This window comes from Sesamum indicum, linkage group LG6, assembly GCF_000512975.1.
Source record: "Sesamum indicum cultivar Zhongzhi No. 13 linkage group LG6, S_indicum_v1.0, whole genome shotgun sequence".
In the NCBI taxonomy this organism is placed as follows: domain Eukaryota; kingdom Viridiplantae; phylum Streptophyta; class Magnoliopsida; order Lamiales; family Pedaliaceae; genus Sesamum; species Sesamum indicum.
Window position 1 is genome coordinate 13,514,048 of NC_026150.1, and position 72,089 is coordinate 13,586,136.

General features: G+C 34.8%; 5 protein-coding genes across 5 annotated transcripts in view; 2 read left to right on the forward strand and 3 right to left on the reverse strand.

The window, feature by feature from the left end:
- The window catches only part of LOC105164476 (UV-B-induced protein At3g17800, chloroplastic), a 5,798-nt gene extending 3,244 nt beyond the window's left edge, over window positions 1-2,554 (forward strand). Inside the window, exon 3 of the mRNA XM_011083122.2 lies at window positions 1,602-2,554. Coding sequence (XP_011081424.1) covers window positions 1,602-2,415 — 814 coding nt within the window. The 3' untranslated portion in view covers window positions 2,416-2,554. The remainder of the gene's footprint in view (window positions 1-1,601) is intronic.
- Window positions 3,671-27,211, reverse strand: LOC105164477 (probable xyloglucan endotransglucosylase/hydrolase protein 30). Its single transcript, XM_011083123.2, has 4 exons — window positions 26,974-27,211; window positions 26,713-26,813; window positions 26,381-26,589; window positions 3,671-4,398 (listed from the first exon to the last, which is right to left on the reverse strand). Exons 1-4 carry the CDS (start codon window positions 27,173-27,175, stop codon window positions 3,873-3,875), a joined length of 1,038 nt encoding a protein of 345 aa, XP_011081425.1. The 5' UTR covers window positions 27,176-27,211; the 3' UTR covers window positions 3,671-3,872.
- Window positions 42,115-42,866, forward strand: LOC105164479 (18.2 kDa class I heat shock protein). The gene has a single exon (XM_011083124.2). The coding sequence runs from the start codon at window positions 42,238-42,240 to the stop codon at window positions 42,715-42,717; it is 480 nt and encodes a 159-aa protein (XP_011081426.1). The 5' UTR covers window positions 42,115-42,237; the 3' UTR covers window positions 42,718-42,866.
- On the reverse strand, window positions 50,362-52,170 carry LOC110012165 (protein TIC 214-like). The gene has a single exon (XM_020694896.1). The coding sequence runs from the start codon at window positions 51,753-51,755 to the stop codon at window positions 50,466-50,468; it is 1,290 nt and encodes a 429-aa protein (XP_020550555.1). The 5' UTR covers window positions 51,756-52,170; the 3' UTR covers window positions 50,362-50,465.
- LOC105164492 (putative protein TIC 214 N-terminal part) lies at window positions 52,353-56,690 on the reverse strand. The gene is given in 2 exon segments (XM_011083144.2): window positions 52,353-55,691; window positions 56,644-56,690. Coding segments are annotated over 2 exon segments (1,002 nt in total). The 3' UTR covers window positions 52,353-54,736.

Below are 72,089 nucleotides of genomic sequence, written 5' to 3' on the forward strand. Positions count from 1 at the left end.
AGCAGGTTGCTATTTATTTGAGCAGAGAAGTAGGATTTGTCTTACTGTTTTTCTGTTCAAAATAGCCTTTGAGGATGTGAGCGATTGAGGGAACTGTATGACGTCAAGGGGTTGGAAAGGTTTTCATGTGGCAGCAGCATTTGGTTGGACGAAGGAGTTTGAGTGGAATGGTTGATTTCTCTTAATGTGCAACTTTTGCCAGCAATCCTCTTTCCACAGGATCCGTGGAGTAAATGGATACCTGGTGGTGCTAAGGTGTTGGCAAGTGTCAGCATTGGAACTTATGGAAAGATGATATATTCCCTTGTCTACCAGTATTTTACTAATTTCCTGCATGCACTGGCATAGATGGAAACTTGGTCATCTTTTTAAATAACAATGAAAGAAGAGTTGCTGGAAAAAAAAAAAAAAAAGAAAAGAAAAGAAAGAAAGAAAGACATCATTGCCAGTGTTACTGAAGCTTGGGATATGGTGGACACTTTCATAAACCTCTTATCTTTGACATGAAATGAGAAAAGACCTGGATGTGTTTGCATTTTCATTTTCATTTTTAACAAAATACACTCTTCTACTGGAGCAAGGACAATGCAAAAGGTTTTTGTGCTACATGCATACTGTTTTGCAGTTTAAAAACCATGATAGTAAAGATCATTTAGTATTATGTGTTCTATTGAAGTATCTATTATAACAAAGAAGTCCTGTCATTCACTTTTTCATTCTGTTGCATAACAACAGATACGTGCAGTGCTTTATGAGCTGCTGTTTCCTGTACATGCTCATGCTAGTTGTTCTCCACAAACTGAATTCCTTGTGATGTATGGATGTGGAGCTTCATTTTCTCTCCCAAAGTTCAGTGTCTTTGGTTTTCTCCTACCCTCTCATGATATCAACTTGTTTCATATATAAGCACTAAGCTTATTATTGTAGGAACAGAATATTGCTGAAAGTAGCTTATTTGAAAGTACGCAAAGTATGCAATAAGACACTTGCTTGAGAGTCTACTACCCTTGTGATGGAAGCCTGGAAAGTGGAAAGAGGCAATGCTTTTTGGAACATCTTACAGTTAACTGACAAAACAGGAAAGCGAGAAAATTGGGGAAGATAAAAGCGAAGTAGGAATATGTTTTCTGCAGTAAGAGAAAACGAAATGGTCCCAAAATTATTTTGCTCTAGTTTGTATGTATGCATAATGTACTACATTTGGATGCAAGGATTTGGAGAAAGATGTTAGAGGACTCCAGAAGCATTTGGAATTCATGAACATTCCACAAAATATAGTTGAAAATTAGAGCTTAATGTGGTATTATCCGGCAAAACCAAAGGGTTTGTTATTAGGGATATGAAATCCCTGTTTTCAATTCCATCAATTCGAAGACAACGATTGTGAATTTGAATGCCATCTGTTTATACAATTTAGCCTCTGAGACTGGTGAGAAAATGCAGAAATACAATGCAGTTCTGGAGGGTAGTTTTTCAATGATGCTACTTCCTTCAAAGTTCGGTTTTCCCATTGGTTCTTTCAGGTTTCCTGGACTCTGGTGAACAGAACTAATTATCAATGTTTGTTGTGTGGGCATAACCATTTTCTCTACTGATTTCAGGAGAATAGCTGAAGTGAAAGAGAAAGAAAGAAGAAAGACATTGGAGGAGATAATCTATTGCTTGATTGTGCAAAGATTTGTAGCCAATCATATATCAATGATCCCTAAAATATCAACAACTTCAGATCCAACTGGCAGGGTGGACTTGTGGCCAAATCAAGAACAGCAGTTAGAATCTGTGCACTCCGCTGAGGCATTTGAGATGATACTGAGCCATTTATCTCTTGTTCTTGGAGAACGCGTTGTGGGACCCCTGGACACAATTATACAGATCAGTAAAATCAAGCTTGGCAAGCTTTATGCTGCTTCAATTATGTATGGGTATTTCCTCCGAAGAGTTGATGAAAGGTATCAACTCGAAAGATCCATGAACACGCTTCCTGAAGGTTTTGGTGAAGAACGTGTAAGATTTGAAGAGCCCACACCAGAAAAGCAACTATGGGATCCAGATTCATTGATACGAATCTATCCTGATGAGGGCGATGGGGGAGGTATAGTCGACTCTAGCAGTGAAGAAAAGTCATACAAATTGAGATCATATGTTATGTATTTGGATGCAGAAACTCTTCAGCGGTACGCGACCATAAGATCTAAAGAGGCAATATCTCTGATTGAAAAGCAGACGCAGGCATTGTTTGGACAGCCCGATATTACTGTTACTCAAGATGGTTCCCTTGATGCATCTAATGACGAATTAGTTTCTCTTACATTTTCTGGACTTACAATGCTGGTACTGGAGGCAGTTACATTTGGATCGTTTCTATGGGACACTGAAAATTATGTTGAATCCAAGTATCCATTTATTAACAGCTAGAGGTACTATTCCTTTCTCCTGTTTCATTCCTTTCTGGAGAAATCAAAAATTCTTTCAGCTTTGTAAATCATTGTGCTTGTTGCGACCTTGCGATATGAGATATAATAGAGCAGCTCACTAACTTTTCATCTTTGTTACACCTCTTAACGTATTCTGCTAACTCCAATTTAGTCAAACATAGATAATAGTTTTGTTCTTCAAAACTTCACCTGCTGGATTATGTTAAAATTACTTCTCTGTTGTGCATAATACATCATACATATCTATTTCTATATCTATCTATACTATATATACAAGTACGAATGTCTCATATGTTTGTTCTTATTGTGAAAAGACGATTGTATCCTTACTTAAATAATTTTGTAAATAATAAATCAGAATTAGTTCTAAAAGATAAATTCTATCAAGGGAAGATTATTTAAAATTTCTAATTTCTCTAAACTACTTGGACATTTAATGATAAATATATCCAACTAAAAATAAATAAATAGGCAAATAATATTTCTACATGATTAATTTAATTTTAGAAGTTATTTTTAAATATTAGAAATATTAATCTAGGGACAATAAAATTTAAAACGAATATCATTTGAATAATATATAAAATACTATATAAACTTAATAAATAAATATATATGTGTATATGTGAAAGAATAAATATCATTAATTTTTAAATAAAAATTATCAATCTTATTAAATTAGAAATGCTTTTGAAAAATTTAAAACGGGTAACTTCTAACTGATTGATTTTAAAAACAATTATATTTTTGGTTCATATGTTAGGTTCTTTTTTAATTTAGTCCTATTTGTTACGATTTTGTCATATTGATTACAAAGAATTATCACAAAGAGTGTTGTGCATAAAAAAATTCTAATTTTAATCGAGTTTGGTCAAACATGAACCAATTATACTGCAACTATAATATATTTATCATGTAAATGGTGTACAAAATTAAAAAGAGTGATTCATTACATGTCAAATATATCATATTTATTGTACGATCTATTGTATTTGATCGAACCTAATTTAAGTAAAACTTTTTCATTGTACATATATATAGATTTGAGTTCTTAAATGTGAACAAATCATCATTCGATGAGTCGGATTATCCCTGTTTGTAATGGCACCAGCTCTAAGTTAACAATTTACAAATTTATGGACAAATGTGAGGAAAATAATCTAAAATTTATCATTTTACGCTCAATTATAATATGATCAAAGAGATCAATTTAAGACAGAAACCAAAATTTAGGAATATTAAGGTAAAAAATTGAACTTGAGAAATGAAAAAAAACACTTGTAAAATCCAATCGTGAAGAAGCTTGTCACTCTTCCAACCACCACATTCTACATTTGTCTTACCAATTACCATCTAATAGATTTCTTGCAACATAATATATAACTACTACTACACCTAACCATAAAAGAAACAACAAACATGCAGTACTCCACACAGTCACACATCACTAACACCTTTATTCTTGTTCCGACGCCGCCTGTTGGCCCTCCCACGGCGGTGGTGGCTGCCGTGGAACTTCATCTTACTCCTCAGCCTCCCACTGTTCTTGAACAAGTTCCTCTCTGAGGGAACAATCACACATTCTGGCGGGGGCACCGGATACCTAATATTATCGTAGCAATACGAATAGTACATATATTTTTCTCGGAACCACTTCATGGATTTCCGGCCCTCCGAAGTGATATTGGAGTAGTCCTTGGCCATCAATTCCGCGATATTATCAGTGCAGTTGGAGGATAAGATTTGGTCGGTGGGATCAACAATGCAGCCCTCAAGAACTAGGTCTTTGAACTCTGTGACGAAGGGTTCGTATTTGTAGTTAACTTTCTCTTTGCCGCCATCAGTGGCCCAGGACGAAGCATCCCATATTGTCGCGTAAACGGACATCGGCTTTGATGGATAGTCCCCTCTCATGCCTGCAGTCCGGACTACCTCTCGTATTGGAATATTGTCCACATAAAATCTGAATTTATAGCATATTATATATTATTATATTGTAAAAGATAGGGTTCATACTATATTTATACTTTGTCTTATGGTTTATTTATATAAATTATCTTTATCTTTTGAAATTTTACACATACATCCACTAGAAACGTCAATATTTCACAAACTATCTTTATTTTTTAAAAATTACACATACACTCCAAAAAACGTGGAGATCATTACACAAACTCCTACTTTTTGATTGATATGGGAGATTTCTATAATTTCGCAAAAGACATGAAATTTTTATAAATAGACCATAAATTAAAGGAGTGTAAGTATAATTTCCGTTGAAAATATCATTATGTTATTGCTTTGAGATTGGAATTTGAGAGACGAGTTTATGGTTCGTTTATAATTTACGGGAATATGGGATTGGAATATATCTCTAAGTTTTTCATTTTAAGAGGGTTTTCTCGAAAAAAAAATTAATTATTTTCTATATTATAAATTAGGTTTTAATTTAATTTACCCTAATGATATTGCAAATGAGCAAATCACCATCACTCCCCTCCTCCCTAGAAAAGAATACCAAATTACTTTCTTGTGTTTTTATTAAATTAGAGCAATTTACCCCTCACGCAAATTCATAGTTTACATGCCTTTTTTTAATTTACTTTTTATCTTTTTAATGTTTACCTGTTGAATTACATTTATTAGTTTATTTAAGAACCGTCGGATCTGATTGAATTTAAGATCCAAAATCAACTTATAACAATATCAATGGTTTAAACTTTTCAATTCAAATCATGAGTCTTATATGAGATTAGGGATATAGGAAGGGGGTGGCGATGGGGCGGGAGCTGGGAAAGGGGGAGGGGGCGGCGACGGGGCGGGAATTGAGAAATGGAGTGGGGCGGCGACAACAGAAAGGAGTTGGGAAGAGAGAGGAAGTCCAGGGGGCTGAGAATTTGGAGGGGCAATGATGGGGTGAGTGGGAGAAGGGGATGGGCGATGGTGTAGATTGGGGAGTAGCATTTGTTTGTTTTTTTTTTAAATTAAATAATATATGTTGTTAAAATGTTATATGTTGTATATCAAATAATATTTTTATTTTTTAATAAATATTTATATAATATATTAATCAATTATATGTTTAACATATTATATAAAAAATAATATTTTATTCTTAAAAAATCACGCATAATCGAAAGCAGGGCACGTGCACCTCACCACTCTTTCTCGTTTTAAAAAATACATGAAGGTAATTTGAGTTATTTTTCATAGGGAGTATTTTGCACGTACCCCATATCACAAAGGATAATTAGTATTTTTTCCTTATAAACAACTATGTATAAATATTATGGTAAATTAACACTATTTACCATGATCAAACAAAATCAATACGATAACTTAAGTTTTGACCTTAGTTAATCAACATTTCTCTTAATTTTGGCCAAAACGTTTGTTATACTATTTAGGTATGAGTAATGTTTTGGCCTCAAAAGCAATAGTTAGTCGGGCCTGATGGAACGACATGTCTCCGAATTGGGGCATTGGGTGGGGAATTTGCAAAGAGATTTTGATAGAGGTGATCGATGATACGAGGAAGTGCGTGGTAATGGATGGGACTGGAAGACGAAGCTGTGGGCATCCGTGGCAAAGGGTTTCATCTGGTCAGCAGACGAGGAGGGGGTGAAATAACTACGAGAGTGCATAGATCTCAAGAGCAAACTTGCAGAGAACATTAAGTCTTGTCTTAAAGCACACAAATAGAGTAGGCTGCAACTAGACTTATAGACTGAAGCATTTACTTTGGTAGCTTCATTCTTCAAGATTTCCAAAGCAATTTTCGTTGTGGGATGAAGATTCCAACCTGACATTGGTGAATTTCCATGCTTAAGAAATATTTCATCTCACCCAAATTGGTCATTCCAAATTCTCTCTCCTTTTGCCTTATAAACAATATCAAGATTCTTGAATTACCACCTATAGCCATCAAGTCATTTACGTACAAAGAGACAATAAGTTGATCTTCTTCCTAAACTTTCTTCACATATAAAGTAGCTTCGTTTTCATTTCTTTTAAATCCTTGTTGCAACAAATAGACATCAATTCTACTATACCAAGCTCTTAGAGCTTGTTTCAGGCCATAGAGCGCTTTGTGTAGCTTGTAAACTTTAACTTCACAACCTGAAATTGAAATCCTTCTGGTTGCCAACATAAACTTCTTCGTTAGTAACACCATTAAGAAAAGCTGACTTCATATCGAGTTGATGAATTTTCCAACCCATCTTTGCTGCTAAAGTACTAGAAGCCTTATAGCATCATGCCTAGCCACTGGAGCAAAAGTTTTAAGATCACAACACTACACTCTTGAATACAGCCTTTTACGACTAGTCTAGCTGTGAGCTTACTTACTGAGCTATTTCGGTTATATTTGATTCTGAAAACCCATTTGAAACCAATCGTCTTTTGATTTTTTGGCCTATATACTAGCTTCCAAGTTTCATTTTTATTTATGATTTTTAACCCCTCCTCTTTTGCAACTCTCCACCCATTCTCTTCAGCAACTTCATCATAACGTGTAGGCTCTAGTACCGCTATCTCACATCTCTCATAGATTTCATTTAGTGATCTTGGTCCTCTTACTGGTACATCATCAAAGTTAACCTACACCAACTTCATCCTTAACTTCTTTTAAAGCCTGAGGTGTGATTACTTCAATTAGATCAGCATTTGCAGGTTCTAAAGCGTTCTTTTCCGATAATGTTGCTTCATAAAATTTGATGTCCTTGCTAACCACCAACTTTTTGTTTTCAAACTGAAAAATCTATGGCCTTTGGAGGTAGAGCTATATCCCATGAAGATTCCCATCTCCACTTTGTAGTCTAACTTGACTCTTTTCAACACTTAATATTTTAAGGTGCTCCACAATTGGTTTAACTCCATGCCAAGCCTTAAATGGAGTTTTATCCTCCACAACCTCAGTTGGAAGTATACTCAACAAATACACTACTACACTAGCAGTTTCTACCCAAAAACACTTACGCATCTTCTTTTTCATCAACAAACACTTGCCATCTCCACAATAGTTCTATTCCTCTTCTCACTCACTCCATTTTGTTGAGAAGAGTAACAGTCAATTGATGTTAAATTCCAGCTTCAGCACAAAACCTATCAAATTTGTCTGATGTATATTTTGTTTCATTATCCAATCTTATCACTTTAATGGTGCAATTTGTTTGATGTTCCACCAACGCCTTCAAATTTTGAAACAAATTAGCAACCTCTGGCTTTTGTTTCATGATGTAAACCCAACACATCCCTGTGTAATCATTTATAATAAGATGAAATACCTATTTCCATTCAACGATAGTGTCTTCGTTGGTCCTCACACATCAGTATGGATCAATTGCAACCTTTTAGAAGCTCTCAAGGTCTTGTTTATAGGAAATGACAATCTACTTTCTTTTCCAAATTGACAGACTTGACAACATTTTTCTCACCATAAATGATAGCATACCCTGAATTAAGCCTTTGTAATGCAGGTTTTAAGTGAAAAGATAATGTTATAAGCATTCAAATTAGTCTCTTTCCAATTATTGGAGTCTCTCATTTTTACTGTCATCAACTCACAACCAGCATCATCAACAATGATGCATAACTTATTCTGAAACTGCAAAGAATAATTCCTCTCTAGCATTTAGACCACACTCAACATGCTTTGGTTGATTTCAGGTACAAATAATACATCCGAGATATTTTTATACCCTTTGACATCAACCGAGTCTCCGTTCCCAATCTTCGCTTTCGACTTATGGGACTGTTATAACCCCCTGACCAATTCAAGGGTCATGTGGTTTCTACAACCACTATCAATAAGTCAAGTTTCTATACAATTGTTTATTGCATGACTTGTAACAATGAAGAGTTGGTCTTGTTGCTACTGATTTTCTACTATATGTGCTTGTTGTCCTTGATGTAGTTGTTGATCATTTTTATTCTTGCAAACCTTTTCTACATGACTGAATTGTTTGAATGATCTGCACTACACACTTGGCCTAAACCAGCAAAAATTCTCTGAATGACTCTTCTTCTTGCATTGAGGACATGGAGGATATCCCTTTTTGTCAAAACTTTTACTTGGATCTCATTCTTCTCCTTGGATTTCTTCTCACCAGCTTGCTACCTATCTCTACCATGAGGAGCTTTTCCTTTTGGATTTGCAAGGAAGGCCCCTTTGTTCCTATCTTCTTGCCTCATTGATCTTCTCTATTCTTGAGCTTGGAAAGCATGATCAAGCTCAGTTAAGGAAATTTTGGTTCAGCCCTTTGAGCCTTCAAGAGAGGAGATCTTAGACTCAAATCTTTAAGGTAAGCTAACTAGAACTTTCTCTACCACCCTTTTTTCTGTTAAATCCTCTCCCAGAAGCTGGATTCTATTTACAACTTCCACGAGTTTGCCCACATATTCGCTGATAGATTCATTAACTTTATCCTCAAAACTTCAAATTCCCTCTTAACATTCAGAATCTGCATTCTCCTAGTTCTATCACTACCTATGTACATCTCCTTGAGTTTGTCCCAAGCCTCTTTTGGTGTTTTCCCAAAGGTTATATTTGCTTCTCAATCTCAACCCACTACCACAAACCAAGACCTCTCGGGTGAGCTTTCATCCTGACATCCCACACTTGATAGTTTTCACCTCTGAAAGCTAGGGATGAAAGAGTTGGGATATTGTTGGAAGCCATAAGTCTGAGGTTTGATTTTCTTTTTTGTTCTATTTTGGTCTTATGAGATGAAAACTTGCTGGTGTTATCACTAGTAACTCACAGGTCCTTTAAGACGTTTTAGAGCTCTGGTACTACGTAAGATAATAATCTTTCAATCATGAAGGAAAGAGGTTTCATGTGAACTCATACACATTCACATTTTGATACATATATTACATTGGCACAAATCTTATTGCTTTGGTCAATACTGGGAGTGTTTGCGCAAGCTTCAAAGAAGTGCTTTTCAGATTCTAGCTCAAAAAATGTACTTCTAAAGTGTTTGTGATGCCAGCTTCTACTTTTGAAACTGCTAAGAAAAACTCTTTAGGCTAAAAGTTAAAAGCATCTCCGGGGTGCTTTTAGCTACTTTGGTTTTTTTTATAAATAAATTCAATTTCATATTTCACAACTTGACCCTCGTTATAATAACCTTAATTCAATTCATCTTTTTTTAATTTATTTTTAAAATGTCATATTTAAAGTTGATATTTAAATTTTTAAATAATTTGAACAATTTAACAATAATCAAATTTACAATTTCACTTATTAAATATTTTAGAATTTTTATATGTTATATGCTATATTATCTAAATATATTATATCATTAAAAAATATAAATTAATGTCTATGATTAATTAATAAAATGATATTTTTTAAAATCATGCAAGTTTAGTTATTGTGTTTGAATCAACAGTTATATTACTTCGTACCAATATTATTAAATTGAACATTCACATTTTTTTTATTGAAGTAAGTTTAGCTTTATATGTATTGTCCATATGAGGGGTATGATGGGAATGACTAGGTTAGCTACTTTTCCTTTGTTCCATATAACTTACATAAACTACTCTCCACCTATATATATTAAGTCAATTTACTATCTTTGCTATGAGAAGTGTGGGTAGGAGGATTTTTGAAAGAAATACCACATACGCGTGCCCGCTCGTCCCGTCCCTGTCTCAACTGGGCCGCGCAGTTATATATCTTTTCTAGAGCAATTGCATTAAAATCCTACACTCTTATCATTTCTGAAATTTTCAAAGATGACCAAGTCATGGAGGTTGAGAAGAAAAATCTTTTTTTACACATTTTTTTATTTGCTGGTTAAGAGTCAGCTATTTGATTCTCTCATCAAACCGAGTCTGTTTCATCTATAAATAGCCTCAGCTACTATTTCATTTTACACACCAAAAAATCGAGCTCTTCCTCCCTTCTTTTCACTACAAAAAAGCAATGCTATAGCAACGGACTTTTTGGAGCAGAGATTTCCTTGGCAACTTTGCCATGGACTTTGCCAAGACTTTGCAATACAATTCCAAAAATTTGAGTTTTTAGTGGCAAAACAACAATGAAATGTTGCAATGGACATTCCGCTGCAAATGTCCATTTCAAAAATCGGTCAACTCTTGGATGACCCAATTTCGTTGCAAAAGTCACATCAAACTTTGCCACGGACCATATCCGTTGCTAGTTTGCAACAATTTTTGCAACAATTAATATTCGTGGCTAAGTTTGCAACGAATTTTGAAATTATGTCCGTTGCTAATAACTTGCAACAAATATTGCATCGGAAAGAAGCCGTTGCAATTTAATTAAATTTTTTGCAGCGACTTTTGCAACGATTTTCAAGTTGCAAAATTTTTTTTAAAAAAAAAAAGCAATTATTTTCGCCACGAACTTTCTAGTATGTTTTACATTGCAAATTAAAGACTTGAGTGTTGCAGCAGTTTTGGTCACGAATACAAAGCCGTGGCAAAGTTTGATGATAAATTTGTAATCATATTTGCAACGGAAGTTTGGTCCGTGGCAAAATTACACTTTTACCTCGAATTTTGCAGCGGACGCGAGGGTCATGGCAAAATTCGCTGCAGAAAGGCGATAAAAGAATACTTACATCTTTATTCGTTCTTGTTTTATTATACATTTTTTTACTCATTCTTACTTCTCATTTCTTTTATCGTAGTGGAAGTTTGATCTTCTATGTGAGATTTAACTAATTGTGATCAAGCCAGTGCAACAAGTCACACGTCTAGAGGTTGAACTAGCTTATTATCTATGTCGTTATTAAATGTATATATATTTGTTGGTTTTAGAATAAAAATGAGGAGAGTGTTGAGAAAGCGGATGTGTGGAAAAATCTACTCCATAAAGTTGGTGGAAAAGAATTTCAAGACGGAGCGACAGAGTTTATAAACTAAGAAAAAGCACAACATTTTTTTATGGATAAAGAGAAATTCATTATCCATGTAGTAAATGTAAGAATGATAATACAAATCCACAAAGGAGGCGACATACAACCTCCTTAAAAAAGGGTTTGTAGAAAATTACTATAATTATCTCATGGTGAGCCAGAATATGAGCATTCAATATCTGAACGTAACTTGTTTGACCAGGTGACACACTAGAATACCTATGAGCAACTAAATTGGAATCAGAGAATGGTGTTTGATGCAACTAGTCATGTATTTCCCCCATCATATATTGGTCATGGATATCATAAATATGAGGACAGATTAAATGAAACACATGAGAACGAGGCTTATGTGAGTTCTAACGACAACGTAATTTACAATGTTGATAATTTTTTTGATATTGTAAGCGCTACATATCATCAGTCATACAGTGAGAGCAAGAGGCACTGTTAGTTATCTGGGGTAGCGAGGCTAGTTAACATTAAATCTGAATACGACCTACCACAAAGTTGAGTCAAGGTGGACTGAGACAATGTTTCAAGAGGACGAGATTGAATCTGTTCCAATATTTACTACAGAAAATGAAATTACACCTGTACATGACAAGCGGTATACCGATAATAAAGAATTTGCTGATGAAAAAGAAGAAAAAGATAGCTTTAAAAATTATGAACCTAATGATAAGAATTATGATGATAAACAAACACTTGGACAAGATGATGATGAAGCTCTTAGACAAGATGATTATTGATTGAACACATGTGTCTTATTTAATTCTTTGAGATGATGATTATTATTTATTAATGTATTGTATTTTATTACAATATTTCTCATTTATATATATTGAGAAAGTATAAAAAAATAAATAAAGAAGTATAATTACATAATGTATAAAAATATATAAATAAGACATAAATTTTAATTTTAATTTTTTTATAAAAACAGAAATTTATATAATTTAAATTAAATTACAAAAAAATATAATTCTTTTGAAAAAATATATATACATAAGATATACATTCTATAATTTTAAAAATAAAAATTATGGTCAAATTTTTTATCTTCATTCTCCCTCTTTTTTTCGTTTCCCTCCCCCCTTTTCCCCATTCTTTTGCAGCATTTCATTTTGATTTCTCTCTCATTTTCTCTTGCATTTTCTCTCCCTCTCTTCTCACAACCACCACTGTTCTTCTCTCACTCACCACTACTCTTCTCTTGTCATCCCCCTGCCGCCGCCGGCTGCCAAACGCCTCCACCCGCTACCCCATTGCCGCCACAAACTTTCTCTCTTCTCTTCTTTATGATTTTTTAAAGATATATTTTATTTTGTTTTTGGTAGATGGATAATTAACATTTTTGTATTTTTGTTTCTTTCTTTAATAGATTTGAGGAAAACCTAAAATTTTCAGGTATGTTTTTTTTTTTCTTTTTAAGATGGTTTGTTTTGGTGTTATAGTGTTGTAAATATCGATTTGTTGTAGATGTTAAAAATAATTTACTTTGGTGGTATATTTTTGTATATTTTGATAGTATAGTGGTGTCAAGAAGTTGAATAATGGTGTATGTAATGGTAGTCAAAAGTCTACTTTGTTGTCTTGTTTTTGGAATTTCATATTTATATAATGGTGTTAAAAGTTTAGAGCCCGTTTGGTTGTGTTTTCAATGAGATTTTTTTCACTTTTCACTATTTGGGTAGTTGGAATTTTGTTTGGTCAAGCCATTTTCATTGAGAATGCATTCCTATTTTAATTCTCAATTTCTTGAAATTATAGGTCACATGGGTTTGTCATACTTGTCTTGTCATATTTATATTTTGATTTATGTAATGGTGTGTATATTGTTGTTTATATTGTTTGATATATATGATAATGGTGGATGAATATATTTTATATGTTTAGTATATATTGTAATGGTAAATGAATTTTATATATTGTTTAGTTTCTATAAGGGGATGATTGTGTTGATGAGATGAATGAGTGTTGTTGTTGATGATTGTAGATTATGATTTAAGTTAAAAGCTATGAATCTAAAAGTTTCAATTAAACTAATTTAACTATGAACTTTAAAGTTTCAACTAAACTATTTCAACTCAATTAACTCAAATCTAAAAGGTTCAAGTAAATTAATTTAACTATGAACTTAAAAGGTTCTACTGAACTAATTTAACTGTGAATTTAAAAGGTTCGATTAAACTAATTTAACTATAAACTTAAAAGTTTCTACTAAACTAATTTAACTATGAACATAAAAACTTCAACTAAACTTTTTCAACATAGCTAACTCAAACTTAAAAGTTTCTATTAGAATAATTTAACAAAGTTAACTATAAACTTAAAAACTTCAATTAAACTATTTCAACTTAGTTAACTCAAAGTTAAAAGTTTCAACAAAGGTAATTTAACTATGAACTTAAAAATTTCAACTAAATTATTTCAACCTAAATATTTCACCTTAACTAATTTAACTAAGTTAACTATGCACTTAAAAACTTCAATTAAACTAATTCAGCTTAGTTAATAGAAACTTAAAAGTTTTAACTAAACTAATTTAACTAAGTTAACTATTTCTATTAAATTAATTTAACTAAGTTACATGCTTATGTAGATTTGGTACACAGAGGATTGAGGGAGGTTGGCGTCGGAAAGTGAAGTACAGAAAGAAATAGATGTAAATGCTAAGGATGCAATTCACATATATTTTGGTACCATGTTGGATGATGTAATTGAATCAGAAAATAACTCGGTGACAATAATTTGCCATCCTGATTTGACCAACTATGTATAAATGATAGTGAAAATGATAATTACCACCATATTTAATATTGGAACGAAACTTTATATTTTTGTATAGTGGACAAGTATTGACATGTATTCAATTATCATTTTATATTTTTTTATTAAATTTTGTTATTTTTGAATTTTATGAACTTTTATTTGTAACTTAAATGTAAGTTTAATTTAAAAAATTATGTCAAAATTTGAAACAAAAGAAATTATAAAATTTTATTGCAAAATTTCGTAGTAAAATTTTGCAATAGATTTTAGCAAAACTTTTGTTGTAAAATCTCATGCAAAATTTGCAATGGATAGAACGGAAGAAACGTGTTGCAATTTTGCCACGAATTTCGTTTCATATGTCGCTGTAAAATTTGCAATGGATTTTTGTTTCAAATGTCATTTGTAATCAAATAAGATATTGCAATGAAATTGCCACAAATTTTGCAGCGAAAATATTATCACAAAGTCATTGCAAAAATACAACAAATTCTGTTGCAGTTTGTCGTTGCAAAATTCATTGCAAGATTTGTCAAAAGTCAAAGTTTTGGCAGCACAATTTGCAACGGACAATTATTTTGCCATGGAAGGAGAAAATCACTACAACTATAGCATTAGTACTTATAGCAACAGAAAATTTTCCATTCAAATTTTCGTGGCAACACTATTTTGCAACGGATTTATGCAAATTTCGTTGCAAAAATCCATTGCTATAGCATTGTTTTCTTGTAGTGCTTCTTCTGTTTCTATGTTTGTCTCTTCTTTTCTGAGTGTTTTACGTTCGTTCTTCCAAGTTCTCTATCATGAGTTCACGTGTTTAAGAGTACAACTATGTTAATCTTGTGGAGTGAACGGTTTACACTATGGTAGTACCAAAATTTTGCTTTCTAAGCAGTAGCTTATCCACGGCATAATATTATTTTTCCAACAATTGAAAGAGAAATTCTCCTTCAACATTCGAATGGCTATTCCCATTCCTAAAAACTACTTGATCTCTCCAATTGGAGCCACTCGATGGGACCAACTACAAATTTGGTCACAGAAGCTGTTCATTTATTCAAATAGTTGGATGTAGACTACGTGCTATTCCAAAATACCCCAAAAATTGGAACTCTTGTGGTAACCCAGATGGTTGCCATAACTTCAGTCAGTTGCCATAATTGCAAACTCCAAAAAAACCTAAAGATGAGGCCGAAAAAATACGATAGAGACAACAAAAAAATGAGATGTCACTTGGTTAATCATATGAACAATTCTCTCTTGAACCTATTTGTCAATCATGGGAGTGCTAAAGAAATGTGGAGTACATTGGAGATAAGATATGGAGGTGACGATGCCAGGAGAAAGAAGTACGTTGTGGGCAAGTGACTTTAGTTTCAAATGATTGATGAGAAGTCAATAATGACCAAGTCCATGAATATGAGAACTTAGTGGTACACGTGCTGAGTGAAGGTATGAAAATGTGTGAAATTTTGCAAGCTAATGTACTACTTGAAAAATCCCCCCCCCCCGCCCCACTTGAAGCGAATAACGAAACCATCTAAAGCACAAAAAAAGTGACCTAACTCTCCAGGAGCTGATCGACCATATGAGAATAGAGGAAGCAAACCGTATGAAAGATAAGGAAAGTTATATCTTTTCTCTTTCTGTTAAAGCTAACCTTGTTGAATCTGTTAGGTTTAAAGACAGGTTTCACTAGAATAAAGGGAAAAAAATTCAAAAAAGAGCACCAACACAAGTCATTCAAGGGAACTGATAGTAAGATCCAAAAGAACAAACAATTGTGCTTTCCTACGGAAAATCGTCCATGAAGCGTACCAATTCTACCAAAAAAAGGACCAATAGAAGGCAAACCAGAAGTCAACCTAGTCGAAAAACAGAAGCAAACAGAAGGCAAACCACTCAAGCTGCTCCGAAAGTCAACCTAGCCGAAAAAGGCAAGATCATCGATGCAGTAGTTGTAAAGGCAAATTTGGTGGAGAACAAAGTTGATTGGATACTGGACGCTAGTGCATATAGGCATTTCTATCCAACAAAGCCCTATTCCACGAACTTTTTGATGCAACTGATGGAAAATGTGCCTTCATGGGGAACTCCATTATAGCAGGAGTTTTAGGTAAAGGAAAGATTTTCCTTAAACATGCATCTGACAAAACCTTAGCTTTGGATGATGTATTATATGTGCCTTCTTTACGTAGCAATATAGTTTTTGGTAGTTTGTTGAATAGAGCTAGTTTGAAAATTGTGTTAGAGTTTGATAAGGTCATAATCACTAAAAATAATGACTTTATAGGAAAGGGATACTTATCAGATGAGTTATATGTATTGAACACTATTCCCACTATTCTTAATAATTCTTTCAGTTTTGCATATTCGATATAATTTATCAATGTGCGGCATACTAGACTAGGACATGTAAACCTTTCTTCATTTAAAAGGTTGAAAGGTATGAATCTTATAAATATATCTGATGCAAAAGAATGCTCTTGAATTTAGCTGATTTAAAAAATACATTAGCAAGGGTGGTAAAAATTATTATATTATCTTTGTTGATGATTGTTCTAGATATACTAGGATTAATCTATTGAAATCAAAAGATGAGGCTGCTGAAATATTTTTTAAATTTAAACCTGAAGTTCAAAATCAACTAGATAAGAAAATTAAAAGACTTAGGCCCGATGGTGGTGGAGAATACAACACTAATTTTTTGAAGGAATTTTGCGAGACTAATGGAAATAATGCATGAAATAAGTGCACCTTATACACCTCAACAAATTGGCAAAGCTGAACGAAAAAATAGAAGCCTAAAATAAATGATGAAGGATGCTTTTTAAGCTCGGGTATGCCAAATAATATATGAGGAAAGCAGTTTTATCTACATGCTATATCCTTAATAGAGTTCGACATAAAAAATTGAATAAAACCCTTTATGAAATATAGAAAGGGTTTGCACCTAACGTTAACTATCTAAAAGTGTGGGGTTTTTGGCTAAAGTGGCGTATCAAGAATTTAGAAAAACAAATATATATAGGACCTAAGACTTTTGATTGTGTTTATTGGATACACCCAAAATAATACTGCATATAGATTGAGGTGTTTAAATGATAACGCTCTTTATGAATTTAGTGATGCTGAACTCTTTGAACTAGTTTTTCCTTTGAATAAAACTATTAGAACAGATATTGCTTCTTCAAGTCACAAACCTTTGGAAACTTCCTCTAATTCTGTTATGGATGAACTAAGAAGAAGTAAGAGAAAAAACGGAACATAGTTTTGGACCTGATTTTTTAACTGCATTCTTAACTTGAGACCTAGAGAAATTAAATGAAAACTTTGTTTTGATATTCTAGTTGAAGAAGATCTTAAGACATATATGGAAGTAATAATTTATATAAACTCTAGTTTCTGGAAAGAATCCATTAAAAATGACTTAGATTCCATCATGTTAAATTATACTTTATATTCAATGGATTTGCGTATAGGAAGCCTACAAAAAGCAAATGAATTTTCAAGAAGAAAATGAAACTAGATGGATCAATAGACAAATTTAAAGCACGGTTAGTGCTTGTAGGATATTTACAAACGAAAGGTATAGACTACTTTGACACATATTCACTTATGACAAAGATTGCAACCATTAGAACTAGTTACACTCCAGCAGTTCATGGCTTAATAATTCATCAAATGGATGTAAAAACAGTCTTTTTAAATGGTGGCTTGAAATAAAAAATATATATGGAACAACCTAAAGGGTTTGTGGTGCCTGGTCAAGAAAATAAAGTATGTAAACTCAAGAAATCACTACGTGGACTTAAACAAGTACCTAAACAATGGTATGAAAAGTTTGATCATACCTTAAAGACTAATGGATACAATACAAATACATAAGATACATGTATGTACTCAAAACTATTTGGAACTAATGTGTTATTATATGTCTATAGTTGATGACATGCTGATTTTTTAAATCAACGTAGAAATAATTAAGGAAACTAAGAGATTCTTGTCCTCATAGTTTGACATAAGATGTAGGTGAAAGATATAATCCTTAGGCATTAAAATTAGGAAATCTAAAAATGGATTCTCTTTGTGTCAATCATACTATCTAAAGAAAATCTTTGAAAGATTGGATTGTCAAGATGACATACCAGTTATGACACCTTATGATCCAAGCATATATCTTAAAAGGAATAAAGATGATAGTGGGTCACAAGTTACGTATGCTAAAATCATAACGACCGCTATGTTTCTCATGAACTATATTAGACCTGACATAGCCTATGCTGTGAGTAGACTAAGTGTTATACCCCACAATCCCAACAATGAAATCTAAAGGGTACAATAAATTTGAGTTTGCACTTTAATAAATTCCTGCAGTGTTAGAAGGATTTTGTAATGCTAACTGGCTAACTAATAATAATGAAGTAAGCTCAACTAGTAGGTATGTTTTTACTTTGGTTAGGGGAGCTATTTCTTAAAAATTTGCAAAACAAACTTGTATAGCTCTCTGTACTATGAAATGTGAATTATAACTCTTGAATTAGTAGGTCAAGAAGCATAGTGGCTTAGAGACTTATTGGGAGATGTACCTTTGGGGGGGGGGGGGAAGGGAACTGCACCAGTGTACCTGTACTGTGGTTCCAAAATGCCATTAAAATTGCTAAGAATTATGCTTACAATGGCCAAAGGATACATGTTCACATCAGACATGGAGCAGCGAAAGAACTTTTGAAGAATGGGATAATCTCCTTGAATTATGTGAGTTCCGAGAGGAACTTGGAAGATCATCTCACAAAAGGACTTACTAGGAGAATTTTTTTTGAGTCTGCATGAACAATCGGGCTCAAACCCCTAGACTAATAAAATATGGTAATGACCGTATAAATTCATGGCCCTGCGTTTCGATGGTCCTAACAAGGATTTGATGGATAATCCTGACATACTATGGTCAGAAAGAAAGCTTCATAGCTTAATTGCTGAGTGGTCTATAGACTTGATGAAGCTATCTAGATGAGTGTGAAGGTACGACACCATCTATGGATAGAAAAAAGAAGTTCTTTCTAGAGCACTCATCAGAATTCAAAGTACTAGCGCATGGCCATTAATAGCACTTGGAGTTTTTATTACAAAACAATGAACTCTAAGGAAATAATACGTAATTGTGGGGGTCTGAACTTGAGCTATCGAAAGTTCAAGAGTTATATCACTCTCATTAACTCAATTGATTGCCTCACTCACTATGTATTAATTCAATTGAAATATATTAGTGCTTACGTATGTTTCTTCCTTCACTCAAAAAATCGTATTCTTCATCTAAGTTAGTCAATCGTGGGGGAATGTTGGGAAGGACTAAGTTAACTACTTTTCCTTTGATCCACATAGCTTACATAAACTATGTACTTTCCACCTATATATATTAAGCCAACTTATTACCTTTGGAATAAGAAATGTGGGTAGGTGGATTTTGAAAGAAATATCACAAGCGTGCGCCCGCTCATCCATTAGCCGTTTGGGCTAGGTTGGGCCGCCTCGATTATATACTTTTTTTGGGAGAATGCATTAAAATCCTACACTCTTCTCATTTCTTAACTTTTCAAAGATGACCAAGTTATGGAGGTTGAGAAAAATCTTACCCACATACACTCTTTTTTTTTATCTACTTGTGAAGAGTCTAACTGTTTGATTTTCTCAACAATATCCTATTTCATCCATAAATACCCTCAGTTATTGTTTCATTTTACACACCAAAAAACTGAACTCTTCTTCCCTCTGTTCTTGTGTTTCTGTTTTTCGTTGATATATACTTTTTGGGAGAAATTGCATTAAAATCCTACATTCTTCACATTTTTTAATTTTTCGAAGATGACCAACATGGAGGTTGACAAAAATCCTCCTCAAATACATGTTTTTGTTTTTTTTTTTTTTTTTTTATTTTTTTTTTTTTTTTTTTTTTTTTTTGGTCTGCTGGTGAAGAGCCCAGCTGCTTGATGTCAATTTTCTCAAGAAAACAAACATGTTTCATCTATAAATAGCCTAAGTTAACTGTTTTATTTTACACACCAAACATGTGTTAACCTTGGGCAGCGAACGATTTACACTATTTGCACTTCTGTAGTACCAATATTTCACTTTGAATGCAATACCTTATCCACGACACAACATTTTTTTTTCATCCGGGTAAACGGAAGAGAGGTCTCAATATTCCGGAACTGTGATACATAGATGCTAGGTTTGGAAGATGGCCTTGGGTTATCAGGAACCGAATGTACATGGTTGGTAGCGGAAAGGGTCGAGGAAACACTTTGGTTGTCGGTCGAGGTAGTCAAAGAGTAAAGAAAATGATCATGGGGATCTGGGGTTTAGGACGACAGAGAAAGGTAGCAGTGGTGGACAGAGATGAAGCTGAGGATTCCCGTGAACATGCAGCAGGAACTGGAGAGCATGAGGAAGCTATTGTTGGAATATTGAAAGACTGTGCCGTGGAAAACCACTGCCTTGAAAATGAAATTTCGGTACTACCGTGGTGCAGATAGTATAAACTGATCGCTTCCCAAGGTTAACACAGCTATTACTTTCTTACACGTGCACTCGTGGAAGAAAGCTTGGAACAACGAACAAAATATAAAAACTCAGAAGAGAAAGAAGAGAAATGAGCTAGAAGAGGAGAGCTCTCAAGTTGTTTTTTGGTGTGAAAATTGAAGGAGAACTCATGCCTATTTATAGAGGCATGACTAGGTAGGTGAAATGAATTGGACTCTATCCAATCCTTAATCCAACGGGTATAATAGAATAAAAGTGGATTTGTTGGTTAATTAGCTTAAAGTAAGGCAAGTGACTTGGTCTTCTTATTAGTCATTCCTAACAATCCCCCACAAATGACTAATATAGAAGAAGAATATGATTTCTGAGTGAAGGAATAGATATACTTAAGCATTAATATCTTTCGATTGAATTAATGCATAGTGAAGTGAGGCAATCAATTTGGCTAACGAAAGTGATATGACTCTTGAACTTTCGATAGCTCAAATTGAGACCCCCACAATCACGTATGAATTCCTTAGTATTCGTTGTTCCGCGGTAAAGTTCCGAGCGCTATTAATGGCCATGCGCTCATACCTTGGGTTCAAATGAGTGCTCTAGAAAGAACTTTCATTTTTCTTTCATAGAAGGCGGCCCACCTCCACACTCAACACAGATAGCTTCATCAAGTCTATAGACCACTCAACAATTGAGCTATGAGGCTATCTTCCTGAACAGAGTCAGAGTTATCCATCAAATCCTTATTAGGACCACCCAAACACAGGGCTATGGATTTATATGGTTAATACCATATTTCATCAATCAAGGGACTTTAACCCCATTGCTCTCGAAGACTCAAAGATAATTCTCCTGGTTAGTCCTTTAGTGAGAGGATCTGCCAAGTTCCTCTCGAACCTCACATAATCTAGGGAGATGATCCCATTCTTTAGGAGTTCTTTCACTGCTTCATATCTGATACGAATAGGTCTCCTTTTGCCATTGTAAGCATAGTTCTTGACAATTCCAATAGCAGCTTGGGAGTCACAGTGCAGAGACACTGGCACAGTTGACCCCCACAAGGGCACATCTCCCAATAAGTTTCTTAGCCACTCTGCTTCTTGACCTGCTAATTCAAGAGCTATAAATTCAGATTCCATAGTAGAGCGAGCTATACAAGTTTGCTTTGCAGATTTCCAGGAAATAGCTTCCCCACCAAAAGTAAAGATGAATCCACTAGTTGATCTTACTTCATCACTATCGGTAACCTAATTTGCATCACAAAATCCTTCTAACACTGGGGGGAATTTATTAAAATGCAAACTCAAGTTTATAGTCCCCTTTAGATATCTTAACAAGCGACGTAGTGCATTCCAATGTTCATTATTGGGATTATGGGTATACCGACTCAGTCTACTCACAGCATAAGCTATATCAGGTCTGGTGTAGTTCATGAGAAACATAACACTCCCTATGATTTTTGCATACTCAGCTTGTGACACACTATCACCTTTGTTCTTTTTGAGACATATACTTGCGTCATAGGGTGTTTTGACTGGTATTTCATCTTGACCACCGAACTTGTCCAAGATTTTCTTTATGTAGTGAGACTGACAAAGAGAGAACCCATTTTCTGTCTTTCTAATTTTAATGCCTAGGATTACATCAGCTTCTCCTAGATCTTTCATGTCAAATTGTACTGATAAGAATCTTTTGGTTTCATCAATTCTTTCTATGTTACTGCCAAAAATCAACATATCATCGACATATAGGCATATAATAACACATTCTGTCCCAAACAATTTTGAGTATACACATGTATCTGATACATTTGTTTTGTATCCATTAGTTTTTAAAGTATGATCAAACTTTTCATACTATTGTTTGAGTGCTTTTTTTAACCCATATAGTGATTTTCTAAGTTTACAAACTTTATTTTCTTGGCTAGGTATAATAAACCCCTCTGGTTGTTTCATATATATTTCTTCTTCCAAGTCTCCATTTAGGAAGGCTGTTTTTACATCCATTTGATGAATTATTAAGCCAAGAATAGCTGATAGTGCAACTAGAGTTCTAATGGTTGCAATCTTTGTCACAGGTGAATATGTATCAAAGTAGTCTATGTCTTTCTTTTGTGTATAACCCACAACCACTAATCGTGCCTTAAATTTATCTATTGATCCATCTGGTTTTAATTTTTTCTTGAATACCCATTTGCATTTTATAGGCTTACTTCCTATAGGCAAATCTACTAAATCCCCAAGTATGATTTAACATTATAGAATCTAGTTCATTTTTAATGGCTTCCTTCCAGAAACTAGAATCTATGGAGGTTATTGCTTCCGCATATGTCTTAGGATCATCTTCAACTAAAAATATTGAAACAAAGTCTTCATTTATCTTTCCTTGGTCTTCCGTTATGAAAGCAGTTAAAAAGTCTGGTCCAAAACTATGTCCAATTTTTTGTCTTTTACTTCTTCTAGGTTCATTCACAATAGAATTAGAGGAAGTTAACAAAGGTTTATTGCTTGACGAAGCTATATCCGTTCTAGAAGTTTTAATTAATGGAAAAACTAGTTCAAAAAATTCAGCATCTCTTGATTCACAAAGAGAGTTATCATTTAGACACATGAATCTATATGCGGCACTATTTTGGGCATATCCAATAAACACACAGTCAAAGGTTTTAGGTCCTATGTTTGTTTTCTTAAATTCTGGATATGCTACTTTAGCTAGACAACCCCACACTTTAAGATATTTAAAGTTAGGAGCAAACCATTTCCATAATTCATAAGGGGTTTTATCCAATTTTTTATGTGGGACTCTATTAAGGATATAGCATGCAGATAAAGCTGCTTCACCCCACATATTATCAGGCATACCTGAGCTTAAAAGCATAGCATTCATCATTTCTTATAAAGTTCTATTTTTCTGTTCGGCTATGCCATTTTGTTGAGGTGTATATGGAGCAGACATTTCATGAATTATTCCATTAATCTCACAAAATTCTTTTAAGAATTTAGTATTATATTCTCCACCTCTATCAGATCTAAGTCTTTTAATCTTCTTTTCCAATTGATTTTCGACTTCAGCCTTAAATTTCAAATATATTTCAGCAACCTCATCTTTTGATTTTAATAAATAAATTCTAGTGTATCTAGAAAAATCATCAACGAAGGAGATATAATATTTTTTACCACCCTTGCTTAATGTATTTCTGAAATCAGCTAAATCTGAGTAGATTAATTCTAGTAATTCAGTACTTCTAGATGTGATGGAATTAAAAGGTTTCTTTATGCATTTTGCCTCTACACAGACTCCACATTTAGAACATCCATTTGTGTCAGAAATATTTATAAGATTCATAGTTTTCAACCTTTTAATAGAGGAATAGTTTACATGTCCTAATCTACCATGCCAAATATCAACAGATTCCATGAAATAAGCAGAACTGGAAGAAATTTTATTAATAGCAGGCGAAACAGTGTTTAGAACAAATAAACCACCAGATAAGTATCCCTTTCCTACAAAGTCATTATTCCTAGTGATTATAACCTTATTAGATTCTAACACAATTTTCAAGCGAGCTTTATTCAATAAACTACCAGAAACTAGATTTCTACGTAAGAAAGGCACATATAGTACGTCATTCAAAGCAAGTGTTTTGCCAGAAGTAAGTTTAAGGAAGATCTTTCCTTTACCCGAGACTCCCGCAGTTGTAGAGTTTCCCATGAAGACACACTCGCCTTCCGTTGCGTCGCTAAGTTCATGGAATAGTGCTTTGTTGGAGCAGAAATATCTGGACGCGCCAGTGTCTAGTATCCAGTCTTCTTTGTTCTCTATCAAGTTGGCTTCTACAACTACCGCAGCGATGATCTCGTCATTTGCAGCTAGGTTGACTTGTGGAGTAGATTTAGTATTTGGTTTTTGGTTTGTCTTTTGTTGATCCATTCTATGGTAGCACTGGTACACTTTGTGTCCTAGCTTCCCACAGCAGTAGCACGATATTTTGTGCTTTTGGATCTTGCTGTCAGGTCCTTTGAACGTCTTGTGTTGATTGTTCTTTTGAAAGCCTTTTATTTTATTCTGGGGAAACCTATTTTTAAATCCAGCAGACTCAACAAGGTTAGCTTTAACTAAAACAGAAGAGAGAGAAGTTTCCTTATCTTTTAGGCGAATTGCTTTCTCCGTTCTCATATGGCTGATTAGTTCTTGAAGTGTTAGATCTTTTTTCTTGTGCTTCAAGTGGTTGCGATATTCACTCCAAGTAGGAGGGAATTTCTCCAGTACTACGTTGGCTTGTAAAATTTCACATATTTTCATGCCCTCACTTAGTACTTCAGTTACTAGGTTCTCGTACTCATGGATTTGGTCCATTATAGGCTTCTCATCGACTATTTGAAATTGAAGCCATTTGCCGACGACGTACTTTTTTCTTCCAGCGTCATCACCTCAGTATGTTGCCTCCATTGTAGTCCAGATTTCTTTGGCACTCTTATAGTTGACAAATAAATCGAACAGAGAATTATTCATATGATTCAGCAGATGATCTCTCACCATTTTATTATCTCTATCGTATTTCAGTTTTGTCTCGTGCTCAGATTTTGTAGTCGTCCCTTCTGCTGGAATTGCCGCTGCAGTAATGGCAAGAGTGGAGATTTCAGCTGGAGTTTCCGGTGGAATCTGGAACAGCACATAGTCCACGTCCAATTGTTCAAAAAATATGAGCAACTTTTGTGACCATCGTTTATAATTGGTCCCGTCAAGTGGCTCTAGTTTGGAGAGGTCAGGCAGTGTTTTAGCAATTGGAACAACCATTATAACAATATTTCGCTTTCAACTGTTGGAATATTGAAAGACTGTGCCGTGGAAAACCATTGCCTTGAAAATGAAATTTCGGTATTACCGTGGTGCAGATAGTATAAACCGATCGCTCCCCAAGGTTAACACAGCTATTACTTTCTTACACGCGCACTCGTGGAAGAAAGCTTGGAACAACGAACAAAATATAAAAACTCAGAAGAGAAAGAAGAGAAATGAGCTAGAAGAGGAGAGCTCTCAGGTTGTTTTTTGGTGTGAAAAATGAAGGAGAACTCATGCTTATTTATAGAGGCATGACTAGGTAGGTGAAATGAATTGGACTCTATCCAATCCTTAATCCAACGGGTATAATAGAATAAAAGTGGATTTGTTGGTTAATTAGCTAAAAGTAAGGCAAGTGACTTGGTCTTTTTATTAGTCATTCCTAACAGCCATTGGTCCACCCAACAACAGGGAGTAATTACAATCACCTCCCCTGAGGTTTGGTATAATTATAACTACCTCCTTGTTTGAAAAATTAATTACAAATACCCATTGATTTTAACGTCCGTCTAACAACGAGTCCATTGCGTTAGGTTTTTCCATCTAATATTTGTGATGAACTGGTAGAATTATAAATTATAATTTTATATATATTTTATAATTTTCTAAAATATTTTTATGAACTAATATTCCCTCTAGATTATTTATTTTACTCACCCTTGAATTTTTTTATATTTTTTCTAATACTTTTTTTATTTTTTAAAAAATTTAATAAAGGTAAAATAGCAAATGTTGACTTCACTGTCTAGGAGCTACATAATTATTTTCATTTGAGAGGGATATTTGTAATTTTTTTAAACAACAAAGGTATTTATAATTTTCCAAACATCAGGAAAAGCAATTATAATTTGTCCCTATATATATAAAGAGAGAGAGAGAGAAAGAGAGAGAGAGAATTACATGATATTTGTGGGGGTCCAAAGGATGCTGTAGCGATGAGAGTGTGTGGTGGGATCGAACCACATTCGATATCTCTCCTCCCTGCCACGGGACACGCTCCCATTTCCATACATGTTGGTTTGGAACCTCCACGGTTTCCCTTTAATGTTCCCCAAGAATTCAATGTCTAATTCGTCATGGTTCTTCTCAAATGTATCCACATTTGATGTCTACACCCACATTAATTATATATATATATATATTAGTCACTAATGTTCTTAATATTCCTTAATATATTATTCAAGGACGTTCAAAGAATATTTTTTATTCGATATATATATATACACACATACGTAGAATGCGACGACAATGCCAGCAGCATGTTGGGACGGCATCTTGATACTTGCGCTGAAGAATCCATAGTTGTAATAATCAGATGATATAATGCCAGACCCTGAAAATATAAAAAATTAAATAAAAAAACACTAAGAATTCCATGATCCAACATCCATATATATACATATAAATTGAAATGTCGAAAGGTCTTATTCTTACAACGCCAAAATTCGTATTCATGGTATGCATGCATATGTATATACGTATAGGTCACGTACCTGAGAAACGATTGAGGAGGAGGCGGACAGTCTTGTCGTCAGGAGATGGATGAATGTTGAATTTGCTAAAGAGAGGAGAATAGGCTTCGTGGAATGTGAGGGTGGTGGTGGTGGTGGTGGTGGTGACGTTGTTGATGATGATGAAACAATACAAGACAAGAGAGAGGAAAGTTAGGCGATTTGATCGTAGAGGTGAATGCATTTCAAGATTATCTTTTCTTTTTCTCTCTCTTACCAAAAATCCTTCTCTTATTTTTTCTTTTCAAGATTTTATGTGCACCAACCAAACAAATATAGGACATGCATGCAGCATTGGGGGAGGAGGGGGGGTGGGGGAGAAGGGGTGCGTATCTTCCTAGTTAAATTCATCCTCTGTATCATTACAAGAAAAAAAAGAAAAGACAAAGGAGATTAGTGATAAAAAATATTGAATGAAAGTTTAATATTATATATCATTAACTATTTTGATGATAAGAAACTTTGTTTTGTGACAATTTGTTTTATAGTTCTAACTTCTAACAAAAACAATTATTTTGTAAAGTTATCTCTAGGATGGATTAATGGTAGAATATAATATATAATATTGTCATTAAAAGTAATTTGTATAACAACGTTGTCAATGTAGATATTTCATCATACAACTTCAGTTCTGTATGCTACGAGGGTGGCAATCATAGTCATGTAACTAAGATATTGGCAATTTTAGTCCTGAAATTTATAATTTTATTACAATTTTAGCTCTTTCAGTGAAAATCAACCAGAAATATGCCAGAGCAATTTGAGATTTTTCCTAAATAGATGTAAAAATACACGCAATAGCTTACATCCCAAAATAATTTATTAAAATTATTTAGCAACTTGCAAAAATTAGAAAAAAAAAAGTATAAAATACGTAGGGCATCTAATTGTGTAAAACGACTTATTAACATTTGTGTTACAACTCAATTGAATTGCATGGAAATTAAAACAAAACAATTGTCATATGTTTATTAAGCATAAAAACGATAAGTGAATGTTCATTCTTATAAGCATATTGTTCTAATCAACAATCATTTTGTTGAATCATTCGATCGAACCATCCGATTTGAAATCTAGCCATTATGTAAAGAATGTGAAAATAAAGGAAGAAATACTATCGCAGGCCATTAGAATATGATTCTTGGATCAACAGAATGAAAATCAAGAAACCAGAGTTACACACAGTCTGTGTCTATTTGTTGATCGAGGAAGAAGAAGCCTCAGTCTATATAGACTATTACAACTATAAATAACGACTAATGCCTCGCATATATTGGAGCATAGGCTAACTTGCAATTTACACTAATAGTCGCTGATGACTAATAAAAGTCGTATTGCAATTTATAACTTTAAGTTTCAGACTTTCGTTTCCCATAAAAACTACTTGTTCCATTGTGATGCTTCAACAGTGCTTCTTCTACCTCTACCTACCAACACTTCTCCAGATGTTGTTCTTCACATATATGCAGCAGTAATTCAGCAATCTTTACATCTCGTCCTCAAGTAGGACTTGTCAAGATAATGACCAGTCCTAACTTGGAAATATGATACATACATCTAGGACCTATTAACACTTTAGTGAAAGCATCTGCAAACTGTTCTTGAGAAGCAATATGCAGTGGAGCAATGAACCCTTCTTTGTACTTGTCTCTAACTAAATGACAATCTATCTCAAGATGTTTAGTTCTTTCATGAAAAACAGGGTTAGCAGTGATATAAAGGGTTGCTTGATTATCACAATAGAATGGGATTGGAGTTGGGCCCTTGATGTGGAAATCACTAAGAAAGTTGTATAACCATATGAGCTCACAAGTGGTACTCCCCATGCTTCAGTATTCAACTTATGCTGAAGATCGTGAGACTGTTGTTTGCTTCTTAGTCTTCTAGGATATTTAGCTGCCACTAATGAATATACAAGATCCAGTAATAGACCTCCTTGTATCCTTGCATGTTGCCCAATCAGCATCACAATAGGCCACCATATCAAAACTCTTATATGTATTAAAGAAGAGCCCTCTGTTCATAGTTCCCTTTAGGTACCTAACCAAATGTAATGTTGCTTCCTAATGCTGCCTACATGGATGTTGCATAAACTAACTTAATTATTGTGTGGCATGACATATATTAGGCGTAGTGAATCCAAGATAGAGTAATCTACCCAACAATCTTCTATATGATTCAGGATTAGCCATCTGTTCTTCTGCAGAAGATGTTAATTTAACTCCTGCTGGCAATGGTGTGGTGGAAGCTCTTGCCTTCAACAGTGCAACATCTGTGACAATATCTCTTATATATTTTATTTGAGTAATAGTTAGGCCTATACTTGACCTGGCAATTTCCAAGCCAAGGAAGAACCTTGTTGGTCCAAGGTCTTTAATGGTGAACATGTCATGTAAATATTCTTTGATCTCTATAATTGTTTTCTCTAAAGGGCCTACAATCAACACATCATCCACATAAACAAGTAAGCAATAAAAGCTAGTTTGAGTTACTTTAGTGAATAGACAGTGATCAAATTTAACTTGAGCAAAGACAAACTCTTCAAGTTTTGTGGTGAAATCTTGGTTCCACTGCCTTGAGGCTTATTTCAGCCCATAACGTGTCTTTTCAGCATACAAAGATGTCCCTCAGGGACATTACATCCCTCTGGAGCCTGCATATACACTTCTTCATTTAGAAAACCATATAAGAATGCATTGTTAATGTCAAGTTGGTGCAAATGCCAGTTATGTTTTGCTACTACTGCAAGGAGAGTTCTGACTGTTACCACCTTAGCTATTGGAGAGAAACTATCTATAAAATCTATTCATTCTATTTGATTATAGCCTTTTGCAACCAATCTAGCCTTATATCTATTGAAAATCCATTTGCTACCTATAGCAATTTTATATTGAGGAAGCTTTGTAATTTCCCAGGTTTGATTCTTCTCAATGCTTCTATTTCTGCTGACAGTGCATTCCTCCACTCCTTTTCTTTTACTGCCTAAGCATATGTTTTAGGTTCTTGAGGAAGAGATGATGCTGCAAGCATACAAGTGTACATTGAGGGTAAATGTGTAATGGCAGGTATGCCTGTGAGCTCAAAAGTGTTAGAACAAACAAAATCTTGATACTTAGCTGGTCTATATATTATTCTAGAGGATCTCCTTAGGCCTTCATTTTCTCTCCCTTGATCTTCCTGTATGTCCCCTTGAGTCAAGTTTTCTGCAATCACTATATCATTCGTGGTTTGGTTTATTTCTGAGTTTTGTTAATGATTCTCAACACTTTCTTGGTCTAATTCAACCATCATTTGTGGTAGAGAGTAAGTAATGGGATCAGTTTGTTGTCCTACAAAGGGGAATACATCTTGAAATGTAACATCTCTAGAAACCAAAGTAGTTCTTTTATTTAAATCATATAATTTATACCCCTTTTGATTCATGGAATAACCCAAAAAAAAAAGATGCATTTTAAAGCTCTTAACTCAAACTTTGATTTGTCTGGTAAAGTATTTGTTGCAAAGCATAAACAACCAAAGGTATTAAAATGTGAATAGTTTATAGATTTGTCATAAAGCACTTTTAGAAAGAGAATATTCATTATAATTGTGACGCCCCAAAGATTATAATGTATAATTAGGGGATTAATTGGTAAATTTTTATGAAACTTAGTTAACTGGTAAATAAATTATAGGTCATGATGGAAATATAATAAAACTTGAACGAATTAAATTAAAGTTTGTTATAATATTGGGGGACAGCTTATATTAATTAAGGAAATTTAGGAGGGACGTGATGGGTATTTTAAAAAAAAATTAATTAAATAAATAAGATAATAATATTATATATATATATAAATAATATATATATATATTAGTAAATAATATATATACATACATATATATATATAAAAGAAAGTGACGAGAAAAGAAAAAGAAAGGAATAAAGATTTTGGGGGTGGGCCATCACCCACCACCCCACTTCTACATATATATATAGATATGTGAGTTCAATCACATACACAAACCTTTCAATTGCAATTTCCTTTTTCTGCTCCACTAACTGCGCGGCAAAGGTAAGATTTTTACTTAAATTTTTATTAATTTATATAATTATATTATTTAATTAGTCCGTTTATTAAATATTATTTATACTAAGCGGTGTACTATTTAATCAGAATATTTTATGAGTTTGGCTATTTAAAATAGTGTCGAATTAAATATCAAATTGGATACAAAAATGATATCGTTGGTTAATTAGATTATTAAATTTATTAGATTTGCATATTACTATAGCTAATTTATACAATTCCATTGGAATTGTTAACCAAACACGCAATTATATGTATTATTGTTCAATTAAAGAGTATAATAGCGAGAAATTGATAGAAAATTCATAGAAATATTTCAAAAACTATATTTAATAAATGGCATGTTAATAAACAGGAAAAACGAAGATTTGTATTTCGATAGAAATAAAATATTAAAGAATTATTAGAAATTGTACAAATGATATTCAATATTATATTTAAAAGAAATTACGATATTCTCGATATATTAATTATGTGTGGTATAACTCATTATAGGATATGGAGGTAAAGTGAAAAGACCGAACCACTACCTATTGGATAGATAAAAGCGTTGTAAGGTCGAGGTAAGTAAATAATTAGTATTATCTATATATGTCTCCTTTATTTGTGATTTTACTATTATATGAATTTGTGGTTCATGCTAACATTGATTATCTGAAGTATATGAGTGATGGATGATTTGATTAACGATATTGTGTATGTAGAATGAGAAAATACGTTGAAATATTATGTTTGTTGTTTGATATATTGTGGATGTCTGGAATGAGAATATGTTAATATATTATCGTTACTAGTTGCTTACAAGAATGGTGATATGTGAAAATGAAGGAGTGGTGGAAATTGAATATAATTGTGGTGTGAATACCCTTGATCTGTTGAAAAGCCTATAAGGCGAAAATATGATACGAAAAGAGCTATGTGCAAAATGAAAGAGGCTATGTGCGAAATGAAAATGCTATGTGCGATATGAAAGAGCTATGTGCGAAATGAAAGAACTATGTGCGAAATGAGATTCATGAGCCAGCTGTCAAGGGGATTCACTTGAATTTATATAACGGTGAGATTGAGTTGATGGAAAAAACACAATATGACCTTCTGGTAAGCAAACTAGGAAAAATGGAGTTTGATTGATTGTCTTATTATGAGATAGTATGTGGTGTAATAAAGCTGATTATGTTAGAATTAAATTGATTGTATTCCATGCGTGTTGCCTGTTCATCTTGTTTGGACTGTGTTTGGTATGCATATATAGATAGGGCTGGTTATTTACTTAGCGAGTAGAAGACTCATCCCTCTGCTGACGTTTTATTTCAGGAGTAGACATTGAAGTGTCTGACTGTTGAAAAATAGGTCTACACGCTATAATCAAGCAGGTCGGACCAGTATGCAGTTTTCTCCTCTTAGTCAGTTAGAGTACAAATTACATTTTGTTTGTACAGAGAGCATATAAGCGTACGGATCACTTGTGATGAATCACCTTGTGGTGTTTGATATTTATATATATATAATGTTGTAGGTTGATAATACCTGTTATGACGTGTTAGAATTACGTATGCGAATTGATTAGATGATTATATGCAAATTTATATATATAAATACAGGGATTACTTTAAATAAAACGTTTATGAAAGATATAGCCCTAGTAGCGTTAGGGGGTACTACAATAATACCCCCACAGGCCTATATGCATTAGATCAAAGCAATTCTGGGAGGATGAATTACTCAAAGGGAAAGAAAGTCTCTCTTATTTGGCTTGTGGGCATATTTCACAAGGCAAAAGCTATAACTTGGCATCTTTTATTAATCTTGTATATGTCATAGCACTGTAGGATATATGTCCTAACCTACTATGCTAGATTTCTGGTGATATACATGTCACACTAAAGCTTAACTCTCTGCAAGAGTTCATGGCTTTGGTTATGAGCTTCTTGTCAAAGGATTGTTCTTGGAGGGTGAATAATTTTCCTACTAGGCATCCTACAACAATCACATCCTTAGTCTTGTGGTCCTACATAACACAATAGGATCAGAAAAATTTAAATCTAATGGAAGCAGTATTACACAATCTACTAACAGATAAAAAGTTGAACTTGAGATTAGGGACATGTAACACATTTTGCAAGTGAATTCTATTAGAAAGTGTTATGTTTCCTGAGCTCCTAACAGTGTGTTTTGTGCCATCAGGAAGGTGGATAAACGTATTCAAATTATTATATTTTGGTTCATCAAACAATGCAGCATTGTTGCACATGTGGGTAGTAGCCCTACTGTCAATTATCCATACATTTGATGACCAGTTATTCGTGGTTGAGTTTTCAAGACACTTACCTGAAAATTCACCATTACCTTCATCTGCCAGTGTTGTGATTGAGGCTTCAATGTTCTAAGATATATGTAATTCTATTCACACAACTTCAGCCATTGACTTTGCATCTGTGACATTTTGCACAGTCTCATTATGTTCAGTGGCAGCTGTTGCTTTATTGTTTATTGATGCATTCCTTTTTCTTTGTTCTATCATGGCTTTGTACCAATCTGGATATCCATGTATTTCGAAGCAAACCTCTCTTAGATGCCTGTTTTTCCACGTCTCTACATATTTGTGTTCTTTTGTCTATGAAGGTCATTTTCCTTTGAAAATTTTTCTGAGCTTCAGGTCTTTTGAATGCTTGCATAGCATATTTTGAGCACTATATGAATGTCGGGAAATTACTTCTTTTTGTTTCTCAATCCTTCGGATCATAGAGTATGCCTTACTAACATTAGGCAGGGGGTCCATCATGAGGATTTGGTTCCTTACATGATCATAGTTTTCATTCAAGCCCATTAGAAATTGCATGAATTGATCTACCATTTTGAGATCTGCAGTTTCTTTAGTGGCTCCACAGCTGCATTGTGGAGTAGGAGTAATGCATGTCAATTCATCCCATAATCTCTTAAGTTTAGAGAAGTATGCGGATACTGATAGTGGGTCTTGTGATGTGGATGACAATTCCTTTTTTAGTTGGTAAATCATAGGACCATTGCTTTGTCCAAATCGCTATGCCAATTCGCTCTCAAGGAAGAAGAAGCTTCAGCCTATATATACTATAACAACTTTAAATAACGACGAATGCCTCGCATATATTGGAGCATAACGGCTAACTCGTAATTTATACTAATAGAGGCATATTCACGCTTACATAAGTACATAATTATTATTAAAGTCGTTGATGACTAATAAAGTCGTAATTGCAATTTGTAACTTCGAGTGCCAGACGCGCGTTTCCCATAAATACGACTTGTTCCATTGTGATACTTCAACAATGCCTCTTCTTCCTCTACCTTCCAACACTTCTCCAGCTGTTGTTCTTCACATATATGCAGCAGTAATTCAGCAATCTTTACACATTAGATATGATCATGTTGATATCATATTACTTTCTTTCAAGTTTTAATCTAATCTGAATAGAAGATTTTGGTGTATCATCTCTGAAAAATTATGCTATTTTTAAAGGATGAAAAAGGTTGACAATTTGGGACGGCGTTTGGGATGATTGTCCAACATAATAATACCATCCCAAAGGAAGTCCTAATTTTTTGCAAAGTTTATAAAAGTTTTAACCCACAAGAATTTGGATAACATGGGTGCCGCTTAGGAACTGATGTTGGGAAGGTTTGGGATGGACAATTCGACTTTAAATTGGATCGGCGACATGCCGTCCCAAATGTCGTATGAAAATTAGGATTGAGTGCATATGGTCCCAAACTACATTACAAATCATTACCACCAAAAGATTGAGACGACATTTGGGACAACTTATGACCAATACTTTTCTTTGTCCGATTTTGGAACAGAATTTGGGATGAACGTTTAATTTTAGAATGGTATGTGCAAGTACAAGACATGCAGTTACAAATCCGTTAGAAGTCGTCCCAAAATCGTCCCAATACGAGACGAATTTTAAGACAAATGTTAGCCGTCCCAATAAGGCCTTTTTTTTGTAGTGACAAGTCAATTGTGGGTAACTATGAAATTTCATTTTTTTTTTTTGTTAAATATTATCGAATTCAGTGAATTTTAACTAACATATTGATCTATTTGTTAGAAACAAACAACATAAAAAACATCACGGGTATTAGAGCAATTTCTCAAACTATAAAAAATATATACATAATTATACCAAATTCTGGGGATGAGGGTGTAATTATCCCAAAATTAAACTTAGGTCAATAAATGCTCCTCTCTCGAGCATCCAACTTTGCTTCTATCCCTTCTTTTTGGTGTTTGTTTCTTGTGTGAAGGGAAGATCTCATCCTCTTCTCCCCATTGCATCTTTCAACAATTTTCTATTGCTTCTATCAATGTTAATTAATATGTTTTCCTCTTGTTTCCACACACACACACATGCACACACGTGTGCGTGTATATATATATATATATTGTATGTATAAATCCCATGCACGAGGTTAGAGAATCATCTCACATTCTAAAGCACACACACATAGCAAGCAATATCTTAACATATTGTGGTAGGTAGGTGTCCCGTGCACGAGGTTTGTAGCTTTGTTTTAAATTTACCATCCCACCCCCCAAAAAGATAGTTCAAACTTTTCGAAGTTACTTAGTTTTTTATTGATTTCTATATTGAAACTAGAATTAATTATTATCTCTCTAATTTTTGGAGTTTTTCTTTTCTCTAGGAGGGAGCTTGAAATATATACTTATGGGAATTTATTGTGAAATCATACTAAATATTTATAGTTTATATTTACAGAAAATCAAAACAGTTTGAAGCATTGTACTCCTGATCAAGCTGCTTTTGATTTTTGAACAAACGTAATTTTAAATTTATAAGATTTAGAAATAGAGGTTGGCGTTTCAAACACCTTAAATTAGAAATATATGTATACAGGGCTAATTACATTTAGGACCCTTCTGAAAATATTAAATTATATTTTTCTCTAAAAGAGTTTTGAAATTAGAGTTCCACCCTTCCAAAAAATTCTCGATTTACATCTGGCCCCCTTTCATTAGGGTTTGGATGGAAAATACTGACGTAATTAAGAAAAAATAATAATTACATAAATTTTAAATTTTTGGCCCTTATTGAACATTCCCATTTATATGTTTGTACTTATAAAAGGATAATATGATGTACATACATGAAGGGAGGTTAACAACATTGCATTTTTCCCTCATAAGTGCAAGATTATTACATGAAAACGTTAAGAGGGGTAATATTAAAAATTTATATAATTTTTTTTTGCTAACATCAGTATTTTTAGTCCAAAACTCAAGTAAAAGGGGTCACGTGCAAATAATGAATTTTCAGAAAGAATATAAGTATAATTTTAAATTTTTAAATTAAAAGTATAATTTTATATTTTCAAAAGAAAATTTAAGTATAATTAATATATATATATACATGGAACGTGACCAAGGTTGGGTTATAACGGGTTGGTTCAATCAAAGTATTATGGTCCAAATAGGATCTATTATACATATCAGGCACATTCACTTAAATATATATATTTTTTTCTTTTCAAAAGTGGTATGTATCTAGAGTAGGGGTTAGACATTTATCCTTCAATATTTATTAACTAGTCGTTGTGGTACGTTGTTTTTATGTATGTATAATAAATTTTTTATATTTTAAAATATATTATAAATAAGAGTAAAATATATGAACCAGTACATTACATTAATAAAAGAAAGAAACAAACAAATAATAATTTATCAATTAATATAAATTTTAAAAAATTTAAGTTAGTTATTTTATCATGAATGGTATTTTTGCTTTCATAAAAAATTAGTACGATCGTATCATTAATCGTCATTTATGAGTATGGTAGGCATTTTTTTATATTAGTATATCTTGGAAAATTTGACAATATACATCAAAACCGTCAAATCCACCTAATTGTTATTAGGGATAATTACATCCTCCCCCCTCCCCCCCATATGAGATTTGGTGTAATTACACATAAATTTTCTGTAGTTTAGGAAATTACATTTAGCACTCTTGAGGTTTGTTTTTGTCTAATAAATAAGTCTCTCTATTAGTCAAACTTCAGAGAATTTACTGATATTAATAAAAAGTATAGGATAAAAATTTATATTTACCCCCGATTGACTTGTTACAAATTTATTGCTAGTCAAATAAATTTTTTTGTGATCAAATTACTCTCGTACGTCTTCACACATTAATACTTATGAGGATGTATATTTTTACCATTATAAGGGTAGTTTAGTCGAATAAAATTTATTTGATCTGCTATAAGATAATAAAAGTCAATCAAAGATAAATATTAATTTTTACTCATTTTTTTTTTTGGCTAATATCAACAAATTCAGTGAATTTTCACTGATGGAGGGACTTATTTGTTATACGGAAACAAACCTCTAGATACTAAATGTAATTTTTCAAACTACAGGAATCTATGTTTAATTACTCAAAACCTTAAGAAAAGAAAGTGCAATTATCTCTTACTATTATATGCTTTGTACTTGTTGAGGGATACAACAAAATTAGGTTTGGCATGAGGCACCCGAAACTTGCTCCCAATGCCCGAGTTTAAGTACAATAAATGCATATTGATGCGTGCAAAAATAGCATGGGTCCAATGAATTTGGACTGTCGTTCAACACTCGAGCTGGAGCGTTTGTGATCTAAAGAAAAGGGATTTATAAAAACACATGCTAGCACTCCGATACCTTAATTAGTATTAATTAAATTTGAAGAAAAATAATGAAATAAAGTAAGTAAAGGTAATAAGAAATCGAGATATGTTGCTTTAATTAAGAGGAATATGAAAATTCGTGAGAGAATGCCTGGTAAGTCCTATTTGTTGAAAACAAAAAAAAGATTATATCTGTTCGTGATTTGAGGTGCGTTAAAATAAATTCATTTGTAGTAAGATGCATATTAAGTAAAGTACATTCCCAATTCAACTATTCAAAATGATTCACATTATTTGAATCCGCTACCCACATGGCTACATCAATTTGTTTGATGCGCACATTATGTCATAATATTCCCATAATTATCATATACAATTCCTAACAATACACATATGTGCTAAAAAAGAGTCATACATTATTAGCAAAAACAATATATAATTATATTTTTCTTTCTGGAACTTAAGGTTTTCCTACTTTTAATCTCATGAGTTCCGTAATTTTATAAAAGTAGCATTTGTTATCCCATGACACCTTTGCATTGAATGTTTAATGCAAAAGACTACATGATCGTTAAGTACATGAGATCAAAAGTGCTACTTTTTTAAAGTTATGAGACCAAAAGTGAGAATCTAGTCATATATAGGACCAAAAGTGTAAAGATTCTAATGGCCACATGCTATTTCTCGTTAAAATATTTAACGAAAATGTATCATGTAACCAAAAAAGTATTATTTTTTTAAAGTTACAGGTTCAAAAGTGAGAATCTCATAACCAACAAGAAGAAGTATGTATAATTTTAAAATTTTATTGAAAAAAGGTGTGATTTTATGTTTTTAGAAAATGATTAAGTGTAATTAACTATATATCTATATATGGCGCGCACGGAAATAACTCGAGTCCAACAAGCTTGGACTTTTATCTTGGATCTAAATCAACAAGCAAAAAGACTTGGAAAACAAAACCTGCAAAACATGTTAGCACTCTGACGCCTAAGTTAGTATTGGATTTTTAAGAAAAAATAATTGCCAAAAATAAATAAAATAAAAAATTGAGATATGATAATCGTACTTGTGGAAGAAATTATGCTAAGATCACAGTTAGAATGCCAAGGAAATGTTGACAGCTGTCCCCCACCTAGGGGCCAAACCTGTATTTATAGAAGTGTGTCCTACAACGGGGGTCTGCACGTTTTTCTTAATTTTCAGAGGAAGAGGATGAGGGTCGTTTGGATAGACCATGATCTGCATTTCTCTTCGTCAGTTTTGCTTTTGGATATCTATCTTCGAGTTTGAGGAGACCCTTCGCTGGCGAGGACTCCTACCCTTTAGGGAGCCCTAGTCGTTAGGGAGCTTAGGGTTTGGAAGGGATCTCCCTTGAATCATGTCCTCCATGCTACCAAAAAAGATACACTTAGCAAACCAGGTGTATACCACGTGGGGAAGGTTGGATATGGGCCTTCGGCTAATCTCCTCGTTAGACCATGCTTCTGCTAAATCCTGAAGGACACCTTAGACCTCTACCTTTCTTCATGGGTTGTTAAGCCTTTTGGACTATTAAAGTGGATGTATTGGACATTCTTATTTTATTTACGTTTTTTGGACTAAATTTCATTTGGGTCATACACATCAATATATTTAAAAAAATTAAATATTTGCATTCACTACTTCAATAACAAAATTTGATTGAATAGTCGTGATCAATAGCTATTTGTTACAACTATTTTAATTTTAACCATGGCTAATGTTGCATTTTTTGTAGTGATAATTTTATAAAATATTTAGAATATAATATTTTTTAGAATCATATTAATTAGTTTTTATAAAGTTAAGAATTGCTTAAAATGTATATAAGATTATATATATATATATATATATACTATTATTAAAAAAAATATCTTTTGTCGTACTAATTTTATTTCATTTTTTGTCTTTAAAAAGATATAGTCAGATTAGTAATTTTCGATATTTTTAATTATCTCACAATTATATTTATTTTTCTTTTAACTGCCCACTACATTACATTTCTATCTCAACTTACTTATTATATTTCTTACAATTTATAATTATAATTTGGTTTCTTTTCATAAATTTCTTTTTTCTCATCATCTCAAACCACGATTCGTTTTATATGTTCATGGAAACCACGTGTTGCTATAACTAATATGATGAAAATGAATGAGAAAAAAAAACTACCCAAAGTTAGTTATGAAAAATCATAATGAGTGGAAAAGTAAAAGAAAAAATTATTTAATTTAAAAAAATTAACATACCAATAAATTGAAGAAAACAATAGGGTGCTCTTCAATTATATATAGTATAGCCATTGGTTTATATATATGTATTATCTTATATATACTTTACATTATGTATTAATATATTTATTTGTATTAAAAATGCTAATATTTATGTAAATATATTAATTATTTTGGTAAATTATATAGACATCTCCTGAGGTCAGGCCAAATTTGTTCCTCCCGCAACGGGACCGCCTTGACGGCCTCAAAATACTCCTGCACCCTCTCCTCGCCATGAGAACTCCAATTATAATATCTAGCATAAAACCTTTTATAAATAGGTCGAAATTGACCTCGTGCATGCCTTTGAAACTTCATTTTTGCACTTCCGACAAGGACAATTAATTTTCTCACCATCCATATATGCATGTTGAGACTTCGCCCATTCTATAAATGTAGCAACACCATCCTGAAACTTCGAGGTATGACCCACCCTATTTTGAAGGTTCATCTCATACATCCATCTCCTAGACTGTCTTAATATGATGATTAGTCCTACACACACATATTAAAAGAATCAATACAGCCCGGGAACGCGGCTGATGCGTGAAATAAAAAAAATAATTAAAACGGTTCAAACGGGTGTTCAGTCTGAAATTTCCGAGTATTTGGCGTTTGTTAAAAGCATAACAACAAATATATAAGCATGCTAGATATGTGGCTAAAGGATGAAATAAAAGCATAAAATAAAACATGTAACTTTACCTTTTTATTTGTATAGATGAGCAGCAACGTCCGTTGTTTTTCTTTTTGTTCCTCTTTCATTCACTTTAAAATCCAAATTGAAACCCCTCTAGTTTGTCCACACCATACTAAGGAATAGATGTAATTCTTTTTCTATTGCTAGATAGAACAAAGAACAAGAAGAACAACTCCAATCTAACGCAATTGTTTAGTACTTTTGGATTGTTCTATGTTCTAACTCCAAATTCAATATAGAACAAAATGAGAATATTTTTAGATAAAACAGGAGAGCAAATTTCGTGACTCATTGGGTGTTGGATATGTGTATAATTTTGTATATTACATACAATTTAATTCAAAATTCAATAATTACCAAGTTTGCCTCTAAGGCAACCTGTACACACACATGTATATAACTTTCAACCATGATGAAATAACCACTCCATTATGTTCATCATGATGAGGATGTCAACTCCTTTTTAACTTGCTCCAACGTCCCTCAAATGGGTTTAGACTTCAAGAATGCATCGGACTTGATATAATCAAATTAAATCAAGCACAACCAAAATCGATTGGATAAAAATTAATTAACTTAATTTTAGTCTAACAAAGTCCAAAGATTCATTTAATCCAATTTTAATGTATATTAATTTTTCATCATAACTTTTTTTTTTATTTATTCATGCATCTTGTGTATGTATACTGTTGGTAATCAGTATAAATAGATATATATGTAATTTCAGAGACATACGAAACATTTGGTGGTTCAATGGTCTCATTTTATCCTGTCTAGTTCTACAATAATTAATACTAGTGTATATATACGGCACACTCAAAATGTGTGTGCGTAATTAATTTAGATTTAAATTAATAATAATTATTTTAATAAATAATTAAATAAAAATACTAATTAAAAAGTATAAGAATTAAATTAAATAAAAATACTAATTAAAAAGTATAAGAAAGTTATGGAAATTTATTGAAAAAAAATTAGAGAATAAAAAGGAATGTAAAAGTTAAGAATAGAAAAAATGAGAAGTTGAAAAGAGATAAAATAATTTAAATTATTTTATGAATAAATTTGATGTCATGAATTTGAATTCTATTGTACATATAACTATTTGTTTTATTTTAAATTAATTTATTATAGTATATTTTATAATTTTTAATTATATTAACATATTAATCAAATTAGTGTATTTTTTATTTATTTATTTTTATTACAATATTCGTGTAATTATATAATTATTGACTCTATAAATTAAAAAGGGAAAAAAAATGATACAGATGCTTTGGGAAGGAACGAGCTTTATCTAGAAGATGACGAGGGGAGCTGAAAGCGTGATTCGTAGAATATACAAGAAAATGCGAGAATCATCTTGTAGCTCATATAAATAAAGCGTGCTCTTTCAGCCAATTCCCACAACAAAGATTTGATCACACAAGCCTGCCCACAAGAATCCTTTACAACACACTCTTCATCAATCAAACCAACCTATTCTTTTTCTGTTCTTGCACTGCAAAATATTAACACAATGTCTCTGATTCCAAGCTTCTTTGGCAACCGCCGGAGCAACGTCTTCGATCCATTCTCGTTGGATATCTGGGATCCCTTTGAGGGCTTCCCTTTCTCCACCGCCGTCGCCAATCTCCCCTCCTCCGCTCGAGAAACCACTGCCATCGCCAACGCCCGCATCGACTGGAAAGAGACGCCGGAAGCCCATGTGTTCAAGGTGGATGTTCCTGGGTTGAAGAAAGAGGAAGTTAAGGTGGAGGTTGAGGATGGGAGAATTCTGCAGATAAGCGGGGAGAGAAGCAAAGAGCAGGAGGAGAAGAACGAGAAATGGCACCGGGTGGAGAGGAGCAGCGGGAAGTTCCTCCGCCGGTTCAGGCTGCCGGAGAATGCCAAGTTGGATCAGGTAAAGGCGGGAATGGAGAATGGGGTGCTGACAGTCACGGTGCCCAAGGAGGAGGTGAAGAAGGCAGAGGTGAAGGCCATCGACATCTCTGGTTGAGCAATCATCATTTATCAGTACGATTGTGTTGAATAATAATGTAATTGTTGTGGTGTGGTGTTTGCATGTCGGGAATCTGTGTATCTCAGGTTGAATGAGCTGTGGTTTTATATGTTAATAAATAAATAAAAGATTGTGGTTTAAGCCTCTGTTTTCTGCTACTTATTAACGAAATTTTCAGTCCTGATTTCTCCTACAATGTCCCAAAATGAATGATGTCTGTGTATCTGTATCTGTGTCGGGCTACTCATGACCAGCCTACAAAATAATACTTAAAATAAGGGTAAATAGCAATTTATGCTCTTACGATATTGAAAATAATCACATTATCACCTTATAAAAAAATATAACGATCTAGCTCCATATACTTTTTAAAATAAAGAAATTTACTTCCTTATATAGGAAGGTAAATTACTTCATTTTAAAAATTATAAGGGGATAAATTGTTGTATTTCAAAAAATATAAGCAGGTAAATCGCTAAATTTATTTTTCGTAAGGAACTAATTTGCTCATTTGCAATATCACAAGTATTGCTTGCATTTCTTCCCTTAAAATAATACTCAGCATCGGTCACATTACCACCATTTTACAATAGGCATTAATCATTGTACTAAATGTGTATTTATATGGTGACACCTTATGATCCAACATCGATCTCCCTATAAACACATTTGCATGTCATTGATGAAATCAGTGATATATTTTCAAGATTTAAATAAATTAAAAAAAACGTTAATTTTGTACTTGAATAAGGAGTCAATTGAAGCTATTAATTTCTTCAAATTATATATTCCAAGAAATACTTTAACCGTCAAGAGTTTAAATAGGGGTGAATAGCAATTATTCCCCTATGATATTGAAAATAAGCACATTACCCTCTTATTAAAAAAATATAACAATTTATCCCCCTATACTTTTTAAAATGAAACAATTTACCTCCCTATATTTATAGTAAGGTAAATTGCTCCATTTAAAAATCATAGTGGAGTAAATTGTCGTATTTTAAAAAATATAGGAAGGTAAATCGCTATTTTTTTTTTTCATAAGAGGATAATTTACTCATTTACAATATACAAAGGGAGTTGCTTGTATTTTTCTTACAGTTAAAATAGCAAAATCTCATAAAGAAAGATCACCAAAACAGACTACATACAAAATTTAATTGCATAAAACAACGATATACACATAGAATACAGGAAATTAGAATAGGGAAGAAACGCAAACTAAATGATAACTTTGAATGCTATGAAAAAAAAAAAGACAAATAAAGAATTAAAGCCAAAACCAATCTCCTTTCACTTTGATCCGGGTCAAAGTAAGCGATCTCGTGAAACGATCTCAGCACAGACGACCAACTCTTCCTAGATTAGATTTTGGGTCCCCTGAGAATAAAACACGAACCGTGAACTCGTCAGGCCCGTCCCCGACAATGACCCTCCGACGCTCAAGTTAGGTTGATCGAGAGAAATGTATGCTATCTCAAAATTCGATCTCAATAAATACGTAACAGTTACCTTAATAACGGCGTTCCGGGGTCTATTTATAGAGCGCAGCTGGACACTGTTGACTGGGCCACGTGGCCTTATCCTACTGGCTCTCGTCCTGATCGGACGGTTCTAATTGTCTGGGTCTTCGAGGTGGTTGTTCGAGCCGGGTCGGGTCATGCGCGACCCGCCCGTTACAAAAAGCGCGGATCCTATGCTGAAAGGACTCTAATGCCCTTAATGAAGGGTATTTTTGTCATGTCTCAGGGGATTATTATGACACCCATCATTACTCCCCCACTTTTTCAAAGTGCAATGCCGTTGCCTTTGAAGAAATCGAACGGTCGCGTCGCTTGATCTGCTGCCCAGGTGGACACATGGCGACATCTTGTGGGCTGATCTGCGGCGCGCATCTCCAGAGAGGCCCGTCTATAAATACCTCAGCCATTCTATCATTAATTCCTGCTCCTCATACAGATATTCCGCGACCGGCGATAACCAAGAGTTCGCATTCGACCTGCAACTTCCAGGGCCATCCTGTTCTAAGATACGATGTCTTCCAGCTCTAGTTCGAATTCTGGGTCGAGCTCTGGCTCTGGGTCGTCTGCGACCCCTTCTGAGTCTGCTCATGGTTCTTTTTCTACCTCTCCAAAAAGGAACAAAAAGTTCCCTATTTCCAAAATTGCTGATAAACAAACCGGTCCTTCTACTCAAGCGAAATTCCAGGATAGGCTGGCTAGAAACCCTTGGGAAGTCGTAGTAAGTAGTGTTAGGACACCTGTTCTTAACATCAGGGAGAAATATTACATACCCCCCGAATATAATATGACATTGTTATTCCTACGACCTTCGATCGAATGCACCGTCCTCCTGAGGGTTTCAGCGCTTTTTCTATCAAACACCTTGATGTTGGCCTTCGATTTCCTTTGGCTCCCCCTATAGCCTCGATTTTAAATAAACTGGGGTTGTGCCCTATGCAACTTTCCCCCAATTCTATTTCTTATATTGTCCTTTTTGTTGTAATAATGCAATACTTAGGTATAGAACCCAGTTTTGATAATTTTTGGAGTTTGTACTCTTTCATTACTTCGAAATGATCCGGTGATAGAGGTTTCTTTTATCTATCGGCCAAGCCCGACTGTGGGTACCTGAGCGCCCTGAAGTCGAATGTAGGGGTCTGGTTAGATCGCTATATTTTTATTCGACCTCCTAGAGGTGTCTGACCCTTTAAAAACGAATGGACCAAATATAAACCTGTTCCGAAAACAAGTGGAGGGGGGCTGGAGGGCGATTAGATAAATAGCCTAATAACTTATAAATACGACCCCAAGAAGCTTCTCAATGAGAAGGTTTTGCAACTATCGGGGCTCTCTCCAGCGTCCCTCCACATCGAAGAGTCTTTAGGTGATTTTCTCTTCTAGTGATGCTTTCCTGTCGTTATGGTCGAACTCGCTTACACGCTTTGATTTTTCTTGCAGATAGCATAATCATGAGTTCCCGTAATGCCTTGCGACTGAAGGCGGCAGAGAATAAGATAGCTGAGGCCAAGGCCAAGGGGAAGCAAGTCGCGCCTTCTAAAGACCTTCCTCCTGCACCTGCTCCTTCGTGAGCCCGCGAGCCCTGCTAAACATCAGCTCATCTAAGTGGATAGCGAAGACACTCCCACCCAACCTCTCTATGGATATAACTCCAGCGACCTAGAGCTGAACTTGGACAATGCGAGTGGAGATCAGGGAGGTGAGTCCGGGAAACCGGATCGCGATCGCAGTGAGAAATCAAAGAAGAGGAAGCGGGTCTCGCAGAAGTAGGGGCAGGGGGCAAGTCTGAAGGAGAAAGAACCGAAGGAGAAATGACTGGGGGCACCCTCTGATTCTTCAAAATCCACTCCCCATCGGCCTAAGACTTTGAGCAGGATGGCCAAGGAAGCTGCGGATAAGACTAGCCAGGCGGACGAGCGAGATAGGTTCCTGAGGTTGGAGCAGCTCGCTTCGCACTAGGAGGAGACCAGGGAAGTCATAAGGGGTCCTCAATCGCATCCATATGAACCTCCGAAGTGGGATTGTTCTTCTAGCACAGTGCTTTTCTCGGAAGCAGGGGGGAACCTTCTGACCTGTATAACTCTTTGACCTCCCTCCGCGACCAGAGTTCCCTAGTGACGAACAACCCTGTTCGAATCGAGGAATATGGGGCCCACACCATGCTGCAGGTAATCTTTTATTCTTGGATCGACTTTAATGTTTGAACCCGAATAACTTTACACTACTCTGTAGGGCTTGACATTTCTCCGGAGCCTGTCCTTGAAATGCCTGTCCTTGAAATGCTTTATCTGAAGGTAGGAAGGAAGGATTCGAGGCCGGCCGGGAGGCTGGACTGGCCGAAGGCCACAAGCAGGGCTTTGAGGAAGGCCAGTCTGGTCACATTACCTTGGAGGAACATCACAAACTTCTGGCTGGCTCTCGAATGGCTGTTGTCCGCGACTTTCTGAATACGGGCACCTTCACAACTGCCGTGGAGATCAAATCAGCTGACTCATTCACCAAAGGCTACAAGACTTGTGAAGCTCAAATTGAAAAGCTTAGCGGATTCCAGGAGTCATTTGACCGCAGTCGGCTGGACATCACTCTTGATGGCGACCTTCAACCCTATCCTGCTGAGCCCGATCTCAAGGACGATGAGTTCGCGGCCCTAAGGGAAGAGCTAGAGGCTGAGGATGAGGATTGATGCTATCCGATCTCCCTTTTTACGATAGGAGTTTGTCTTTTTGTATGACCCCTTCTTCCCTTCGATACTTTTAGTGATTCGACTTGTAAATTTGGGAAGTTAACCTCGTGGGGCATATTTTTGCGATGCAACTGTGTAAATGACACTTCATCAATAGAATTATTTTTTGTCAATTTGCGTATTTGCTTCCTTCTATCTCCACTTAATGCTTTCCTTTTATTTCAAAATTGCATCTCTTTTCATATCGCATATGCTGAATGCATTTCAGTTCGCGTAATAAGATGCCCCTTTTTCAGTTGGCAAGTAGGATGTGTCTTTTTCAGATCGCATAGTTGGACGCGTTTTTTTTCAGTTCGTGTTTAGTTGGATGCATCTTTTTCAGATCGCATGGATTGGACGCGTCTTTTTCAGTTCGCGTTCAGTTGGGTGCCTCTTTTTCAGTTGGCACGAAGAATGCATCTTTTTCAGATCGCATAGTTGGACGCGTCTTTTTTCAGTTCGCGTTTAGTTGGATGCATCTTTTTCAGATCGCATGGATTGGACGCGTCTTTTTCAGTTCGCGTTCAGTTGGGTGCCTCTTTTTCAGTTGGCACGAAGAATGCATCTTTTTCAGATTGCATGGATTGGACGCGTCTTTTTCAGTTCGCGTTCAGTTGGGTGCCTCTTTTTCAATTGGCATGAAGGATTCGTCTTTTTCAGATCGCAAACATTGAACGCGTCTTTTTCAGTTCGCGTTCAGTTGGGTGCCTCTTTTTCAGTTGGCACGAAAAATGCATCTTTTTTAGATCGCATGGATAATTGTCTTTTCACCACAGCCGCGTCTCTTTTCGGAAAACGGTTGAGTCTTCCCGTTTTTTGTTCCATTGTCAAATCCCTGAACTTATGAAGTCTCGTTTCTGTAGTGGACCAATTCGTTAACATCCCGCCAAGCCATTTTTTATTAACACAATGACACCAAGCCTTTATTGCAGCCTGTGCTACTGAATCAGCTACTTTATTTTTGGTACCAACGATCAAGAATTGTTTTCCCCTACTTGCCGCATCAAAAACCAAATCGTAGGCTTCGGATAAAAAATGAGTAGTTCTAGTAAGATTTGTAATATGAATACCTTTAGGCTTTGCAGAGATATAAGGTGCCATTTTAGGATTCCATTTCCTAGTACCATGGCCAAAATGAACTCCTGCCTTTTAGGATTCCATTTCCTAGTACCATGGCCAAAATGAACTCCTGCCTCCAGCATCTCTTCCAAGTTGATGCTTTCTTTACTTTACCTTATTCATCTAGAGGTTTTTTACCATCTGTTGTGGAAACCTCTAGATGGAAGAAGATTCTCTTTGAAAAGTAGTTTTGTACCATCTGCTAGAGCTTGAAGAATTCCCAAAGGCCCGGCGTATTCGGGTCCAATACGTTGTTGTATCCCTGCAGATATTTCTCTTTCTAACCAAACAATTACTAGTACACCTAGTGTGATTCCTAATACAAGAGTCAAAATAGGGACAAACATCCATATGATCCCATAGACTTCTTTTAAGAATTCAAATCTGGAAAAAAGAATTGATAGCTTGTATTTCTGTTGTATCAATTACATTTCAACGATCAACTTCTCCCGTAATGATATCTATGCTACCTAATATCGTCATAATATCAGCCAATTTCATTCTTTTAACTAACTGAGGAAGAATTTGCAAGTTGATAAAACTCGGTGGGTGAATTTTCCATCTCTAAGGAAAAACACTCTGATCTCCTATCAGAAAAAGTCCCAATTCCCCTTTTGGTACTTCGACTCTTACATAAAGCTTGCTTGGACAATTCAAAAGTTGGAGAAGCTTTTTTACTAATAAATCGATATTCAAAATCATTCCATTCAGGGTCTTTTATTCTATCAAAGCGTCGGATTTCTAAATTCTCATAGGGTCCCCCTGGAATTCCTTCCAGAGCCTGTTGGATAATTTTTATGGATTCTGTCATTTCACTGATTCGTACTAAATACCGAGCTAATGAATCCCCTTCTTTTTGCCATTGGATCTCCCAATCAAATTCGGCGTAACACTCATAACGATCAACTTTACGAAGATCCCATTGTATTCCGGAAGCTCGTGGCATAGGTCCTGATAAACCCCAATTTAGTGATTCTTCTGCGCCAATAATGCCTACGCCTTCAACCCGTTCTAAAAAAATAGGATTCCGTGTAATAAGCTTTTGATATTCAGCAACCCCGGTTAAAAAATAATCGCAAAAATCCAAACATTTATCTATCCAACCATAAGGTAGATCAGCAGCGACTCCTCCGATACGAAAATAATTATGCATCATGCGCATACCGGTAGCAGCTTCGAATAGGTCATATATCAATTCTCGTTCTCGAAAAATATAGAAGAAAGGGGTATGTGCCCCAATATCTGCCATAAAAGGGTCAAGCCATAACAAATGGGAAGCGATACGACTCAACTCCAACATAATAGCTCTGATATAGCTAGCCCTTTTAGGTACTTGAATATTGCCTAGCTGTTCGGGTCCATTTACGGTTATTGCTTCTGTGAACATAGTAGCTAAATAATCCCAATGCATTACATAAGTCAAATATTGTATAATTGTTCGATTTTCCGCAATTTTCTCCATCCCTCTATGTAAATAACCCAATATTGGTTCACAGTCAATAACATCTTCACCATCGAGAGTAACGATCAGTCGAAGAACACCATGCATTGATGGGTGGTGAGGGCCCATATTGACTATCATGAGGTCTTTTCTTGTAGTTGGTGCAATCATAAGTTTTTTCCCGAGTCATTCTTCCATGGATTGCTGAAAGTAAAAAGAAGTTCTTCAAAATTTAAAACGACTAAGTTCAAACGGTATCACGCTTTAAATTAACGAGTTTTTCTCTCTCGAATATCCAACTCACCAATTAATTCTTTATAGCGTCCTCTATTTTTTTTTTTGACAAATAGGCCAGTAGTCGTTGAAGTTTTCCCAAAATTTTTCGCAAACCTCTCTGAGATGAGGAGTCTTTTTTGTGTAATTCCAAATGTGAAGTAAGTCTCCTTATTTTAGTGGTGAAACTGAATACTTGAAATTCAACAGATCCTCTGTTTTCTTCGTTTTCTTTTTGAGAAATAACCGAATTGAATGAATTTTTTACCATAAAAAAATTCCCCCTTCCCCTTTTTACAGATATGGATTTTACCGATCAGTAATAATAATGCCATTATGGATTTTACCGATCAGTAATAATAATGCCATTAATTTGAATGTGGAATATTCTAATCCGAATTTCTTTATAGACTCCTAATTTTCTGAATTCAAATCAATCAATCCAATTTCAAGATAGAGATAGAAAAGGGTTGGTACATTTTCGCATTGAAGAATTTAGACCTAAAATTAAGAGGGTTCTGTTGATTCATTTAGAGGTCTAATTGAGACATTATTCATTTAATATTGGAGACTAGAATGAAATGTCAGACAAGACATGGGATCTATGTATTTCTTTGCTTTCATATACCCTATATATAATATAGGGTATAGGATAGATAGAAAAAGTGTATTATCCACGAATTTTCAATCGTGGATACATCTGTATCCTTAACATACTGAAACGACTGCCATTATTGGTATCAAACCAATAACGATTCATACAAGCTAAATCTTCTAATCGAAAATTAGGCCAAAGAAAGAGCTTTAATTTCATTAATGGATTTTTCTCTCTATCAAGATGGCTATTGTCATGTGAAACTTGGCTGCTGTTTTTTACGTTCTTTCCATTCCAAAATACTGAATTTCTATCTACATCATTTCTATTCTTTGAATTGACACAAATTAGAATTCTCAATTTTCTACGATGTCTAAACGATAAAATATTTTCTGGAACAAGTAAATCAAAACGATTCTTAGAAAGATATCTTTGCTCTTGGTATTTTAGATTGGTTTGGTGCTTATTCTTATGAACCAACGAAATACCTATGGTTTGATACATAATAAATTGTCCATCTTTTTTTCCAAACAAACGAATGGGTTCTATAATCAATACTCCCTTTTTCATCAATTCTGTAAGAGTTAAATTCTTATGCATCAGCAGAAGCTGTAAACTCATTTCTTTCGTTTGAATCGAGGATAGAGTCATTTTTCTTGGATCTATCAGTCTAAGGAGGAAACAATATACCTTGATATTATCGATCATTCTTTCATTCAAAGTACCGTACCATCTCAATTGAAAAAGCAAATAACCTTTCAGCAACAACTCTAGTTCTGCTTCCGCGATGCTTTTTTTCTTTTTCCCTTTTTTCAGGTCTGATTTTCTTGCATCATTTTCTTCAATATCTTTTTGTTGTGAGAGAGCGGGGCCAAGATTTCTTCCGCTTGTGGGTTCTTTTTCTTCTTGATTTCGCTGTTTTTTATTTGATGCTATCAAAAAACTTCCTTTTTCCTTTTCATTGATCTTTTTATTTTCACTACTATTTTGATTTTCAGTCTGATTCAAATTTAAAAGAAGTAATTTGCTTGGTATAAACCAGGGTTTCGTTTTATATGAATTGTAAAGTAACATAAATTCTGGGAAGAACCAAAGTTCGAGATTCGAACTGGTACGCTTTAGAATTTTTTCATTCATTCCCATCCAATCCAAAAATCCTTTTGGGGAGTTTGGTGGATTGATTTCTGGAATCATAAGATAAAAAAGATCTTTTTTCGGAATTTTTTTAGAAATATTAGTACGAATTTGAGTATTTTGATTCCTATTGGGACCGATCGTGATCCAGGCCTCAATATCGACTTTTTTTCTAAGATGAAAATCAATAATTTTCCAGTCAAAATATTTTCTATCGGCCTTTTTTTTCATATATAGAATATCGACCTTTCCTTGAAACGGAGATCTATAAAAAAAGCATTCCGTTTTATTTTCATAATTAAGAAATTTATATGATAAAAGATCATATCTATAGTATTTTTGAAAATTTTCTTTGTGATTAGATAATGAATATCCTTTAAATTCTTTTTATTTTTTGGAATCAATTATTGGTCTTTTTCATATGAATGCCATTTTCTTAAATTTTCCTTTTTAGCTTATACGACGCCGATGAACTCTATTTCGCCATTTTTCTGGTATTAATCTAGACCATCTGATCTCAGATAAATCATATTGATAATGTCCTCTTAACCAATTTTTCCATTGATTCATTTCATAACTCCGAAGTTTCTTATCCCCTAATTTCGAAAGAACCATTCCTTGTGTTTCAAAAAAATCCTTTATTTCAGGCTTATCCCCTAATTTCGAAAGAACCATTCCTTGTGTTTCAAAAGAATCCTTTATTTCAGGCTTAAGAAAAAAAGGGAGCCCTTGATATTGAAGAACAGATCTGAATTTATACGAGTTACTAACTTGGATTTGTGATAATTTGAAAAATACATATGCTTGGGACACGTAAGATAGGTCATAAAAAATATGTGAATTTCTTTTACTATTACTAATATTCTCAAGTGACTTTTTTATAGTCGAAATAAACGGAATTGGATTTTTCTTTTTTTTATTAATTCTTTCTTGGTTTCTTTCATTATTGTAAATCGATATCAATAATTTTTTGATTGTTGATTCAAGAAAAAGTTCTGTATTCATTCTGGGAATATTAATCATAGATAAAAATATATCTGTATATATTTTTTCAATGAAAAATTTTAAAAAAAGGGGTAGTTTAGAGATTAATCGAGCATTTCTTCTTTTTAATATTTGCCATTTTTCGAATCTTTTAGCATTATAACTTGTTTTGTTAGGACTAAGATTATTTATTCTTAGAGTTACTTTTTTTTTCTCTTTTGTGATTCTTTCTATTTGATTTCGAATTGTACTTGTTCTATCAGTCAGATCCTTGATTTTTTTTTCTGTCAATAAAGAATTTGTCCAACTCGGAGATGCAATTTGACTAAATGATTCGTGAATCATCTGATTGCTGATTATGGAATCTTTTTCTTCTTTAATTTCACTCGATTCATATACTTCTACTTCGCTTAATCGAAATAATAAAATTGGATTTACTTTTGAAAGTTCTTTTATTATTTTTTTTATAAAAATAACACTTTTCATAACCCATTGTTTTGTTTCTTTTGAAACTTTTTCAAGTAATTTTGTTTTTTCTTTGAGAACTATTAGAGCTCGAAAATACTTATTTTTTAATTTTCCAATTTTTTTTTTGAGTTGCTTAAAAATGGGTTTAAAAAAGGAAGGTCGTTGTCGGGGCGACCCAAAAGGAACTTGAGCTTCCATTCCCCAAATTGTTAAAAAACAAAAATCATCTTTTTCTTTTTTCATTAGATCTTTCTGAGAGGATCGTTGTTTCGATTTGTGCCAAGGTTTCAGACATAAAGGAAATAAGATTTTTATCTGAATACCGTCTGTCAACCAATTTCTCGAAAATTCTGTTTCGGATAATGGAACACCATTATAGGTACATTTAACATGCATCTCTCTATTCAATTCCTGGAAATCCTCAGACCACTCAGGACGTTGAAATAGGAATATACGTCCAATATTTTTCGCAATTATCAATGAAGGGAATAGAATATATTTTCTAAAAATAGAGTGAGTTAGTAACATGCAACCTCTTATTCCTTGCGAAAATGGAAGAACGGTATCCCAGAACTCTGCTATCTCTATTCGCGCTTGCTCTTTTATTTTGTTCTTCTTTTCTTCCATTTTTTTCTTCTATTTTTGCTTGCTCTTCCATTTTTGCTTGCCTTTCTGTATACTCTACAATTTTGAATGCTTTTCCTTTCCCCAACCAATTTCTAAAAATTAGTTTAATCAACCCGGAGATATCAAAAGAAAAAAGATGCAATTTTTTGATTCTGTCCAAAAAAAGAGGGGAATGCGCATTTGTTTGAAACAATTTCCAAATAACTATTTTACGCCTTTGAGCCCGCATAGAACCTTTGATTATATCTCGCTCAAAGTTTGATTATTGTGAATAGCGTATCAAAGTCACCTCGTCTGTTTCATCGAGCGTATTAGTATCCGTAGTATTAGTATTAGTATTAGTATCAGTGTCCTGCTTGATATCAGTAAAAATTACTACCTGTTTGGCTTTTCTTGAATGAATTTCATGATCTACTGGTACGCCTTCTTGATGTTCCCGATTCTTGTTCTAATTCGGAAATTAATTTGTATGACCATCGAGGGACTTTTTTACTGATTTCTTTTATTCTAATCGATTTTGTGTTAATTTTTTCATCATTAGGATTGGTGGATTCTGATTCTCTAACAAATTTACTGATGAAAGTTAAGAAATCAACAATTTCTGTTGATAATGGTTTTTTATCAAATCTATTTACTTTCTCTTCAAATTCTTGGTAATCAGTATTCGGAAGAAGGATACCATGAATCCGATTTATCCCAAATTTCTCTATGAAATTTTCGATAAAAGTTTTTTTTAGAATTGAAGGCGAAATGTAGATTGTTCTCCGATATGATCCGTTCAAGAAAGGACCATAGCTTTTTGATAAGTATCTTTGTATAATTGTCATTACACAATCGAGTCCTTGTTTCGAGTATATTCAAAGAAATAGATTTTTTTGTCTAGAGCTTCAATTCGATTTAGAAACTCCTTGTTGAAATTTATTTCTTTTTGTTTGTTGATATAAACCCAAGGGTTGTAGAGTTCATTAGATGAAGCTTTTTCGAGTGTACGCGGGGATATCCTTGTTTTTATCATTTCAAAAAAAATTGATAAACTAGTGGGATATGTAAAAGAGATTCTTTCTTTTCCATCACTTTTGCATACGTCGAATAAATATTGTGACATTTCATTTCGGACAGCCTTGTCAAATTTATTATTTTTTATGTAGCGAAATGGTCGATGGACGCTTCCAATCGAAAAGAAGAGTCACAAGAGGTTTATCAAATATTTTGAATCTTGAATTGTCATGATTTTCATTGATATTCATCAGATAAGACTCTTGAGAAACGGGTCTATTTTTATAGCCTGTCTCTGTAAATCGAAAGTGGAATTCATCTTCCTTTCCATTGACTCGGATTTCTTCTGTTTCATCGATTTTGTTTGGATCGGCCTTTCCTTCTGATAAAAAGGAAGGATCTTTTTCGGTGGATCCCTCTTGTTCCTATTTAGTCCCCTTCATTTCGGAAGCTGTTTCTATTTCTACATCTCTTTCTTCCTCACTTTCCACCCTTTCTTCCTCACTTTCCATCCTTTATTCCATTTTTGAGGTTTCTTTCAGTTTCTTAGTAAGAATGGGTGACGGTATTCTGCCTAAATAGTAAACACAGGTAATAAATAAGAGAATACTAAAGATCCGAGCCATAGAATTTCTCAATTCTGATAGAAGGTACTTATTAGATCGAATGTACTTATTCGATCTAATAGATCGATTTTGCCGTATCCAGACTAATACCAATCCAAGCCATTTCATGAATAAAATGTGACCAATTAAACCACCAACAAAACTACTTGTTACAAATAACATCTTGTTGTTGCATCGAAACATATAAATGTTGACTAATCTGGCTAACATTGAACTTGGTAAAATGAAATGGTTGAATAATTGAAAAATGAGATTATTCAGGAATACACATTGAATGCTGAAATTACGCATTGAATTTCTGGTAGTAGATCCATAATCAAAAAAGTGTTTGTGATTGTTCCAGAAGAAATGAAACAAAAGATATGGTAGAGCTAGGACAGTTATTGTATGAGGTCTACCCAATGCTAGATGCAGAGGCGCATAATAGATCGATATGAACATCATGAGTTGTCCCGTAATAAAATTACTTTACCTTATTCAAAATTCAAATGATGCTTTCTTTCAAAATTGACTATTTGTCCCTTCTGAATCAGATAGATTGATATCTGAAAGAGGTTGACAATAAGTTCTTTCAAAATTGACTATTTGTCCCTCTGTTAGAGGTGTTCCAGAAATGTCTGCGATCGAGTAAATAGTTCTACGAACGAATGGATCGTATCGACTTGGAAAATGGGAAGATTTGTACAAGTTATACGTTTCGTCACCACTTTGTGGTAAATCGTTAGGTATGAATATGTTAGATACCTGTGACTCGATTGGTGAAATAGTATCTCTCCCCCCAAAAGCATGTTTTTTTTTACCGACGCACCAAGAAAATATTTTGTTGCGAATGAAGAAGATATTGAGGAATTGTGCATACGTAAAATCATAATTATTGATACGGGCCTTTTCCACAGAAAAGGGGAATCTTGTGTTACAATAGAAGCAGAAGTGATGTGGATTATTCAAGAATCGAAGTCGATTTTCTTTGAAAAGTTTCCACTTCATGGATTGGATGCGTCTTTTTCAGTTCGCGTTCAGTTGGGTGCCTCCTTTTCAGTTGGCATGAAGGATTCATCTTTTTCAGATCGCAAACGATGAACGCATCTTTTTCAATTCGCGTTCAGTTGGGTGCCTCTTTTTCAATTGGCACGAAGGATGCGTCTTTTTCAGATCGCAAACGTTGAACGCGTCTTTTTCAGTTTGCGTTTAGTACTTTGTAGATTTTGATAGCAGATAAAGACAAAAGCACCAAATTGTATGCGGTTTTCAAACTAGCGTAATACGAACAGACAAATTGCACTCATAAAAATGTAAGCATAAAACTGTACGCAACTTTATAAATTGCTTCAGGGAAATTACAGTTTGTATAAGTTTCATCAGACATTGACCTATGTAGCAATGACTATTTCTATCATACAAGGCGCGATCTTCCTAACCTTACACTTGGTGGCCTTTCACAGGCTCCGAAATTCGATCCTTTCATGGTCGACGGCCTTTCACAAGCACCAGAATTCGACCTCTTCGTGGTTGATGGTCTTTGGCAGGCACCAGGATGCGATCTCTTTGTTGATGGTCGTTCACAGGCACCAGGATGCGATCTCTTCGTTGATGGCCTTTCACAGGCACCAGGGTGCGATCTCTTCATTGATGGCCTTTCACAGGCACCAGGGTGCGATCTCTTCATTGATGGCCTTTCACAGGCACTAGGATGCAATCTCTACGTTGATAGCCTTTCACAGGCACCACAGTGCGAGCTCCTATGTTCAAGCGTAAAACTTCTTCAGATTCTGTATATTCCATGGGCGTGGCAGATCTCGTCCCTGTATATCCTGCAGCTTATATGTGCATTTCTTCCGGATCTCCACTACTTTATATGGTCCATCCCATGGTGGCTCTAACTTCCCCACATGCTTGGAAGCTTCCACCTTTTTCAGCACGAGATCTCCTACTTGAAGCTGGCGTGGTCAAATTCTGCGATCATGGCTCTTCATCATCAACCCTTTGTGGTGCAGGATTCGAGCGTACGCTGCATCTCTCTTTTCTTCGATCACAGTGAGATCGAAATTCCGCTCGTCCTGGTTGACTTCGGGATCATACTGTACGACCCTTTGGGACTCTTCTCCAATTTCTGCTGGGATTATAGCCTCTGTCCCGTACACCAAACAGAATGGGGTTTCACCTGTGGCAGATCATGGAGTTGTACGGTAAGCCCATAGAACCCCGGGCAACTTGTCGACCCATGACCCTTTATTTTCGAGGCGCGTCTTCAAATGCTGCAAGATCGTCCGGTTGGTCACTTTCTGTCCGTTCGCTTGCAGGTTCGCGACCGCCGTGAAATGCTGCGCGATCTTCAGTTTCTTACACCATTCTGTAATCTTTCTTCCCTGGAACTGGGTGCCATTGTCAGATATTAGTATTCTAGGTATCCCGAACCTGCAAATTATGTTCTTCCAGATAAAGTTAATGACTTCCTTCTCAGATATCTTGGCAACTGCCTCTACTTCGACCCACTTGGAGAAGTATTCTACCGCCACAATGATGAATTTCTTCTGAGCTTGGGCGGGTGGAAAAGGTCCGACGATGTCAATCCCCCACTGGTCGAACGGACACGCTATTCTGATTGGTTCCATTGGGGTCGCAGGCTGCTGTATCAGGGACGCATACTTCTGGCAGCTTTCGCATTTCCTCACCAAGTCTTTCGAATCTTTGACTAATGTTGGCCAGAAATAACCCTGCCGTGTGATTTTTTAGGCCAGCGACCTTGCTCCTGAATGATTTCCGCAACTTCCCTCGTGGATCTCCCACATCACGTAGAGAGCTCTTTCCTCGTCTAGACATTTCAAGAGAGGCCCATCCACTGTTCGCTTGTAAAGTTGACCGTCTAGCAAGGTAAACTGGGTAGCTCGAAATTTGACCCTTTTCGCGGCAATGGGTCGATGGGTAGGGTACCATCCTCAAGATACTTCACAATTTCATCCTTCCACGACCCCATTTCTGAGACCACCTGCACCTCCACTCTGTTCGAAAGGGCTGATCGTTCGCGTACCAAGGCCATGATCTTGCTATCTCTTATTCCGTCCATTGCAGCTCCAAATTTGGATAAAGCGTCAGCCTTATCATTTTCAGCCCTAGGCACCTGCAAAATAGAACACTTCTCAAATTTGCCCATTAATCGCTGAACGATTTCCTTGTACAATGTCATCGTCCTCTCCCTGGTTTCGTACGTTCCTTCGATCTGTAGGGCGATCAACTGGGAATCTATAAAAACCTCCAGATCCCTAGCTCCCGCTTCGTGTGCGAGTTCTAAGCCCAGTATGAGTGCTTCATACTCCACTTCATTGTTAGTCACTGGGAAAGACAAGCGAGCTGCAACTTCGATCTCCACTCCCTTCGGCCCCTGAATTAATATACCTGCTCCTCCATTATTGGCATTGGAGGATCCATCTACATGTAGCATCCATTTCAAACAAGGATGTTCAGCAATTTCAGGTTCTTTCTGGTCACTGGACAACTCCATCACGAAATCCGCTAGCACCTACGCTTTCTGGGCCGTTCGAGGCTGATAGTCAATGTCGTACTGCCCCAATTCGACCACCCACTTGATCAATCTCCCGGAGGCTTCACGTCGCGACATCACGTGCTTGAGAGGGTGGTTTGTCAGCACCACAATTTTATGCGACTGAAAGTAAGGTCGCAGCTTCCGGGCCGTCACCACTAAAGCAAGAGCTAGCTTTTCCATCTCTGAATATCTGGACTCCGCACCCTGAAGCATCTTGCTGACATAGTAGATCGGGTTTTGGCTGTTTCCTTCATCTCTCACCAATACCGAGCTGACTGCATTCTCGGATACCCCCAAGTACAAAAACAACGCCTCTCCTTCCTTCGGATTTGCGAGCAGGGGGGGCTTCGTAAGATATTCCTTCAACTCTTGTAGCACCTGATCGCATTCCGTGGTCCATGTGAAGTATTTTTATTTTCTCAAGACCTTGAAGAAAGGCAAACTTCTATCCGCTGACCGAGATATAAACCTGCTCAGCGATGCGATCTTGCCCGTAAGCTTCTGCACCTCCTTGATCGAAGTCAGCGACCTCAAATTCATTATAGCTTGGATCTTTTCTGGGTTCGCCTCTATCCCTCGTTCACTAATCATGTATCCTAAAAATTTTCCTCCTGCCACTCCGAAGGTGCATTTGTCATGGTTGAGCTTCATTCCATGCGACCTCATTATGCTGAATGCCTGAACAAGATCCTCAAGGTGATCTTGCGACCTCGTGCTTTTAACGAGCATGTCATCCACGTATACTTCCATTATCTTTCCAAGCAAGTCACCGAACATTTGGTTCACAAGCTGTTGATATGTGGCGCCCGCATTCTTCAGCCCAAACGGCATCATGTTATAGCAGTAAATCCCCTTATCAATGATGAACGAAGTCTTGTCCCTATCCTCCTTCGCCATGTAGATTTGATATTACCCCTGGTAAGCATCCATCATTGAAAATTTCGAATCCGGCTGTGGAGTCGACCATGAAGTCAATCCTCGACAGGGGATATGGATCCTTCAGGCAGGCTTTATTCAAATATGTGAAATCAATACACATGCGCCATTTCTCGGAAGATTTGGGGACTAGCATGACGTTAGAAAGCCAATTCGTATATTGGATTTCAGACACGTACCCGGCTCTGAGTAATTTCTCGACCTCCTGTCTGATTATTTCATTCTTGTCGCTTCCGAACAACCTCTTCTTTTGTTGCACAGGTTGGGCTTTGGGGTCGACATTTAGGCGATGGACGATGACACCTGGATCGATCCCTGTGAAATCTGAGGGACTCCATGCAAATATATCAGCATTCCTCTTCAGAAATTCTATCATAGCCATCTCCCCATCCTTCATGTTCGCTCCTATCCGGGTTGTCTTGTCGGGCTCCTCCAGCATGAGCTGCACCTTCTTGTATTCCCCACTGGGTTTCAAATGCTCCGCTTCATAAGGTCGAGGTTCGGCATCCTTTTTGACCCTTCTCTTCTTCTGACTAGATTCCCCTTTGAGCGACAGATTGTAACATTTGCGAGCCTCCCTCCGGTCGCTAGCTAGCTCCCCCATTCCGTTCTCAGTCGGGAATTTCATCTTCATATGATAACTAGAAACAACAGCTCTGAATAGATTTAAGCCGGGTCTACCTAAAATTACGTAGTATGCGAACGGGGTATCGACCACTAGGAACTTGACCATCAACGTCTTTCGCTTAGGCTCTTCTCCCATTGATACCGGCAATTCGATCGTGCCTAGCGATGCGACCTCGCTACCTCCAAATCCGACCAAGGGGGTTCTCACTGGGTCGAGACGGGCGTTCTCCAACCCCATCTTATCAATCACATTCTTAAATATGATGTCGGCTGAACTTCCGCTGTCAATCAGCACCTTATGAACAGTGAAATTTGCGATGTCTAGCTTGACAACCATTGGATCGTTCATGTCTTCACTTTCCTTCGGCCTGTCCGAACTGTCAAAAGAGATGGCTTCCTCTTCTTCGACCTTAAGGACGAATTCTCTTTCCCGGCCCGAGTTCATGGTCCTGGCACTTCTTTTTCTGGTCCTGTTCGAGTCGCCTGAACTCGAGCCCCCTGCGATCGTGTATATGACTCCCTTGGTCGGTGCGTTGCTCCCGCCAGTCGGGGCCCTATCTGTTTTTGAAGGGCCTGGGTTCCGATCCCGGCTCCACGATCTGCTTCTCCTTGCCTCCCCACTGATTTTGCAATTTTGGGGGACTCGATCTCGGAAGTATCCCTGCCGGACCAACCTCTTGATTTCATCTTTCAGCTGAAAACACTCCTCGGTGTTGTGTCCCCTCTCTCGATGGAATCTGCAATATTTGTTAGAAAATTTTTTGGAGGGCGTATATCTGGTGTGTCTCGGCCATTTTAGCACATCTGCATTTTCCACCATCATCAATGCTTTCTCGCGTGACATGGCCAATGGAGTGTAATTGTGGTATTTAGGTTGGTACTTGGGCTCTTTCGGCTTGTCCTATTTCTGCTTGCCACTGCCTCCTTCTCTGTTTTCATGCACTCGTCTAGGCACATGCTCGCGCTCCCTTCGCACGGAGTCTTTCATCGCATTCATTTCCTCTTCGTCTATGTATTTCTGCACTAACGCCATCAACTGCTCAACATCACTGGGTGGGTCGTGTGCGAGGGCGGATGTGAATGGACCTTTCCGCAACCCATGAATAAGGATGCTCACTACCATATCGATTTTCAACTCCTGCACCTCCAATGTTTCGTTGTTGAACCTTCCCATGAAGTTTTTCAACGTTTCATCCTCCCTCTAGCGGATATTGAACAAGTGAGTCGCCGACCTTTTTTGCTTCTTCTTGCTCGCGAAATGAAAGTTGAACTTCTGCACCAGCTGATTGTAGGATTCGATACTCCCTCGAGGCAAATTTGTGAACCATTCTTGAGCCTTCCCTGTGAATGTAGTTGCAAACAATTTCGCCATGATGGGGGGCGACTGTCCGTACATTTCGAATGCTGCCACATGTTCTTGTGGATCCTTCATTCCATCATACCTCCTCAAATCGGGTACTCTGAAACCCGACTCGACTGTTTGGACTAGAATGTCATTACAGAAAGGAGAATTCTTGTTTTGGGACACTATCTCTCCTCGCTTTTTCAACTCATCAATCTGTTTGTTCAAGCTGTTTATCTGCTTCCCCACACTTTCGACCTCTGCCCGCGATATTATGAGCTCCCTTCTCTGTGCGCGAACATGACTGCTAGAGCCAACATCAGATGATGCCGGTAGCTTGTTGCGGTGTTCCTGTTCGCCTTGTACCCTCGACTCTCTTGGTGGTTCCACATTTTCGAATAACTGCCTCCTCGCAATTTCTTTGACCAGTGGAGTCGCAGTTCTCCTCTCATACTCCACAATAGCGTTTCGACTAGCTTCCTCTATCATTCTCCTGGAGCTCGTCCTTTGTGATCTGAATAATTGCTCCTCCTTTCCTCGGCGTCTCTTCTTCTCCGGCGTTTCTCCTCGATGAACCTTCCATAGTGATAAGAAATTCTCAGACTTTCCCACAGACGGCGCCAACTGATCCGGGTCAAAGTAAGCGATCTCGTGAAACGATCTCAGCACAGACGACCAACTCTTCCTAGATCAGATTTTAGGTCCCCTAAGAATAAAACACGAACCGTGAGCTCGTCGGGCCCGTCCCCGACAATGAGCCTCCGACGCTTAAGTTAGGTTGATCGAGAGAAATGTATGCTATCTCAAAGTTCGATCTCAATAAATGCGTAACAGTTACCTTAATAACGGCGTTTCGGGGTCTATTTATAGAGCGCAGCTGGACACTGTTGACCGGGCCACGTGGCCTTATCCTACTGGCTCTCGTCCTGATCGGACGATTCTAATTGTCTGGGTCTTCGAGGTGGTTGTTCGAGCCGGGTCGGGTCATGCGCGACCCGTCCGTTACAAAAGGCGCGGATCCTGTGCTGAAAGGACTCTAATGCCCTTAATGCCCTTAATGAAGGATTATTATGACACCCATCACACTTCAAACCCACAGTCTCAATTCTATTTCTCCCAAATTAATTCAGTATTCCGCATTAAAATGGAGAAAATACCTAATTGTCGGAACAAAGACTGAGAGCATCATTTCTCCTGCATAAGGGTTTCGCAGGACTATTACAAAACGAAAAAATAAGAACAAAAAAAACACAAAAAGAAGAGAAAAATACAGCACAAAAAGGTTGTAACTTTTCCTAAAACTATTTTTACTCCAAAAACAGTGTAACGGCAAATTAAGCTCTTTGAAATCCACTTAAAACCATAAAAAACCAATCTAACGTTTTCTCACTCAACAAATTAAGATCCCATTTACTTTGGTTGATTAATTTGTATATAGAAATAGTATAGAATAGTGCAATATTTACTTTATATGATTGGAGCTCGAAATTAGTGATCAAGCATGGTATTATCTCTGAAAATCGTTTTCCTCATGTCGAATTTGTCAAATTTTTTTTAATTTTGAAATTGGAACAGTTAGGGATGATTTTTGGAGCGGATTTAATTTATTCTTATCAGGGAATTTTTAGAACGGACTTTGTAATACTCGTGCATGCATTTTGAAACTGTTTTTTAATTGTGATTAATTTAGGAACGATTTTTGAAACTGTAATTTGTGACAAATTTAGGAACGGGATTGTGAATTAAGAACACGTTTATAGAACTGTTTTAGTAATGGCATTAGGAATGATTTTATATAATTTGGAACACATATTAGATAATGGATTAGTAATTGTATTTGGAACGATTATCCATTAATTTGGAACTCCTGTTTGAAATGGTTTTAGCAATTATATTTGAAACGGTTCATCCAGCTTAGGAACACTTTTTTGAGATGGTCTTTGTATCATTATTTGAAAAGGTTTTTACTTAAATTTGTAACATATTTTTTATCATTACTAAAATCGTTGGCATACCACGTCTGATGGTTGGTATACCATGTCATTTACTCGACAGTCGCTTCCGAAGCATACAACCTCTGCAGGTTAGGGGCAATCGCCAGGTACCTGAGAATGACATACCTTCTTATTAAAATTCCGCTCCCTGGTCGGCTTGTACTTAGCTTCTCCATAAAACTTGCAATAGTCTAGATCAATGTCGTCCTTCCAGTATAACAAGCAATCATTCTTACACGCATCAATCTTCTCAATAAGTAAAATGAAGTCTCTTATTAATTTCTTCATACTATAGTAATCCTAGGGCAGGGTGTGTTCACGCGGCAATATATGATCAGTTTACTGCGATATTCGATCATATATATGCCAAGAATTACGGCCCTCAGCTTTGATATTCACCAACTCAACAACAGCCCCCAATTGAGATTGGGTGCAACCGTTCCACAATGACTGCTCGGCAGCATGCCCTACATCGTGAAATCGATCTGCCAGCCAAGATACATATTCGTAGGGGCCCCCACTATAATACAAACTAGGTCCTGCATCAGTAGGATACGACCTCGTACCATCATCAGACACACCATCTTCATTATAATTAGAAGACCAGACAGCCAGACCGACGGCATCAAAAACCATCCTTTGTGCTCAGTCCATCTATGTCTCATCACCCCAAGGCATACTTGTACCCTGGGTGCTAGTGTAATATTTTTTAGGGGGTATTTGTATAAGTTTTGCATTTGAATATAGGGTATAACTATAATTACAACCATAACCTCATGAGATGTACCTGTAATTTTATAAAAAAAAAATATTTGTATATTTTGACCTGACCCGATGAATATGTCAATATAATTTACCCAATAATTTCAGTGCTAAATACATTGAATCAATACTATTTTATGATATTTAACAATGTCAGTGATAGCTAGCGGAGAGGACAAGTGAATAATATTTTCAAACATTTGGAGGAAAATTTAGATTATATTTTTAAAATAAAGAAAATTTTAATAATATAGGAAGTTTTTATGTAATTTATCCTATTATTTAAAAATCGTATAATAACTCTCTGTGTTATAAAAAAAATACTGAAACTTATTTGTGTTAATTAAATACCTAAAAAAGACCCTGCGAAAAAAATCCTATTCATCAAAAAGATGAAGAGTTGTTTACACATTCAAAATGAGAGTAAGCTACCATTTTGACCTATTTTCAGCCGTTGATCATTTTGAATGAACAAAATTATCTTATGCAATTATCCCTTCTTTTCATTTGTTTGATTGATTTTTTTATCTGTTTCACATTATAGTGAAAAAATATTATAAATACTGAACAATTAGTATTCATGAAATATTTATATGTCAAAGGTATTATTATATCAAATTAAATTATTATGAATATTTTATATATGAAAAAATCAAATACTTAGGATTAATTTAATATTTACAATTTTTAAAGTAAAAAATACATGATTTTTTTCCTAAATATTATTAACTAATTTGATTTTGTGTTGAATATATTTTAAAATTATATTATTATATACATTACAGTAAATAAATTTACTTGATATTTTTTATTAATTAATTTAATTTTGTATTAAATTTATTTTGAAATTATATTATTTATATAAATTATAGGTACCTCGCGACTTCCACCACACCACTACCTCTGCCTAATGTCACTTCCCCGTCTGCTCCCATATCCTCAATGGGCATTGTCGCCGACCCAAATTTAGGTGGCGACAGGCATCTTCACCCATTCAAATTTGGGCACGATGTCGCTGCCCAGATTTGGGTCATGTCGTTGTGGGTGACGACGTCGTTGCCCACTAGACAGTGATGATCGGTGGAGGTGGAGGTCCGACCTTCCACTGGTATATACATATATATGTGATATATATATAATATATATAGTACATATATATTGTACAATATATATTTTTATGATAAATTTACAAATATATATATGAATGTAAAATATATTTTTAAAAATATATAATATTTGGACCATCCATTTTTAACTATTTAAACTTAATAGTTATTAGAAATTAATTAAATCTTACGATTCTGGTGCGATCATAGAAAATCCAAGGAGCATTATAATAATAATAATTTATAATATACAAAAGTATGAAAAAAATTATAAAAACAAATTAATGCTGGTAAACTAAACGATTGGGGAGAGTATGCAAAATTTTAAAAAAATAAAAAAAATTATTAATTAAATTTTTGTTTAGGGGTTTGATAGAGTTTTCCATTTCGTTTTGAAGCAAAGTTTGAGGGGGGAAAGCATTGTCAAATCAAATCTATGATGCATCATGATTGATTGCACTTACTTTTTCCTTTAGACAGACAGACAGACATGTCACACTCCAATCCAACCATTGAACCTTATCCACAAAATCTGCAGACACGTCCAAACCTGTTTCCAAACGTTCCAGCAACCGGCTTTCACCCAAAGTACCAACCCCAACCTGTCTCCACCGAAACAGCTGGGGATTTCAGTGGCCACGTGAGGCGCACGTGGGGCCCAATCCTCCCACCTCCTTGTCAATTTCATGATGGATTTTGTGTCATCATTGAGGCTTTGACTTCTCAGATTTTAGTGCTCTCCATGGGCCCAACTTTTTAATCCACTCATTCTGGCCCATTAAGCCCCCATGCCCCTCAACCTGTTTTCGGCTGCCACGTGTAATTATAAATTACAATCAATTTTTCTAATATTGAATATAATTATAAATACAATAAAAGAATATTTTGTAATTATGTCAAATTTTAAGAAAGTTTATTTTAATTTATTCAAATATATAAAAAAAGGCTTTTTCGTTTTAAATGGTAGTTTATGATATCGTGACACCAATTTTTTGTTGTGTTGATAAAGCTCCTAAGTTAATTTTTTGTATTTATTTATTTATTTTTATAATGTATTAGTTTATATATTTTATTCTTACTTATAATATATTTTAAGGCGTAAAAGATTATTTATTATTTATTAATCATAATAGTATTATCAACACAATAAAAAAGTTAGTGTGACAGTATCACAAATTGCTATTGTTGAGTGAATTTATATATATCTATAGTATTATAAAAGAAAGGGATAATTACGCTCTCATTTCCGAAGGTTTGGTGTAATTACACGTAGATCTCCTGTAATTTAAAAAATTACATCTAATTCCCCTAAGGTTTGCTTCCGTCTAACAAATAAATCCCTATGTTAGTCAAATAATTTTTTCTAATTAAACTATGTTTATAACAATAAAGATATAGCTTCTCAAATGCATTAACGCGTGAAGATATGTGAGCGTCATTTAGTTATAAAAAGATTTATTTGACCTGCAATAAATCAGTAATAAGTCAACTGGGGGTAAATATAGATTTTTCTCGATTTTTTTTTTTAATATAAGCAAACTCGGTGAATTTTAACTAACGAATTAATTTATTTGTTAGATAGAAGTAAACCTTAAGGTGGTAGATATAATTTTTTAAATTATAAAAAAATTATGTGTTATTACACCAAATTTCAAGAAAGAAAAGTGTAATAATCCCTGAAAGAAAAGTAGGCATGTCTACCGTTGGATAAATCGAGTGAATCAAATTGAAACCGAACATAAAAATTCGATTTAGACTTTTAGTATTCAGTGATTGTTTTTATTTTTTATTTTTTCTGAAAAATTGGTATTCGGTTCAACTTTTGATTTTAACGTCCATTTACATATCGAATACCAAAATTTTAATTTTATGTATTATTTAAGTTTTTATCTACATATTTATATTAATTATTTTTATAATTTTACTATTAAAAATTTATAAAGTAAATAAGAAATGCATTTATTATTTTAGATTAATTACACTTAAATACCATCTAAAAATGTGAAATTACAATTCCCCCAGAAAATCTTTGAAATTCCTTTATATGTGTAGAAATATATATATGAAAATATTAAATGAAGAGCAAAATAAAAAATTTATGTATTTTTCTTTGCTTACTTCAGAATTTTTTGTTCAAACCCTAACGAAAAGGGGTCAAGTGTAATTGAAAATTTTTAGAGTGGGTGTAAGTGTAATTTTAAATTTTTTGAGGAAAAATATAATTTAGCATTTATAAAAGAATCTAAGTATAACTAACCTATTATTTTTAATATTATAAAATGACAGGAATCAAGTTAAGTGAGACATACAAATTACGGATAATTACACTCCACTCTTTGTGGTTTAGTGTAATTACACATATAGTTTTTGTGATTTGAGAAATTACATCTAACACCCTTGAAGTTTACTTTCGTCTAACACATAAATCTATTTGTTAGTCAAAATTAACTGAATTTGCTGATATTAACAAAAACACTGAATGAAAATTAATGTTTACCCTCGATTGACCTATGGAAGACGTATGAGGGTAAATTTGTCATAAAAAGATTTATTTGATGTGCAATAAGTTAGTAATAAGTCAATCAGGGGTTAATATAGATTTTTTTTTTATTTCTTTTGTTAATATTAGCAAATTCAATAAATTTTAACTAACAGAGAGACTTATTTATAATATAGAAGCAAAGCTCATGGTGCTAAATGTAATTTTTCAAACCACATAACGTTTAGTACACCAAACCTAAGAAAGAGGAGTGTAATTATCCCTACAAATTAAGAATACATTTCGCAATTAGATATGATTTGACATTTGCAATATTTTTCTTTTGAAATATAATATAAATAATATTTTTTATTTTAAAAAAATTCGTTTCTGTTTTTTTTGTCCCTTTTGAAACATCCTCTTCATTTTCAAATCTATTTTTCCAAATTCTTAAAAATCATTTAAAAAACAAATCCAAACATAACCTAAGTATTGTGTGGCCACTTCTTGCAACATGACAAGTCTTCCAAGTCATAACTAGCCCCTGTCTTCTTAGTTTGCAATTGCCACAGTTTGTAACTTCAGTTTTCTGTTTTTCATTTCTTCAGGAGTCTTTCTTTTGGCTTGCTATTTGGCCCTAAACTTTTAAAAATACTAACCACGAACATAGTCCTCCCATTAACAATTTAACGAAAATGGGTAATGGGAGATAAATTGTAACTTTTTTAGACTTGTGGAACTAAATTTGTTGAGTCATAAAACAATGAAACTATGGGACGTAAATTGCAATTTTTTCGCACCTCATTTATAGAAGTTTGAAAGATATCATTGAATGGACATGTCTAATTAGAAAATGTGCTTTCAAAAGATTAGGACTTTTTATTTGAGTGGACCTATCATTTCACCCAAAGGACATACAATTTCACCAAAACAGACACATCATTTAGATCAAAGAGCACATCTATTCGGTTGATTAGATACGATTGGATGATGATTGGGTGCCATCAACCATCACCCATGTCTCATGAGTTTGCCATGTGTCGCGCATAATAACCAATCACTTATTGCTCTTTAATTTATCATTTACCAATTTTCCAACAATCCTCACATGAATAGAAATTAATGTATACGAACATGCAGACATTTAAGAGATCTTCAAACGAGAAGTCATCGAATCAGGAAAGGTACTTATGGTGTTTGAACCTTCCTTGGAGAAATACCATCGAATTTACTTGGTTGATCAGTTAACATGTTGTCTTGAATTGTTCAATCACTAGTGTACACCAAGACAATATTCCCCCTCCCCTAGTACCTTCTCGAATATATTTGGTTCCCATGATTAAGTCTTTTTCGACCCTAGATATCATTTTAGATTCATAAGAGTTTTACATTTGTGGCCCGTCTTCACATTTATATAGGTGATCTCTTATACTTTACTTAACTTTGTAATGAATCATTAGAATTCGATAGCTTAACCTCCACCCTCGTGCTAATAGCACTAAACATCATAGGAATAGAAAGGAGTAAACTCTAAGCAATTTTCACAATCGTTATAATTTAGTTTCCCATTGAACCAAGTTCTAGAGTCAACAAAGTTGGGTTGCTGTTATAAAGAATTAATTGTTAATCACATTTTCCTTGACGAACAGTATACTTCATCTCTAAAAAGGGTTTTTTCTTAATAGATTGACTAAATTATCCTTTGACTTTATATAATCAATATATATGATTCTACTAAAGATCAACTATCTTACGGTATTATACCTTCAATGTATATGTCTACTTTTACCATATCCAACTGACTATCACAATGTCATAATTATTAGCATTGATTTTGTCCAGCCAGGAAAGTCCTCTAGGAAATTGCAAAGCCATTTAAATTCTTCTCCAACTTTATTTAAAATTATAAAGTCAAATTCCATTGTAAGACGTGTTGTACAATTTTTTTTAGAATTTCCAAGATACTGCATCATCTCCACTGGTAAATACATAACCATTCATAGACTTAGTGTTTTTGGTATCAAATATTCGATTAGCATCAGCATATCCTTCTAAAACAACTGGATACCTCATATAATTTAATCTATAGTTTGAAGTATATTTTAGGTATCTAAAGACCTTAATCAATCCATTCCAATGATCTTCAATAGAATTACTTGTAAATCCACTCAGTTTGTTGACTGAGTGTAGAATATCAGGACGAGTATAATTCATGATATATAGTAAACTATCAATTATTCTTGAGTATTCAATTTGACCTTCGGGTTCACCTTTATCTTTTGTCAAATGTCGATTTAGATCTACGTGAATATTAGCAGGTGGACTGTCATAAGTATTGAACTTTCTAAGAATAGTCTCGACATAATGAGATTGTGATAAGACAAGTTCATCAAAAATCTTAAAGATCTTAATCTTTAATATTACATCAGCTAAACACATGTCTTTCATATCAAAATATTTTGTCAATATTTTCTTGGTAGTCAAAATACTTTCATGATTGTTTCCCATTAACAGCATGTATCATAATAGATAAATTATAGTAAAGTAACTTGTTATTGCTTTTAACATATGCACATTTATTACACTTATTGATGTTGAACACATTTGACAATATTGTACTATTAAACTTTCCATACCAGTGTTTAGGTTTAAGCCCATACAATGATTTGACAAGTTTACTGACCTTTGTTTGTTGGTCAGAAGCGACAAGTCCTTCAGGTTGTTTTATGTAGATCTCTTAATCTAACAGGCCATTTAGAAATACTATCTTAACATCCATTTGATTCATTTCCAAATCATACAATGCAACAATAGCTATAAGCACTCTAATTGATGTTATTTGAGTAACTAGTGAATATGTGTTGAAGAAGTCAAGACCTTCTTCTTGTTTGAACCTTTTAGCTACCAACCTCGCTTTGAATTTATCTATAGATTCATCAATCTTGTACTTTCTTTTTAGAATCCATTTAAAACCTAACGGTTTGCTACCAGGAAGGAGATTCACCAAATTTCAAGTATGATTTTGCATAATAGAATCAATTGCACTATTGATAGTGTTTTTCTAGAATGAAGCTTCTAGATTGGGCAATACTTCATGATTGTCCTTAGATTATTTCCTAATATATAAATTAAAAAATCAAGACCGAAAGTTTTGCTATTTTAGCCCTCTTCGTTATGTCTGGGTTCTTCATTTTTTTTATTATCACCATATGCCAATTCATAAGTACTTTTTTCTTTTTTTCTCTCTTTGCAAGGAAAGATATTGTTAAATAAAAAATTATTTCTTGACTCAATGATCGTAGTTTTATGTATATCAAGGATTGTTGATTTCTGCACTAATAAATGATATGTTCTACTGTTATTTGCATATCCAATAAATATGCAATCAACGATCTTAGACCTTATTTTTATTTTTTACCTTTGGTACTTCTAATTGAGCTAAACACCCCCTACATTTTAAGATATTTGTACAAAGATTTATAATCTTCCCAAAGTTTATAAGGAGTTTTAGTTTTATCTTTGTATGGTGCTTTATTAAGAATGTGGTTTGCTAAAAGAATTGCTTCCCTCCACAACTTTTAGGGTAAGTCAGAATTTATCAACATAGCTTTCATCCACTTCATAAGAGTATGATTCTTTCTTTCGGCAATTTCATTTGATTGAGGTGAAGCAGTAGTTTGATGGATAATGTCAAATTCGAAACAAAATTCCTCCAATGCAGCTCCGTATTCGCCACCTCTATCACTACGTATAGCTTTTATAGTTTTCCTAAGTTGATTTTAAACTTTATTCTTATAAAGTTTGAAAGCTTCCAATGCCTCATCTTTACTTCTCAATAAGTAAACATAACAATATCTTGTGCAGGTTTCAATAAAAATAATAAAATACTTTTTCCCACCTCTAGTTTACACAACTTTTAAATCCGACATATCACCATAAATTAATTCTAGAGTTGATGCCTTTATCACAACAGAACGAAATGGTACCTTATACATTTTAACTTCAACATAAATTTCAAATTTATATTTTTCCATTTATTACAAACGTAGGTAATAAATTTAAAGGGAAAAATATTTT

Coding starts and splice junctions, on each gene's coding strand:
- LOC105164477 (XM_011083123.2), bottom strand. CDS start 27,175: ATGCATTCACCTCTACGATCAAATCGCCTAACTTTCCTCTCTCTTGTC. Junction 26,814..26,973: donor CCTCCTCAATCGTTTCTCAG/GTACGTGACCTA, acceptor TTATATTTTCAG/GGTCTGGCATTATATCATCT. Junction 4,399..26,380: donor TGGACCCCCACAAATATCAT/GTAATTCTCTCT, acceptor CTATAAATTCAG/ATTTTATGTGGACAATATTC.
- LOC105164479 (XM_011083124.2), top strand. CDS start 42,238: ATGTCTCTGATTCCAAGCTTCTTTGGCAACCGCCGGAGCAACGTCTTC.
- LOC110012165 (XM_020694896.1), bottom strand. CDS start 51,755: ATGAAAAAAAAGGCCGATAGAAAATATTTTGACTGGAAAATTATTGAT.